Source organism: Patella vulgata, chromosome 1 (assembly GCF_932274485.2).
Source record: "Patella vulgata chromosome 1, xgPatVulg1.2, whole genome shotgun sequence".
Classification (NCBI taxonomy): domain Eukaryota; kingdom Metazoa; phylum Mollusca; class Gastropoda; family Patellidae; genus Patella; species Patella vulgata.
In genome coordinates this window covers 44,687,572-44,748,519 of record NC_065879.2, presented here as the reverse complement: position 1 = coordinate 44,748,519, position 60,948 = coordinate 44,687,572, and the positions used below count along the sequence as shown (strand labels likewise).

General features: G+C 36.2%; 1 protein-coding gene and 1 long non-coding RNA gene across 2 annotated transcripts; both read right to left on the bottom strand.

The window, feature by feature from the left end:
• Positions 1-24,258: 24,258 nt before the first annotated feature.
• Positions 24,259-46,540, bottom strand: LOC126819945 (uncharacterized). The gene is made up of 8 exons (XM_050548051.2): positions 43,134-46,540; positions 41,999-42,064; positions 30,940-30,991; positions 30,139-30,213; positions 29,134-29,246; positions 28,490-28,676; positions 26,652-26,754; positions 24,259-25,190 (listed from the first exon to the last, which is right to left on the bottom strand). Exons 1-8 carry the CDS (start codon positions 43,323-43,325, stop codon positions 24,971-24,973), a joined length of 1,008 nt encoding a protein of 335 aa, XP_050404008.1. The 5' UTR covers positions 43,326-46,540; the 3' UTR covers positions 24,259-24,970.
• A 2,014-nt stretch (positions 46,541-48,554) lies between these two features.
• Positions 48,555-51,859, bottom strand: LOC126820032 (uncharacterized). Its single transcript, XR_007679888.2, has 3 exons — positions 50,635-51,859; positions 50,019-50,076; positions 48,555-49,544 (listed from the first exon to the last, which is right to left on the bottom strand). It is a non-coding gene; the product is annotated as an uncharacterized LOC126820032 (long non-coding RNA).
• Between the last annotated feature and the right edge of the window lie 9,089 nt (positions 51,860-60,948).

Here is a 60,948-nt window from a genome sequence, read left to right as displayed (position 1 = left end):
CACCAACTCTGAAAAACCAGGAAGAAAATCACAAAACCTATTTATCAACAGAATACACCCAAGGGTTTTTATCTGTTTTTTTTTCTTTTAATATCATCCTTCGGCGACAAAATATGTACCATAATATATTATTTGTACTGAGAAACCGGAAACCAGCGTATAAAGGGACATAATGGTGCTACAACCTGGCCTATCTTCAAAATTGACACATCATTACAAGAAAATAAGGCGATAAAAACACACCCATGTTTACGGTTGCCCCACGGACCCTATTGTTTGAGCCAACTCTAAAGTTTTCCACCCAGGTCCTATAAATAAATTTGGACGTGGGTTTCAGTAGAAAATTTTCAAGACTTATATTGAGTTAATTTATAATTTTTGACAGATCCCACGTGGATTCGGATTAGAGTCCTGAAAGGAAGTGGATTCGGAGATTCGCAAGGATTTTAGTCCTGATGATGTCGAAGAAATAAAAAGATTTTATATGTATCAATAAAGGTTATATTTGTATACTTTTAGGTAATATTGGTCTTGGATAAGAATTGCCTTAAATAGACGAACTCCCTTATACCTAATAGTTATAACATAATAGTTTAAATTCATTACATACAATTTAAAGCGATGACTGCAGTGCGAAATTACATTACTAACGTACTACCCATTCTTCCTCTTTATAACGTCTTTCGATTTCTAAAAAAAAAAATAATCATGAATCGATAAATAATTTAAGAATTTCATTTTCAAATCTTCAGAAAAAAAGTTTCAACTGCAGGGTCCAAGAATTCTAAAACTCTTTTACCGCCATTAGCAACCAAATCTAAACCACATAGAAACACTAAAGATTGCGATTGTGACGAATGTGGGAAGAAAATAGTTAAAAAAGGAAAAAAGTCGCCCAGAATCAAAGGTTTACCCAAAATAGACGGCGCATCACCAAGACCAAGAAAAGTTCACTCAACTTCAGGTAATGTTTCATTATTATTTCAAATATTCGTTTTAGTTCACCCACCAGGGAAATAATTCTGTTCAGAGATGACAAAAACACAATAAAAATTTGTAACGCATGCCATGGACATTGATCAAATTAAATTTCAGTTTGTGTCCACTTGGATGTTTTGTTAGTCCATATAAGATCTTGATCTTTGAGTGGCATTTTTGCGATCGGGAAACACATTAATAGAACACAGTTTTTATGGGGATGTGGCTGTTAAGTGTGTTCGACAGGTTAGTAAACTTGAAGACAAATATATAAGAGTATGCAATAATTTAACCTTTCTCATGAGATGCAGAGACAGTGACATTGTGCCATACGGATTAAAACTTAAGGGGCCAGTTAAATCCGTTACCCCTTTGATTCTTATTTTTACTGTTAATTAATCTATGTAAATGGTTTCACTATGAAATTCATATATATTGACCTCAAGTTTACTATGTCATTGTGCTTGATAACGATAAGTGATAATTGTACCCCATAAAAACTGTGTTCTATTAACATATTATATTATAAGATCTAAATCTGATTTGGTTACGACTTGGATGTATTGTTAGTCTATATAAGATCAAAATCTGATTTGATTACGACATGGGTGTACTGTTAGTATATATAAGATCTAAGTCTGATTTGATTACGACTTGGATGTACTGTTACTATATATAAGATCTAAATCTGATTTGGTTACGACTTGCATGTATTGTTAGTCTATATAAGATCAAAATCTGATTTGATTACGACATGGGTGTACTGTTAGTATATATAAGATCTAAGTCTGATTTGATTACGACTTGGATGTACTGTTACTATATATAAGATCTAAGTCTGATTTGTTTACGACTTGGATGTATTGTTAGTCTAAGATCTAATTTTGATTTACGCCATTATTGCACGCCAAAGTATATTTTCATTGATCACATAAGGAATAAAGTTCGGTCAGTTGAACAGAGTTATTAGACCTTATTATAGTATAAATATAAATAGTGGTATATATAGCCTATCGTCCATTTACAGGATATGCATTCTTTCTAGAACATACGATAAAACTTCTCGTTCGAGGAGGTCAGATAGATTGTACCTTTTTATAATATTACTTTATTCTGAGAGAGCATTACGCCAATTAATATCCAATGTTAAGGCCGTGTCATTTCGGGACCAACACATTGTATAACTGTATTTCAATAATTCGCATGCGCTTAGCATGATCCTTAATTCATAATCGTTAATTGCAAAATTTATATTTATAGCATGTTTTATAATATCGGATTTTAATAATTATTGTCTTGAATATTGTAATAATAATATATTAGTGCATTACAAATATCTTTTATAGATATAATTATTCGAGTAATACAGTTTCGTTTGTCAGCGGTAGCCCCCCCCCCCCCCCTTTACCCTTTTTATATCATTTCCCGTTCGCTGGACATCAAAGATATTGTTTTGATATACCTACGCTTTCTTAATTTGCTTTACATTACATCCACGTTCTGTACTTAGTGACAGTGGTAAATTCTACCTGCATGTTATATACGGGGACAGAAAGGGGGGTGCGTGTTATATGTGGGTGTTTACGATATTTACTGTAATAGAATAGAGGTATAAAAAGAATAAATCTCCAAACAATCCGGCTATTTACTAGCCACGGTGGCTAAGTGGGTAAGGCGCTGGCTCGCTAGCCTGGAGGTCGGTTGTTCGATCCCTGCATTCAGTTGGAATTCGATATAAGAGTAGGTCATAGTGCCACTGCCCTGGCAAAATTTCCCTCATAGCACACTGTATGGCGTATGCCCGTCGTCATTATCCCAGTCAGAGCAGAACATTAGGAGGTAAACACGAATATTTTTTGTGATTTGTGATTCAGAATTCTTGAACGGAATAGAGTTTTTAAGATTGTTAAAAATAATGGTATAGGCGGAACCCTACTGAAGAGTCTTGCCTTTGTCACAAAAACCTTGTATCCTAAACACTTTTGAGATTTCACTCCAAACTTGTTTACATCGTCTTTTCAAGTGTCTATGGAGTCATTGCTCTCCAGTCACCCACACGTTTTAAACGCTTGTATAGAATTAGACCAGGAGCCCAGGGGGTCAACCTAGCTGAAAAGTGTATCAAATTTCTCCTATATGGTATCAATGCATGTATATCTGGTATCATCAGAATGTAAGTCGTCGGGTTTCTGGTGGTGGGTGTGGTATTCCACGCCCAAAATACAATGCACCCCAACTAGGCTAGATTAGCTCAAAAGTACCACATGAAAATCGTACAGCAGTGTATCGTACATATTCAGATATAACAAAAAAACTCTGACAGACATTTCTAGTGGTGGGTTACCCCTGACAGAGCTATGTAATTGCAAGACATTTGTAGTGGTGGAGTATCCCTGACAAGAGTTATCTAATTTCAAGACACGCCCAGGTATTAGTATTAGTATTCTATTCTAGGTATTAGTATTCTATGCATCCTGGCACAATTTTTAATTGTTTGGACCTCGGGAACAGTGCCGGCTAATCTAACCTAGATGGGGGCGTGGCATTTTTGATCTTGTCTGTTAGGGGTTACCCACCGCACAAATTGTCTGGCAGTGGTCATTTATGATTCCCGTCGTGGTACTGAACAACTCCAAAGCTGTTTTAGGTGGTACAGATTTCAGCTAATCTAGCCTAGCTGTGGTCTGGAAAATAGATAACTCTTGTCAGGCATACTCCACCACTACAAATGTCTGGCAATTACATAGCTCTGTCGGGGGTACCCCACCACTAGAAATGTCTGTCAGAGTGTTTTTGTAATACCTGAAGATGTACGGTACATTGCTGTACGATTTTCATGTGGTACACTTTTGAGCTAATCTAGCTTAGTTTGGGGGCATTGCATTTTGGGCGTGGAATACCACACCCACCACCAGAAACCTGACAGACTTACATTCTGATGATACCAGATATACATACATTGATATGATATAGGAGAAAATTGGTATACTTTTCAGCTAGGTTAACCCCCTGGGCTCCCGCTCTAAATACCTTACAATGTACACTAGCATTTCCACTTCACTCCAAACACCTGCCGGGATGTGCGTATAATCATTGCATGGCAATCCTGTGTTTATTTGTTTTCAGAAAATAATGTCTCCCTTATTCTGAGAATTCATTAATTCCTTATGGTATTCCAGATAAGTCTTTCCTTTTGTGTGAGGAAATATTGAAACTATTTTTTTATTTTTTAACATTTACTTTTGTTTAGAAAAAAATCTACTGAAAATACTTTTTTTTATATATTATAGGATATATTCCTGGAAACGGGTTCGCTTTAATTAACCGTTCTGTAATTACAGCTTGCGGCTTCTATTTTAAAAAACAACGCTTACAATTAAGTATACTTCTAATAGCTAGGCCTCCCTTATTCTTGAATGACATTTGTAAATTGGTTTTCGGTTAAGTGCTACTATTAATCGAATTTCTGACGGAAAATTGGAATTACATGCACGGTTCCTTAAAACACATTAACCTTTCCATCGACAATAAAATTGTCAATTAGAAAATATATTTCTTTTTGGCATAAATATATTTAATTTAATTAACCATTTTGTAGATATTAGAGATTGCGGCGTGTCTTTCTAATTTTAGATTTCTTAAGAAGAAAATATGACATAAGATGCCGTGGGCACTGTGCCGAGAAACCTGCTATTAGTATTTAGAATTTGGAAAGACTTCATTTGCGCTGTAAGACTATTGTTTTGACAATGATGGTGGATTATATTTTTGAATCATGTTATTGTGGGGCTGCATGGTGTTTAGCTTTATTAAATTTATATAATATTCCTGATGAACAACGAGGAAAACGCTGTAGGAGTAAATGCTATGAATTTGAAATAAGTTAGTTTCGTGCAGTTTTCTGTTAAACTCAGTGGCGTTCGGTGTTTCCTTGTTGAATAATTAATTTGTTTGTTAGTTGGTTAGTTAATTTTTTAAGTAAAGGTTGAAACCCAATTTAAAACTTTCAGAAAAAAACCCACTAAACATTGACTAGATCATAGTGAACAATAGTGACAGTGACCATACTGAATATCGATGAGGTTCGTCCCGTCATGAACTCAATTCTGCACACCAAATTTGAACAAACCCGATAAAATGCAGCCTCTATGACGATGACATGGTTTTCGAAAAGGGGGCGGTGGTAACTTTGTAACGCAAGGTCGCGCAATGCTGAATAACGATAGAGTAGTTGGACCTCTCCTGACCCCAATGCTTCATGCCAAATTTGAAAAACAAATAAGTTAAAAACTGTAGCCTCTATCGCGTTCACAAGGTTTCTAGAATGGAGGAGGGGGGGGGGGGCAGCGCAATGCTGAATGTCAGCAGGGTTCGGCCTCTTATAGATCCCAATGCCAAATTTGCCAAAACTCTGTTAAAAATTAGCCTCTATCGCATTCAGAAGATTTTGGGAAAACGGGGTGTAACTACAGAACGGAAGGTCACAAAACGCTGAAAATCGATAGGTTTCCTCCTTGTGATCCCAGTGCTTCACACCAAATTTGAATAAGCCCATTTAAAGCTGTATCCTCGGTGGCGTTCACAATGTTTTAGGAAAAGGCGGGCGTAAATGGTGTCCGTATTGAAAATATAATACTATATTCATGTGTACACATACATTTAATAACAACAATATTTCGATACAGTGTAGAAATTTTACTACACTACAGTCTATAACAAAAGTTTAGGGACACCCTGTGGAATTACCTCAATTTTGACAATTTTGATTCAATCGAAGAATTCGAAGAGCTCGTTTGTCCTAGTGGAATAAAACTTCGACGTCGTCGTATGAAACGTCGACGTTAGTTGGCGGCGCATATCCTAGATTGCAGATATGAAGTTTCATTCCACTAGGACAAACGAGCTCTTAGAATTCTTCGATTGAATCAAAATTGTCAAAATTTCAGGCAATTTCACAAGGTGTCCCTAAACTTTTGTAATAGACTGTATAGTAGAAGTTGTTACTTATCACATGTAAAATGTATCAATGTTTGAAGAATTATTATTTAAAGCCATATCTTTGTCGGTTTCTTGTAAAATTAGCTTTGAAAATCGACTCACACAGGAAAATAGCTAAAATCTCTTTTCAAACATTAACCACAGGAACCTTCCACGGAAAAATATGAAACTTTGGGAAAATGTTGCATGTACACGTGTCTATACATGCATCAATTTTTGGCACTTAAGGCACCCCATGCAAAGTTAACGGTACTTGTTCTGAAAATATTGATGGTAAATTCTTTAACATTCATTATGTAAGAACTAAATCTGCCTATTGCAGGTCTTTCTTTAGGCCTGAAATGTTATATAAACTATTAATTAGACATTTATTAACAAAACAATACCATAATCGACCCTCGATGGCATCGACAAGATTTTAACTAGATTAAAACGGTTTGCCATTTGAAAATTTAATTTAAAAATGGGAAAGCGAAGCTGAGTTCCGATTATACCAGTGCCCTGGTTACCACTGTGCACTTGTCAAAACTACAAACAATGATAACTTGGCTGAGTATGAAGTAATTTGAATGAAACTTTCAATATTTTCTTTTTTTATCATCTATTTTTGAATTATTATAGCAAGAATGACCAACTCATTATTAAACTCTTAACTAATGTACCTTTAATCTTTATAACATTATCTTACAAACCTCACAATTTCAAGAATATAAACTGGCTAGAAGGAATAAAATCAGTTCACAAAAATCGAGTCATATAATAGTAGTTTCAAAACTTGGGAAAGGATACCCCTATAAAAAAAGCCCTATCTCAATCAATATTAATGCCAGAGTCATATATAACTCCGCAGTTTTACATAAATTTGCATGTATTATAACATATATTATTTTCATAATTTTCTGAGGAGGTCACTTTACAACTTTCTGAGAATTTGGTCCACTTGACATGGAATGACCCACAATCAAAATATATTTGATTAATATTTTAGATGAAGAAGATAAGAAGCATGATATATTAGAAAGTTTTTCTAATGAAGCTGATAGATTAATGTGGGTATCGGAACAACAGTCAGAGAAACTCTATGTTTATCCTGGATATATACCACCTCGAATAGTTGTAAGTACACCATTTTATTTATTCCAAATATATACTGAGCGCCATGGAAAACGCATCACTTTTTTTCCCCAAATATTTTATTACTAGGTGGTTTTGTATGTATAATATTATGCAATACTGTGAACTATTGTTTCACACAATGCTCCCAAACGCAAAAAATATCGGCCCGTGTGCACAAAAAAAAAAAAAAATTCACGAGATGCACATGAAAAACCCAATATTCACGTGCAGCATTGTGTGTGAGCCCTTTAAAAGGATGTTTTTAACTTAATGTGCAGTACATGAACTGTGAAACGTCAATCTGTCGGAATTTGTTGTTGGACGTGTGATGCCGAGACTTACTGAAAATCAACGGAATGAAGCCATGGGAATGTCCAGGGCTGGCATGTCTACACGTGCTATTGCCAGACACTTCAATTGTCATCAATCCACTATTGTAAGGTTGGTGGAACGTGTTCGAGTTACTGGATCAACACGTGACCGTCAACGTCCTGGTCCACAACGCGTTACACCCCAGACCCAAGACCGCTACATCCGGGTCACTCATCTGCGTGACAGATTCCGCCCAGCAACTCGAACAGGTGCAGCAGTCGTCGGAAGAAAAGGACCAGTAAGTGCCAACACCGTAAGACGTCGTCTAAGAGAAGTAGGACTCCGTGCACGACGACCTTATGTTGGAGCTATCCTCAGGGATCATCACCGTCAGCGCCGTTTGATATGGGCTCAAGAACACCAGACATGGAGAAGAGTAGACTGACAAAGTGTGCTCTTCTTTATCACGCTGATGGGCGTCAACGTGTGTGGAGACGTCTTGGGGAACGTCTTGCAGACTGCTGCGTCTTCGAAACGAATCGATGGGTTTGGGGAAGTGTAATGGTGTGGGGAGGCTTCACATTTCATCACCGGACCGCCCTACACATTTGCAGGGGTTGCGTTAATGCTGTAGCCTACCGTGATGATGGCCCGTGGAGGACACACGCGCTACTGACATCTGTGTCGTACTTTTGGTTTTGACCCCTCTGACTTTGTACCCTTGATTACAGATTAAACATCCATAAGTGTACAAATGTGTTGTTATTGATGTGTTCCCATTTGAATATTGTTCACAATAAGAAGCAAAATAAATAAGATATGTTTACAGGATCATTTTGTTATACGAAAAACTAAGTGATGCGTTTTCCATGGCGCTCAGTATATATAGGTGGTAAAATGCTAGTTGAAACTGTAGTGAACGCAGGACATTTGGTTAGGGGTGGATCCTCCTTCCTGTTAGCAAATGTTGATTTCTGGTTTTAGTGACGGATTATATCTTTATTTACTGTACACATCACCCCAAGCAACAAATACCTAAAACAATAATTAGTAATTTTTTTTTATACTTGTCTGTTTAATTTTAATTCGGTTTAACAAATGTATTTGTAAAGGCAAAACTACTTTGGGTGGATCCCTTCGTTTACCATTAACGATATCCTAAGAAGTTTCAAGATTGTTGAACATGTCACAAATGTGTATTCTGTAAAAATAGAACAAAATTTTGATAAATGTGGTATATCATATATTTAATTCTAGAACAATTGGGTATTCTTACAATAACGCTAACAGACACGACATTTGGTAATACTTGATTGACTCGCATGTCAAGAACCATAGAAAGGCATATCATCGTAGTTGACAAGACGCCATTCATTTGTTTACTGTTGTCTGTATAATTAGTCCCTGGATTAAATCTGTGACAGATGGACATTTGGAATTTTTCCAACATAATTCCCCCCTCTTTGTTTCGATCAGATCGGGGTCGGTGTGATCCACGACCATTAATTGATTGTTTGTTGGTTTTGTGTTCCATATTCTCAAAGCACAATCTGGGACTTGATCTATTTGTTAAGGCCAGCTCAATTTTTGTCAAGGTCGCTGAGATGTAAATAAGGGTAGGGCACGTGATTGTTGGCGAGATTGTAGGTTTAAGAATTTGGAGAGAGGTTGAGTCTCCACGTAAGCACTGGCCAAGGGTTAGGGTTGGGATTAGCACTAGCCCTGTTTACATCTCTTGACCTATGGCGAAAAATTCAGCTGACCTTATCATTTAGCACCAACCCTGGTTTGGCCAAATTAACCCTACTTACACTGCTTCCTATGACAAAGTGGTCTATAAACTTTCATCGAATTGAACGATCATTTAAGTGCATAGAACTTATTGACCCCAGCTGTTTTTTGATAATATATGATATTGACTTTTTAACTCTGTATATACTTCTGTTAGGCACGAATTGGCTATGTTATAATTAAACATGTAATAATCCCATCCGCCATTAACAAGCTACATTAATCTGTGAACAAGCTCCGCATGACGTGGTAAATAGACAATTCCATATATGATCATGACTCTTATCCATTTTCCCTAATTATTGGGCTATATAACCAAGAGTTTACTTACAATTTGGCAGAGAAGAGACGTAGATGAGAGACAGGCGGGGAGGAGAAGAGAGGAACGGTGACCGGCGAATGGGCCCACCCGAGTTCAGCCGCTGCCGAGGCAGAAGGGCGGAATGGTTGAAATATTGTATGTTCCTGATGTAGTTTAGTTTCTGTTTAATATTATGTTCCTGTTGTATTTATGTGGCTGTTTTATATACCTGATGTAATTTAAAGATATATAAACTGATATCTGTTATCACTAAGATAGTGTTACATCCCATAATCACATCAATAATAGGAAATAAAAATGACCTTAATAAAATCGCGTTTATTCATTTTTTTCAGTTATTGTCTTCCAAGTTAGGGAAATTACACGCTGTGCAGGAAATGATAAGAAAAGATACACGAGGAATTATACTTATACCCTATGTAAGCCACAGTTACTTATAGCTTATATACCTTGTATGTCACTTATGTAAGTTCCAGTTAGAGATTCTTATATCCATATATAAAATAGACTTAGAGATACGCATACTTTATGCAACATATCGTTAGATCTACATATACCTTATAAAAGTTACAATTAGAGATATGTATATCGTATAATGTTACCGTTAGAGATACCTTATGTAAGCTATAGTTACAGATACGTATCGTATAACTATAATGTAAGTTACCGTTAGAGATGCATTATGTAAGTTATAGTTATAGATACTTATTCATACTTTCCTTGCACCGTAGGTCTGTTACGTGCTGAACTGGCGGTACTTTTTTCTCTGTGTATGAGCGATAACTTCTCTTCTGAACCCCAAACCTGATCTAGATCTATATTTCGTTTCGTTTTTTTTATATACTTTCGATGGCCTCCACTACACGAAGTAAAGACAGGTAAAACGAAATTGTCAACTATAAAACACGAAACGAAATAGAATCGGTGTTTTAACCAGATTGTTGAAACCCGTGAGTAAGACAATTTAACTTCATGCTGATATTTATTCATAAAATTATTTACAAATTTCAGGATTTTGACACGTGCAGCTTTACCGACTTATTAGGTAAGAATTGAATCTGTTACCAACATAAAAAAATAACCACGTTTCCCTTTATGGTACATCATTGCTGGGATGTTTCGCCCACAGTGTCTCAATTAAATTAAACGATTTCACCCACGGGCTTCTTCAAGGTCGCAATCCTAATACATTATATTTTTTTTTATTTCAGAAACTATAGCTATTAGATTAAAAGAATATCATTTTGGAAGTCGAGCGAAGTCTCTGGTATTTCTCTGTCAGGTTCGTATCTGATTGTTTGAAAGTCCCTATATAAATCATTAAAAAATAACATACAATAAAACAAAAAAATAAAAGAAATGTAATTTTAAGAGTCTTCCTCTGGCTCTGGCAGTCGCTCAGTCATTTACATTTTATTTCAATACACCGGTCATAGACACATACTATTAGCCGTGGATCTAGAATTTGTGAATGGGGGTGGGGACGGTTCCAAATTTAGGGCGCCACCCACACAACCACAATGAATCTCAACAAAATACGTTATAAAATGCATATATCGTATTGTCAGGCACGGAATTAAGTCTTGTTTAAAATATTAGAATATTTCGATAACAATAAGACGTAGCAGAGTTTTAAACTCCTGAGTAAAGGGGTATTTATATGTCATATTTTCTGAACATATTGAACCTTTAATATTTTAGCAAAATGGATTTAACTGCCTTCAAATTTATGCCATAGGAAATAAATCTAACGCAATGCAAATAGTTAAACTAAAATTTAATATCTCGTATTACATCCTGATTGAAATTAAATGCAATTGTCATTTTTACGTTTCATGGCTAGACAAATTTAATATCTCACTCGCGGATTTTTACAACTATCAGTTTTCTGACTATGATGAATATTTTTAATATCCTGCTAGAGCTTTCAAAGATTATACCAGAAATGTTCTAGCAAAGTAGGCTAACAATACCATCATCTTTATCTGTCCATTATGTAATTCCAGTTTTAAAGCGATAATTTCATATTTTCTAAGAAAGTCAAAACATAATTATTTCTATGTCTTTTGCTCAATAGGTTGTCAACTCACTATTATTCTCCCACTTAAAAATCCTTTGACCCCGGAAATAATAACACAATTACCCCCCTTGTATTTCTATTCCCCCCCCCCCCCATGGAATAGCTATCTTCAAACGTTTGAATTTGAAGTTGAAAATGATATTTTTGCCAATTTCTCAACTGACAATAGTGAATTATAGGATTAATAGGATTATTCTTTAACAAGGTAGGACTGTTTATAGATACCATCTATTTTAAGGCTTTATTTTAATAAATTTGAAAAATATAACTTAAAAATATGAAATTAAACTTTAAATTTGGTAATTCCGACATTGATTCGTGCACTTATTTGATCGATCTAACGGTTATAAGGGTCACCGGTTCAGACACGTGTGCGACCAAGATTTTGTGTGAATTTAGACCCCGCCTACTGTTATAACAATATAACTTGGATTATTGATATAAAGGTCAGTATCACAAAGATCAGCTGTCAATATTCGCTAGGCCGCGACAATCACTAATAAGCATGACATCTATACGACTAATATTAACTTTTTTCCTCCGACAAATTAAATTCTAAAAAAAAAAAAAAAATTATTATTAGAAAAATGAATAAAGACGTTTGACGTATTTGTAGGTAAAAATTATTTCCTATTTAGTGTAAATGGGTATTAAAATGAGTAAAAGACTCCATTCCGCCCGAACTATATAATAACGTCTTATGCAAACAATGCACGCGCTATTGAGCCAATGATTGACGCCGCGTGATGAGACGTCACGTGTTAAAGGTCATCTTTTACAGAGATATAAGAAAACTTCCCGTAATCCTCTGTGAAACAGATTGGGTCTGTATGTGGTATGTTATATATTACCCAAAATACTTATAATGTTTGTTGAAATCAGTTCTATTTGAGACTAAAGCTAGAGTCTAAATTCGTTAAAATTTGAATCTAACCTATACTTGTAGTCGAAAAGGTGGTAATGGAATAGTCAGGACACAAAATCAGGAAGCCAGAGGTTTTTTTTATGGATGCCTTTATTATGTAATATTTGGATAAAGAACTGGTCGTGTTTGCTATAATAGTTCAAAAATAGATACTGAAAATTAAATATATTGAAAATTGTGTTCAAATTCCTTTTTTCGGAGCGAAGTTATCAGTGTTTGCAGATGAAGCGTAGATTGTTTATTCTCGTATCAACGATACTTAATCTAGATTATCCATTTTTGAATTAAATTATTAAATAGCGATTATTTTTCAACCCATTTAAATCTCGGCCATCCGACAGTCTAGAGAGTTGATTCTAGATTTGTCTAATACATGTAATAGTCAGATTTAGCTCTTACATAATGCGTCTTTAAGGGTTTTGAATATATAAACATAGTGCTGTAACAATCAATAGTTTTCGAGAAGTTGTTGAGAGTTGGCGCCCTTTGTGTTTGGGGAAACATTTGTCGATCCATGTATCGGTACCGATGTTTAGAAACAAAGTATGTGGGAACTGTAGTCTTTTTTGGCCTTTCAATTCGCTTTTCGTTTTCCTTCATTTCCTATTCCGCATTTTATATTTTACTTAACATATGACATTATTTATCACTGTGTCGTGCTTTTAGTTTTGTATCGTAAGCATCCAATGAAAACGCAACTCTGTTAATCACGCCAAGGAGCGTCCACTTATCTATCTATGAACTCTCTGAAGTCTCGCACATAACACAGCCTTTTGTGTGCTCCGCATAGAAATGTGTTTCTATGGTGCCTCGGACTTTAAATGTTTAGCCTACTAATACTTGACACAGCGGACTGGGGCTAAATATTCCAAATATTTGTCCGTATTCCTTTAATTACTATTTGTGTTTCAGGGAGGTCCAGGATATGCCTATATTTTAAGGAATTTTGCTGTAACACCTCAAAAATTAAAACGTAAAGACTATAAACCGTTAGTACAGTAAGTCATTCTAGTAGTTGCCATAGTTACACGACTGATGACGTATGATCACATTTGATTGATTGCTGGCTGAGTATGGTTTGTATATATATATGCATGCTAACTCAACATTTAATACAACGAAACGTCAAAATAAAGGCGGGAAAGCAATAGACAACAAATAAAACAATTTTACCAAACACGAAATAAAATATCATACCAAAGAGTTCATCTCTCCCGGAATGGAAGTTGAACATTCTAAAAATGCCATACTTTTGTGGCATTTATTTTGGCGTTTAATCTACTTGATTTGTATAGATATATTTACAACACATATGGTATACATTGGCTTATATATATATATATATATATATATATATATATATATATATATATATATATATATATATATATATATATATATATAATAGATTTGAGTGATGTTTAGATGCATTTATATGCATATGGAGAATGGCCAACATTGAGGTATCCTATTGGATAATTGTGTGCATATGCAATTTAGTGTAGAGTGTTAGAATCGAAATAAATAAATAAATTATTTTTGTATTAAGTATGGAAGCAATAAAGAAACATCACCACTCTCACCAAGAGAATAAACATTATGCATTTTATATAATATTTAATCTAAATAACACCATAGTCACCTAATTGGAACTCCCAGAAACTAACCTGCTTAGAGTAAAGTATTTCAACAAGCATTCGTTGAATTCGTTGGAAACTACTGAAACATGTGTATTACTCGTAAATCGCAGTTACAACGTCTATATCTTGTCAAATCTGTCTCAAAGTGTGCATTAAATCTAATTTGAACATCTCAGTAGTCATCACATAAAATCGAAAGTCTTTTCACATCTGGTGTAAACCTCAAAAGTGATCATGCCATATTGATAACTGGCATACAGTAATGTGTTTCCGTATGTTATTAGCTCTTCAAAAAAAAAGTAGGGGATATTGAAATACAAATACCTATGCAGTTTGTGGTAAATAGTCATGGACAGTTGACATGCTTTGAGAGTATGTTCACAGATGAAGAACTTATCGCCCCAACAGAACAACTGAGTTGCATGTGCGACAAGCAATAGCGCCATACACGTGGGAGGGGTTCATAGTCAAATTTGACACTTCAAGGAAGGGTTGATGAAAACTGCCGCTTGCTGGTTTATCCTATCCATGTTTGCTTTCCTATCGGTTCTTGCATAAGATTTGCGGGTTAGCGTATCTTTGCTTTAGTGTGTTACGTTTAAGTTGATCAGGAAACGTGTTCGTCGACGTCAACGTTAACCGACAACACTGCAAGAATTGGCCGTGGCACTGCAGGACGAGTGGGTCAGATTGCCCCAAATCGTGATTGGACGGTTGATTAATTAGAAGCATGCCACGACGAATTGCTGAATGTCTGAGGATTGGTGAAGCAATTACTCATTATTAAGATAAAAATCAAAAACGTCCATTTTCAATTTTGACAGTGTATCTCTTTGCGAGTGAAATGGCCTATTATTAACATACACTGGTTACCTCTAATAAAAACAGCAGTGCATTTCCGCAGTTTTGTATTGTTTCTGAATATCCCCTACTTTTTTGGAAGAGTATATATAGAAAAAAAACCTGAATTCACCTAAGACTGCCCATTAGCGCCGATTGAATAATTATATTAAGAATTTGTTGTCTTTATTTCAAAGGTTCCTCAAACTACTAGGTGGTTTAATGAGTAAAATTGATCCACATGCAACTGCCGTCCATTTTCTAGGATTCAATATGACGTTTAATAAACAAGGGCGAGAGGTAAGTATCGGTATACAGAATAATATTGGTATTTAAAGTCGGTGATCAATATCTAATTTTTCACAGGTTTATCCACTCCCAAATGTAATATGTAATTACTGTCTGTTCCAAGTGACACTACGACAAGAAAATTGCTTGCCATTTCTTCAATTTTTAATTGAAACGGCTAAAACTTAGTGACATATCTGGAATTGCTATATGACCTCTCTCTCTCTGGAAAAATCGTGGTTTGTTTACATCGCGCTGCTGTATATTAGCCATGTTTAACCTAGTTATCTGTAATAGTCGAAGATGGCTGGGGGCGTTGGTTTGGCTTTGAGTCGTTTCGGCCTTCTTGGATGTTAAGGAAGTCGTTTCGGCCCAGTAGAATTTAACTTTTATTTTTACTGGATCCAAGACTACAGTTGTTTGTCCAACTGACTTGAATAGTTAATTGGTCCCGAGGGCTGTAGCTTTTTAATAGTGATATAAATTACATACAATTTTTATCCTGAACTGACACGTGATGAAAATTTGCAAGGAGGCTATAGGCGTACAGAATAATAACTAGGTCCATAATATGCAAATGTCATCTCGCGTTGAATAGTTACTCCTTTGCTTAAGACTTTGTCTTGAGAACTCTCGAAAATTTTAAAGTTGAAATTATCGACCAGTTGATGCTGGCGTGCCATTAAACATCAATTACATCATTTCATTTCATTTCTTCATTCAAGGTTATGTAATGCAGAACACGGCATCGGTGTCTGTAGATGGTCTCTCTGATTATATAATTTTGTCATATTCCGGTTTTGTAGATGGACCTTCCTTTAAAGCGGATTTTATGGATGCAATTAATGCGTTGGCAATCTCCTTTTTTTGAACTTGTATCGTAAATAATTCTGTTTCTCGAAATAAGTACATAATAGTTTGGTACATTCCTTGAAATCTCGCGTAATTTTCATCTTGAAATAATAAATTGTAGATAACAATAATCAATTATACAAGGGGGTATTTTCTATGATTTGCTTTTTTGTCTTTTCTAACACAAATTGTGTGTGCCTAAATCACAAAAATGAAATATTTATTACCGCGTTACGCGAAATTGTTGTCCAATAAATGTTATGTGGGGAACAATTGGGTAGCAGTGCAATACTATGATCCAATGAACTGTGTGGAATTTTAAAATACCGACATTTATTTTGCAAAATAATAAAAAAAGAGGGTTTAGAAACAGCTTAGAAATTTGTAGAAAACTATAAATGCGGTGCAGCCATGACGGGTTTCACCGGTGCCCGTTATCCTTTAACTGACGTCACTTAACATATTCCCATATGAGCATGATACACCTGTTAAAAATATACGCGAAATGGCCATTTATGAAAGCATCATGACGTGTGGAACCCTTACAAAGTGACCAATGCGAAATCGGCAATTTCTTGTCAATGGTTAAAGTAAGAAATTATTTTGTGATATGTAATTGATCGTAGTATATCTATACAATATTACTTAAAGAAAATTAGTAAACAGTATTATTAAAGGGTATCAAATTACACAAGCTCTTTTTCAAAATCACTATATATGTGTTGGGTAAAACAACGTAAAAAGGTACTTTCGGACAATAGCATCAAGTTATAAACTATCTTTTAATATAAACATGTCCGCATTGATCTGTGCTTTTCGGTTAGTGGAATTAAAGATTTAAAATTTAAATATAAAGAAACAGGTACATTTGAAATAAAAGCTTGTTTAATAAAGGTTAAAAGTACAAATTTGCCAAATTGACGTCATTACTAATGACAGTCGTAGTAAGCATCAAATGGTGCAAATGTCATAAAAATAGAACAATATTTTATTCTTTTGAAAAGTGACTCTCGGAAATGGCAAAAATTCAAAACGATTCATGGATTTTCGTTTGATTATATATATATCACCCCTACGTGTATATATAATAAATGTTTCGAATACAAATATTAAATAATAATAATAATAAATCACATTTACAGGAAAACAGAGTACGGAAATCGGTTAGCGCCTTGGTCTGCTTATTTACGAGGGCTCTCCAGATATATCAACTAAATTGAGATAGAATAATATTTTGTATCAATAATTATTATAGCTAGTGCCATTGTGTAACTACGCTGTTGATTCTGTGTCAATCGGATAAGTATTATCATGGACCGTATATAGATGGACAGGCAACGAGTCCGGTTGGTTGCTTTCTCTGCCGCTCGCGCGAGAAACGACGAGATCTCAATGTCAACGACAAATCAAGCGATGTGATTTTTGACATTGTGGGATTTTATACAGATTAATTTCTCGAATTCCTCCTTAGAATTTACGGTATTCTTATAGTTACATGGTAATTTTTCAACCCGATAAGTATTCCTATCCGGTAGTGACGAATTTCTCCAGTTTAGAACTTTGAAATTTCCAAATGCAGCCGTTGAAAATTGTGAAATGATCGATTTCAATATTTTCGTAGTTTTTGTAAGCATTTTGGTTTTGCTTAATACTCCAAATTCGCGCATGTATGAAGGATTTTAAAATTATGAAAATAAAGTTCCGGTATAATACTGTCCGGAATGATGATTAATTGTGCAGGAGTAAAAATTAAAAGAGTGTTTTAGTAGGTTTGTTTTTAACGAAAACTCGACATGTTTTTTTCGGATTCATATGGGCGTGTCCGAAGTAAACAAAGACAATGTGTTGATACATTTACACCCCAATCATCACACATAGTAGTCTATCTATGTATGGGTTGCAAAAAAAAAGAGTAGCAAGATTAATAAAAATATTATGAATTGATTTCTGTTTCTTTGCTTTTAAACTAAATATTGGTAATTGCGCGAGAGGAGGTCTATTTTTTGCCGCGGCACAGAATTCTTAAGGCTTCGTGGACGTTGCCTGTTCATCTATGCACGGTCCATGGTATTTAGTTTATACGCTACAAACTATATCGGTTCCTTTCGATATTGGCATGTATCGGACCTTAACTTCATGGAATATGGCCTCTCATTGTACGAAAGATCACGTTTTTAGCTTGTGGCCACTCTAGAGGTCACAATTTTCATCTGATTTTGATGAAACTTGAAATACATGTTATAACCCAAATATCTTGGTTCCTGTCGGTATTCGTGCAAATCGGATCGTAACTTCCTGAATTGTATGAAAATCGCGTTTTGGCTTGTGGTCCCTCAAGGGGTCACAATTATTATCCGATTTAAAACAGTTCAATTACACCATAATGTTGGTTGAGTTCTAATTTCTTCGAAATCGGGCCAAAACTGCCGGACAAAATTGCTGCCTCTCGTACGCAAATAGTGTAAATGTATATCAAGGTTGTGGACCCCTAGAAGTCACAATTATTATCCGATTTTTATGAAACTCGAAATACATGTTTATAACCCAAAAATCTTGGTTCGTTGCGATATTTGTGTATATCGGATCATCACTTCCTGAATTATGGCCCCTGATTGTATGAAAAATCGCGTTTTTTGCTTGTGGTCCCTCTAGAGGTCACTATTATTATCCGATTAAAAAAACCGCTTGAATGTGTCATCGTTAGATCGTAATGTTGGCCGAGTTCGAATTTCGTGAAAATCGGACAAAGACTGCCGGACAAAATGGCCGCCCCTCGTACGCAATGGATCCTCTAGATGTCACAATTATGATCCGATTTTGATGAAACCTGAAATTATGTATTATGGCTCTTGATTGTACGAAAGATCGCGTTTTTAGCTTGTGGTACCTCTAGAGGTCACAATATTTATCCGTTGGAATATATCACCATTATACCCTAATGATGGTTGAGTTCGAAATTCGTGAAAATCAGACCAAAACTTCAAGACAAAATGGCCGCCCCTCGTACGAAAATACAGTGTAGTATTAAAATATGGTATATCAAGGTTGTGGACCCTCTAGAGAGCACAATTTTGATCCGACCAAGTTTTGGCCGTTTAAATTATAAACTGAAGACATGGAGATGAATTTTAGAGTCGGAGTATCTCCTGGAACAAACAGTAAATTGATTATTGAACATGCGATTCAGAAAAAAAATCAAAATGTCAAGGGCAGATAATCTCTCGGCTTGGATTGACTTGGATTCAATCGGATTAAAAAGACTTCAAGCGCAGATATTTAGGTGGCGCTGGTTTGGTTTGGGCATTCCCCGTTTATATCTGCAGATAGTTCATCACAACCTTGTAAGCAATGAAAAGAATTGAAATGAAATAAAATGGGGTTTAACGTCCTACTGTTCTGACTAGGCTAATGAGGACGGGAAAGGAATTGAACTACTTTTGGATTTAAATTCCTTTTAGGGAATCAACTTTGACAATATTGTAGTTTGCAAGGGTTTCATATGATCAACAGAGACTTCTATTCAGACTTCAATTCACGCCTTCCCGGTATTTGATCCTGGTGGCGCTACGGTCAGCAAACTGGGGCCAACCGTGGGAATCGGTGGCGAGGCCATAGTAAACCGTGGCAAACTATAATGTCACCGTAGTCAAACCGTGTGAAACTGATTTTCTGCCAAAATGGCCATAGTTCGCCCCGGGAAATACTTACGAATTCTGTCCCAGCAAGATTCAGCAAAAAACTACGATAAGCAATATTACACTGGTAAGGCCTAAAAATCTTGACAGTGCCGTTCGGTATCCATGAAACCTATTGATTCCGTGTTCTAGAATGAAATACATGGATTGAATTCCGGCATTTCCAAATGAATCATCCAAATGTTCTATTATTATATAACAGTTGGTGAAGGCGGTCAGAAAGAGTATATTACCAAATATAGTCAAAGTTGAAGCTCCATTAGAAAACTCTATAGAAGGTAAGTAAAACAATAAGGATGAGCCATGTATCGCACGGCGACGCATTTATCACAGTCTGACCCATTTATCACAGTCTGACCCATTTATGGTGTGATAATAATTATGGGATGTTTGGTTATCTGTAGTGATGGTTTGATTTTCCGTAAGTATTACATAAGGGAAACTCGATGTATTTTCCGGAATGGAATTCTTTCGATCTCACCAGCAGTGACAATTCAGTAAAAGAGACGTCCTGGCTATATCGCATGCGCCAACTAAATAAATAAATAAAAAACAACCGGTTTCCGCCAATCATCACGGCTGAAACATCTTGATGGCGTGACGTTTCTACTTGCACCGCATCAGCTATCATGACCCAGAACTATATAGGAATCAATTTCGTGTCACTCGATTGCAGTTTCGTCAATTCGGAACTATTCGAACAGAAAAACGAGCAACCACCCAGCCCATATATCCCAGTCTGATTAAATTGTTGAAAGCTATTCGCTTCTGGACTGTCTCCATGCTTCTCTTGGGAAGCCCCACTGCGCAATCATTATTACTTAATCTAATAATGTCCAAGTAAAAGTTACTTTAACCCTTGAAGATAAATATAGCCGGGGGTTTAGATTCAATTTAGTTGCCGAGTCAATGCTGTGTGGAATATATAAAATGTAAACGACTAATGCTGTCTATCTTCGGGCATCACAGTCAATATGTAAGCTTTCACATAATGGAGACTGAAGGCGTTCGTTAATCAATTAGATTGGTGCCTGCACCTTGCTTCCAGAATATATGTAAAAGAGACTGCACTATACCTCAGTAGCCTAGGATATAGTACTTACACGATAAAACCATCATATTAATCAGTAGTAGGCGGGGTATTATACATTCTGACAGATTGCTCTCGTCCTTTGATCGGTTATATGGCAGACACTCCAACAAGGTTGATAGAAAGCTATTTTATTATGGAGCCACTATGGTATAGCTGAATGAAATATTATGAAGGCGATGGGAAATTCTCGTGCCCGGCCATTAAAATTAGTTGTATCAATCGGAAATTCATGCTTGTTTACCGCCTTAGACTAAAGAAATCCAGGTAATTGGCAGTCAAAATAGGACAAATGGGAGAAAGAATTAATATGTAATGTTGCGTGTAGTATGCAGTTGAAAACATCCCTTTTATCTTGTAAATTATATGCACTTAACAAAAACGCATAGTGAAATTTTGTCGTCGGTATACCCTCGCTCCCATCGCCTCGTTGCAACAGGAACCGCGACTCATCGCTGTGTGAATCCATTGACGGGACGCCTGGCTCGTAATCCGATTTCACGTAGGCGTTTACAGAATCTGGTCTGAGATCCTACACCGTCCAAGAATTGCTGTAGTAGAGGTCACTGTTGTGAACCGTTTCCACATGTAACGTAACCTGATGTGACGATCCAGGGCAGGTGGGGTCACTTTTGTTTGGCCTGAGCTTGGGCGGTCATGTGTCGAACTTCGCTGTTGTTACCTATCCAAAAGTCGAGAAATGGTACTCTGGAAAACATTCAGCAGTCTGGCTACATCTGTCTGGCATTCACCTGCTGGTAACCGACCGATAGCGTTGTTGCGTTGGTCTTCGTTTAGATTTGGCACCACTTGGCACGTTGAGTGTTTACATGTGCAACTGATTTTGAAACCGAGAACCCTGGGATTTTAAAGGCCTTAGATTTGGGTTTCATATGCAATCAAGTGAAAACAACTTCCGGCAAAAAGTATGACCAGGCATAATTAGTGATCCTACATTTAAAACAAATAATGAATTTCTTTTATCCTTACATAATGACATTAAAAACATATAAGATTTATGGAAACAACGATCCCGTTCAAATAAAAAAAAATATGAAAAATGGGCTATGCGTTTCTTTTTTTTGAAGAGTATATTTATATTTCAATTAGATAATTATAATATTATGATGGACTACAAATAAAACATTCTTCCTCTTAAAGACAATATTTTAAGCATACTCTTTCGCGGAGAATTTGAATGTAAGCATGGACAAATAGACAAGACACAGTAGTCGCATCCGGTTCATAGTTTGATATCACCTTAGGTGAAAACGGACGCCATAACCATCTCATCAATCAAACTTGCAGAGTAAAATAGTAGAAGTAGATTTTCCACACTGATCCTGGGGACATTATACTAATACATATTCATGTTATTACTTTTCAGAACGTCTTGTGGCTATGTTATATTTTGACTACAAACTTTATTTAAATTGGAAAATGAGTGACAAAGATGCAATGGAAGCGGAAGAAGAAAAGCCAAGGTCATGGTCATCACTAGCCCATGACACTAGATGACCCAAACTCAAATAAGGACAACCAAAAGTACCATGTGGAAAATCTAAATCGGTCAAGTGTACTTTTGAATTCTCTGGAAATGAAATCGTGTGATTGATAAATGAAATATTTCTTACGTTCAAACGTATATCTGTTAAAATATAGACCTAGCATTAAGAAGGGTGTCGTTTAAGAAAAAAGGAATAAAAGTTAGGAATTTCTAACATCAAAGAACAGATTCCAATTTCCCAAACGATAGAAAGTTTTATTAAGGAGTGCGCAATCAGTGCACGGATATCGTTTTATTTGTTTAGAAGTTAAAAGAGGAAAACGTGTATAGCCCACTGTTTAATCCATTTTAGTTTATTTTCATCAAGTAATGTTTAAAATTAAAGTCAAAGTATTTGACCCGAAAAAAAACCGTAAACGTTTACTGTCTGAAATGAATTCGAATCTAGCATTAACCTTGTTCGAGATAAACAATGAAAACTGACTGTTGCTCTTTTAATAAAGAATTTGTCAGAACCGATAAAACACACGTCTTCAAGGTTATCAGATTCTGATAAGGAAGTGTAGTGTACTTGTACTAAAATTACTTCTGGATATATATGGAATTAATAATTTCGATCAGGATTCCATAACTGAAGCTCAGTAGACACCGGTTTCAATCTAGCGAAATGTCAGTCAATTCAATTTACCAAAGCTAATTCCTTTGTGTTCAATCGACCGATAAATATAAAGTTAATTTCGCCTAAATTTTCGAACTTATTTTAAATTGGTTTGTGTATTAATTTTTTTAAATTTGCAAATAACATTTATAATGAAAATACGCAAAATATTGTGTAAGTGTGTGTGTTATATCGACGAGTTTAATTATTTAATCTCCCAAAATACATTAATCTCCCCCGCCCACCTTTTTAAATTGGCAAATAAATGCTGTGGTGAAACTGGGTAGAATACATTGTATTATGTTTTTTAAAAAAATACAATATGGGAGATTAGATAAAGTGTTGGCAGTTCTCACTATAATAGTTCAAAACTAGATAATGCAAAGGGGATTTGCTGAACATTTCAGCTTTTGAATTTGGCAGTTCTCACTATAATAGTTCATAGCTAGATAACGTAAAGGGAATTTATTGAAAATTTCAGTCAAATTGGTCCACTCTGAAACCGAGATTTTAGCGATTTAATTTTCGGCCTAGCCTCGATCGTCATTACTAAAGTCGGTACAATAAAAAAAACATACTCTCGGTTATCCATTTTTGGATTTAATCATCAGTGAGCGCCGAGCAGCAGATCGGATTCAAATGCGATGACATCGAGAGTTGATTATGGTCTAGTTAAGTTAATTAATGTCTAATTAATAATTCAGATAACATTTCAGGCCTAAAGAGAGACCTGCAATAAGAAGATTTAGCTCTTACATAATGCATGTTTAAATCGAAGGGAACAGTAAACAGTTTTATATCCATTAATATTACCTGATGCAAGGGGTAGAAAAATTGAAGATGTATAAATTGTATTTTTTAAATAAAGAAATTAAGGAAACAATGACCACATTAATAAATATAGATCACTTGATGCTATTGAAAGGAAATAATATGCAATGGGGTTTAACGTACTACTTTTCTACACGAACTAATAGCACACTGTATGGGACGGTGGGCGCAATACACCCCCCCCCCCCCCCCCACGACAGGACTCTTAGCCAAACAGTACAAGCTAGTTTTAGCGTTTAGTATAACTGTTGACAGACCAGACATTCTTGACTGACAAAATACGTCACTTGAAATGTATGCGCATAACAACAAAAATATTGTTTTACATTTTTTAAATAATATGTAAAGAAAAAAGGACGATGAGTACATATTTATATAGATAAGTGACAATAACACTAGCGATAAAAATAATGATATGGTGACAAAGTTGTACTCAAACTTTAAACAAACATCATTATCACTACATTCTTGAGAGAAGACAGCATACTACAAACTAATTGGCTTATTTTGAATATCACATTTTGTGTAAATTAGTTTGAAGAGTAATAACAGAGGACTTGACAGAACCCGGAAAAAATGTTTTACTTTTTCCATTAAGCAGGTATGAATTAAAGCTAGAATTTATTTGACAACCATTGAATTTTCAAGTGATTTTCGCCTTGACGTAAATACCAAAGACGGCTACGTCTCTCCCATTACGAACAATTAATGAAATCTAGAGGTCTCCTTGTCATTGGAAAAATGTAGCGTAACAAAAATTCTGTGTAATAAAGGTCATAGTATTAGAGATGATTTGGAATGCAATTTATGCGCTCAGAGGTTATCAGCAGTTTTAGCATTTATAAAATTCAATATTTACTGTTGTACTGAATGCATAATCATAAGATATAGTCTACAAGATCACGGTCCAATAATTTTAATATCTGTGCATCACGAAAACATAATACCATCCAGTGTCGCCTCAAATAGTGTAGGTGTGCGGCCTGGTTGGACAGGACTATAAGGAAAGCTGGCATTTCTTTAGATATTTCTTTTGTTCTTTATATTTTATCCCCAGTCCGGATGAATGACGAAATCGTGTGGAATTGGTTGATGCGATTTGGTATAATGGGAACTTATATTTGCGACGGGATCTATATCTCTATATGGCGGCAAGTGATGCCAAGTTGTGTGCATCCATCTTTTGGCGCGAGTTTCGGGTTCCTGCAGACGTAGATATTTCAACCTGGTATTGAGTTCCGGTGTACTTTTGCCAATTTCTTGTTTACTAAATACCAGAAGAAAACAAAATAGAAATGACATTAAGTAGAGCTTTGAAAACAAAAAAGTACAACGCATAAGAATTGTCTGTGCACCAGATTTACAATTGAAAAGGGAAAGTCGTCCTAACCCCTCTCTATATCGTCTAAATATCAAAGTTATTCACAAGACGTTAGAGATATCATTTAAAAGAAGCCATACTCACAAACAATACAAGGATATATTCCTCGACAGGACGGATCGTATATTTTACATATGGCCGAGGATAGACAAATGAGGGTAGGCCCATTTAGATATTTCTAACGATTCTGGTTATTTGCATGACTCAGGAATTAATGTATACTCTTCAAAAAAGGTAGGGGATATTGAAATGCAAATACCTATGCAGGTTGTGATATGATAAATAGTCATGGACACTTGACATGCTTTGAGAGTATGTTCACAGATGGAGAACTTATCGCCCCAACAGAACCACTGAGCTGTATGTGCGACACGCAATAGCGCCATACACGTGGGAGGGGTTCATTGTCAAAGTTGACACTTCAAGGAAGGGTTGATGAAAACTACCGCTTGCTGGTTTATCCTATCCATGTTTGCTTTCCTATCGGTTCTTGCATAAGATTTACTGTTTAGTGTATCTTTGATTTAGTGTGTTACGTTTAATTTGATCGGGAGACGTGTTTGTCGACACCAACGTCCACCGACAACACTGCAAGAATTGGCCGTGGTACTACAAGAGGAGTGGGTCAGACTGCCCCAAATCGTGATTGAACGGTTGATTAGGAGCATGCCACGACGAATTGCTGAATGTCTGATGATTGGTGGAGCAATTACTCATTATTAAGACCAAAATCAAAAACGTCCATTTTCACTTTTGACGGCGTATCTCTTTGCGAGTGAAATGGGGCCGTCAGATAAGCCGCCCATATGCACTGTTTATGTTCATATGTAGGCAATTGGTCTGTTATTAACATACACTGGTTACCTCAAATAAAAACAGCAGTGCATTTCCGCAGTTTTGTATTGTTTCTGAATATCCCCTACTTTTTTTAAAGAGTATATTAACCGGGATTTAAAATACCCTGTTTGGACCGGCTCTTATAAAGGTATTAACAGCGGTTACACCGGGGTGCAATACAATCGGATTGTTTGCAAAATTTAAAACTAATTATCCAGACATTCGCGAGCGACAGACGTTTTAAGTTTGATTTATTATCAATAAAAACAGTTGGTCAGTACTATGCGTTTTCGATATTTCGGTTGGTTACTGTTCTGCACTGAATGGGCTATTGAAGACGGGTATGCCTCATACACTGTGCATGAGAGAAATTGTGCTCGGACAGCGGCGCTACAGCCTACTCTTATTTCGAATTCACGGGGCTTCGATTTTTTTGTGCCATCCGAAGGACTAGACACTCGTAATTACATATTTCATTGGTAAGTGCGATAATGTCTCTTGCTAATTTACCTCTTCAATATTTTTATAATGCCATCAATTCTAACTTGTTTTTCTGTTTCCGGCAAATTATTATTATCTAACGTCGCGAAAAATTTTAATGCCATTCTTCTGTCTACAAAAAAAAAAAAAAAAAAAAAAAATTATATATACCATAAAAATAACTAGATGCTAAGACAAAATTTACATGGAAACTAAGATCTTTATCAATTTTAAATATTATTGGCTTAGGATAGGGTGCCCCACCATAAATAAATATCTCCAAATATCTCGACAATTACACCACAATATTTATATATATATATATACCAAGCCTTAAATAAGTTTCGCACATTTATAGCCACTAAATAAACGATCGTGTTGTACTTAATTTAACCATCGATAAATAATAGACTGAAAAATGGATACGAGTGACGGCCATAACATATGTTACTGCCCTTGTTTTGAGATTAGTCTCGCTTATCCAGTCTACCTACCATTCTCCGTCTGATTGACAGACCGGGATAATCAAGACTATTTTTTTTACGAAACATAACAGAAAGCTGGAACAAGAAATTGAATTTAGAAACAGGCAACTCAACAATTGTTTTAAGAACCTTGTAAAAGTAAAATGAAACCACTGCTAGTATCATGTTCTTGCCTAACCCGAGTGTTTCAGAGGTATTATTTGCACTAAATCAAAAGATGCCGCTCCTAACGGTATAGTTAATGATAAAGCAATTTAAAAAATAAAACGAACGTAATTTCTAATGGTGCTGTAAGAGAGAGAGAGGGAGAGAGAGAGGGGGGTTTAACGTCCACTCGACACAAAATAGTTAATTTCGGGACTAACACATGGTTCAATTATAATTCAATAATTCGCTTGCGCGTAGGGGTCTTTAGCAGTGGGAGGAAACCGGAGGACCCAGAGAAAACCCACGGGGTTGGACAGGCGACCCTACTCCTTGTCACGTACAACCGTGGAATCGAAACCCCGCCAGTTGACTCAATGACAGACCGTATGATACAGCGCCCATAATATGCTAACCATTCGGTCATCCCCCCCAAGCTACTGTAATAACCAAAAGGCTAAATATTAGTGCTATTCAGAATTGTCAACAATAGATTTTTTACGGCTGTAATAGTTGAAAGATGTGTAGAGAATTTCACGTGCGATGGCTATTTATAGACTCTTGTGCACATTCGCCGTGTCGAGTTCAACTTTCAATAGGGAAAATTGTCGCTGTATGGGGCATCCTACTTACATTGAGGACTATTGAAATGAAATACATAGAAATGATATGGAATGGAGTTTATTGCCCTATTTTTTTGTTCCACGCGGGCTGCTGAAGACGGGCATACATTGGTATCAGTGATTATCTAGGCATTGTGCACGATGCAGAGTTTACTTAATCTTTCCAGAACATGTGATGCAACTTCTCGTGTAATTGGACGAACTGGTTTAATGCGTTCGTTTTATATCATAAGGTCTGTGAATGAGTCAGATGGCGTGGTTTCGAGCCCACACTTATATGTGACAAGGAGTAGAGTCGCATGTTCAATATCATGAGTTTTCCTCAGGTACTCCAGTTTTCTCCCACAGCTAAACTCCCCTAGGCGTAAATAAATTATTGATATAAAATTGATCATGTTAGTCCCAAAATGACCTACTTTATGTAGAGTGGACGTTAAACCCCATTTCATCCCCGCGGATCAGTTTATTTATATATTCATTCAGATTTCCTAAAAAAAATTCGTTGGTTGTCCCTGGGGTTTACTCTTGGGACTACAATGTGGATGTTTTCTATAATTTAAAGCCAATCTCTCTTGTCATTTAGTTAAATGCCAATTCTAAAAATAGGCTACCATACCGTCGTCTGAAGCATTATTTAACCAGGTATCGACTAATGTTCTAGCTTCCGGTTCCAGGGTCTTCCGTAATTTACTTGTGATCTGATTTTCATAACCATTGGTTCGTAACACTTTCTCTATCGTCTTTTTAGTTGAATCTGTAGCCTTAACCTGAGTATTCCAAATATCGGCGGCTCCTGCTGGTGTCTGAAATAAAATTTAATTTCCGGTGTGTTAATCGGAGACGAATACCCCCGAAGGAATAGAACTGTCAAATGGCATTACCTAGTAACCCACATTTTGAAAACGATGAAATTTCTTCTGACATTTTGTTTAGTTAATGGAAGAAAATTTAAGTCTTAAATAAAGATAGTAAAATCTTTTCATTTTCTACATGAAAGAATTTTATACCCGTTTCAAAAAATCTATGAAGAACTTGACCTATTAGGTGTTGAAAAGATTTCTATTTACATAATGGACAGTCCTCGGTCATTATCCATCACATAAACAATCACTGCAAATTTAAAAACAATAACAAGTGCAAGTTTGCAAAAAGTTTACAAAATAAAACTAGACGGGCCGACAGAAGATAAACGCAGGTGAAGATAATATTAGTCCACATTATAATATTAACGGCGTATAAAAATATGAGTAATAGGCCTACCTGTTTGAACCCTCTAGCACTGTTTGCTGGCGTTCCTAAAGCCCGTGATGACGTTCTCCTAGCCTGCGATACTGGTCTCATGGTATTACGATTACTTAATGATATCTCGGGTACTATAAACAAAAGACAAAGATCATACACAATTTGTTTATCCATTAAGTCGATTTCCAGCTATTATTCATAAAACTACAACCCCCGAACCTTAAACATACATTATGCAAGAGCTAAATCTGCCTATCGCAGGTCATTCTTTAGGCCTGAAATGTTATCTTAATTATTACTTAGACATTAATTAACTTATCCAGACCATAATCACCTCTCGATGTCAACCCTAGCCTGCGATATTTACTGGATTAGGATCCCATTTGCTGCTCAACTTTCATTCATGATTTAATCATGAAATGGATAATCGAGACTATGTTTTTTATCGTACCGACTTTAGTAATATTGATCGAGGCAAGGCCGAAAATCTCAATCGCTAAAGTCTCGTTTCAGAGTGGATCAATTTAACTGAAATTTTCAGCAAATTCCATTTAAATTATCTAGTTTTTAACTATTATAGTGAGAACTCTTTATCTAATCTCCCATAATGTATCTTTAACACTCATCCCTACTTTTAACTTAAGTGTATTGACATATCAAAACCCACTTGCTACTCTACGGAAGCACTCGTGGTGCCTTGGTAGGTTCCGTGAACTCCGTCGTGCCTTAGGCTTAATAGATGATAGACCAGAGGCTCAGTGCGGGAGGGGGGGGGGGTTCCATCAAATGGGCACAAAACCAGACCCAACTTTTCAAGAGTAACATTTTGAGCGATCACATGATCGTAATATGTCGAGCGTGTGTCTGCAGTGATCATAGTATTGCTGTAGACACTTTGTGGTGGAAGCTAACTTCGTGTCAATGACCAACAGCAAAATTACCAACCATGTGATCTAAATACAAAGGTGCAACAGAATTTATTAGCTAGGTGAAAATGTCAAATAGATATATTTTGAAACTTACATGTGGATTGGCGAATCAAACGATCTGGTTCTTGTTGTGGTTTAGCTAATCTCGGCACTGCAGAAACAGACCTACCTTTAAAGAAATATACAATAATACAATTAGCTTACATTTTAAAATTCGCTTTAAATATCGATGTTTGGAGAACAGTGACAACAAACGGTCTGATTTGCTCTGTCTAATATAAGTATGCTAAGAGATGTATATAGAGGATAAACCGGGTTAAAGCAGTGTGATATGAGAGACATTCTTCCCTTACAGTGAGGCTACGGCCTACTCTTATTTCATTTTCCAATTGACAGGATCACATTAGCGGCTTGCCAATGCTTTATATGAAATGAAATGAAATGGGTTACCGTTGTGAGTAATGAGCAAAGTCGAGTGGTGGAAATGAATGAAATGAAATGGGGTTTAACGTCCTACTGTTCTGCTCCGACTGGGCTAATGAAAATGGACATATGCCATACAGTGTGTCATGGCATGGGGGGGGGGGGATTCCAACTGCCAACGGATATTTTACGTGCACAACAATGTGTACACGGGACCTCGGTTTTTCGTCCTTGTCAGTCCCTCCGTTCTGCACCACTGACAAAGGGAAACCACGCTGGAAAATCCCGATGAACTTTTTCGGCCAACATCGGGATCGAACCCGCGATCTCCATCCTAGCAAGCCAGCGTCTTACTCACTTAGCCACCGTGGATTATGCCAATGGTTTATACGTGACCACCGAAGAACTTGACATTGTCAAATCATTGGTGACATAATGTGTCAACTTTCTGTACCAATAAACAAAGAGCTACCTGGAGATGGAGTTTCTAAAATCCTAGCTGGTATCTTCCAATTCATAAACATCTATAAATACAATAATAATCATATTAGGGCACAAGGAAATCATCCTCGGTTACCCAGTGTACTCATTCCGTTCTACTCCACTATACCCTGGGTTAATCTATGGGGGGGGGGGGACACGTTATCCGCCCTTGATGATTGTGCTATTTTTATCGACCAATCCAATAAATTGTTATTTGAAAAAGGAAGTTGGCAAAGGTAAGTAACTCTCATCGGACAATGTTAGGAGTTGGCCTATTCTAAATGCGTAATTATTAACAACCAATTATATATTATGTTAATGAAGACCAGACGTTCAGAGAATAATGTAGGGTCATTGGTTTTATTTAGAATCGTTCGTTCGTTCCCGGAATTTTATGTCCAAGTGATAACGTTGACAAGTTATTGAGAATCAAATTGCCATGCATAAGTTCAATAATAATAAACATAACAGAATGACATATTTCAGACAAAGAACGAATAGTAATAATAATAACAAAAGTCAAACATATATATATATATATATTTGAAATCAAAAACACATACTACAGATTTTGATAATAAAATTAATTATAAATAAATTATAAATATATACATTATTTACATAAATCATTCAGTAAATGGACATGAATATGGTTATCTACCCTTATAAAAACGAAGGCGAAACGATTGGTTTGTAAACTGTTTTCCGATTGGTTCGTAGACTGTAGCTACATTCTAGGCCAGGGCAGATAATTTGAAATCGTGGAAACCCTATAGATTAACCCAGGGTATAGGGGAGTAGAACGGAATGAGTACACTGGGTAACCCAGGATGCAAGGAAATGTACATGTCTACAAATTAAAGTTCGTTATAGCCTAGTCACGATTTTATAGTTCTTAGTTTTCTTTTAGTGGCATGATTGGGACATAATCAAATAACACATTAATTCATCTATTTGTGTATATGATTGAGACCTAACAATGAAATATTTAAATGTAGTTTACAATATAGAGGCACAGTGCTTTGGAATTCTCTCCCATATTCACTTAAAAATATTAAAAATCTTCATTTATTTAAGAAAAATATCATCCTGTAGCCTATATTTAATATATCAACTACGTACATTATCTATCATATAACTTTTAGTTTTGAAGTTAAACTATTTAGCTTATCAATATATATTTGAATGTTTTGTGTGTGAGTATTTGTTAAGTGTCTTGTTCTGTTACTGTCTTTTTCATTTCTTTGTTATAAAGGGCAAAATTGTAAACAGGCTCTAAGGCTAATTTTTCACCTTTGAAAATAAAGATATTATTATTATTATTATTATAACGACTTGTGAAATCTTGCTCAAACGTCGCAATACCATAGTAATTGTTATCCATAAAAAGTGTGTTCATTGATTGATTAGTTCTTAGTTTATTGCGGTAAAAATGTACAACCAAAGTCTGTTTGTCATGTGGGCTTCTCAAATGAGAAGTAGTATCAGCTGTTTCAGAGGAATGTGTTAGCATGCCCTGCCTCGTGCAAGACATATGTCACTTATTATGGCTCAATAGCTTGACCCTGTCTTAGGTCGCAGTGGCGCGTGGTGTAAATTTTCAAAATTATAGTCTAGTTCGAATATTCTTAGAGAAAAAAAAAATAAATAAAAAAAAGTAAAATCGTCTAGTTCACATATTCTTAGAAAAAAAAAACAACAACATCATCAACAACAACACCCCCCCCCCCCCCAACAAAAAACAAAAACAAACAACAACAAAAAAACAAAACAAAACAACCCCCCCCCCCAAAAAAAAAAATAAGAGACCCCCGCAAAAAAAAAAAAAAAAAAAAAAAAAAAAAAAAAAAAAAAATAATAATAAAATAAAAAAAAAAATAAAAAAAATAAATAAAATCGTTTCTGATCAATTGCCGGATTGGGATAGAATCCATCTAGCGTAACAAACATAATAAAAAGTTAAAAGATATTTGCATAGATGATTTATTAAAAATTTTATATTTCTTTTAGATTTAGTTTTTATTTCTGTTCTTTATTTCAACTGAAAATAGAAGACCGTCAAATTTGGAATTCTTATTGATTGAAATGCAAGCTTGCAGTGTGAAAAGGTTTGATATTATGAGTATTTCACATAGAATTTAGATGAAATTAATCTTAAAATCTTTCTGGGATTTTGAACAAATTTCATTAGCGATTGGGATCTCTGATGGATATAAACAACCGTTGTAAATGACCAGCTATAAGTGAGGCCGATATATTTGGCGAAAAGTTTATATTAAACAATGTTATGTTACAATGTCCGTCTACTACGACTGTACGGACAGCTGTAAATCTAATTATATTTATTTAGAATTGTCTTATTGCTATAAATTATTAATTGCCATCGTCTGGTTATAATACTGTCTGATTTACAGTAGGAAATTACTTCTTGTTTGTTTGGTTTTTAATGTTCGATCCACAAATTTGATACAACAGTAGGGTGCCCCACCATAAATAAATATCTCCAAAGGCTCAATACCACTCTTGTTGTAACTGAATAATATATCCCAATCTTTATTCTGGTCAACAAATTGTACTATTTTACATTATTCCAATTAATTGATGATACAAATTTCGTCTTAACACACCTAATTTAAAAAATTTGAAAAATTAAACTAAATTATTTCAAATGTGACTTGGATTTAAAAATATTTTTGAACCCTCTGGACAAGTAAAATAGGATTTAATGGATAATTTACACAACAGGTAGGACATTAACACATCTAGTACTTAGAATAAGGCTATTATTTTATTTTCTGGAGCTGTCAAGCCAACAAGAGTGTTATTGTCCCTTTAAAAGGGCTAAACAAGCCAGGGCCCTTATTCCTGAATAAGGGCCCAGGTCCATCACATGGATATTAAACGTTAAACATGATATGTAATATTTTAATGAAAAAGTGTTATGTTATTAAAGCACATCTGATTATGACAATAATATTGCTTGTGCAGTAAAAAAACATAATTATTATTACTTTAATATGCATAACGATGGCGACGTGAAAGGAATAGAAGCAATGACCACAGCGTAAATTAAGATTGGTCAATTTGAATAATGTTTTGGACCAAAACTGGTTTAATAAAAGCATTTTTAATTGGGTATGGTCAAAAATACTTTATTGGACTTATATTTTGGCACATTGCGGCTTTGGTAATTTTAAGCCCCTGTGTTGATATGTTTAATGGAAAGCGGTTTACCTGAAAGAGAACTTTTTAAAAACAAGAAAAAAAAGTAATTACAGCATGCAAAGAAACTTCCTTTTGGTCAATCTATTATTTATGCTTTGTAATTGGCTTCATGGTTGTTTTAGCTTTTTAGGCAGATGTAGAAATAATGAAAAACAAAATCTCTCCTGGTACGTTTTTCTAAATTTAATTTTGATATATAATTGAATTACAGTATTTTAGTATTCTTTTTATCTCCTGTCACTCACGCAAACCCATTTTTCTATCTACAAATAATTTGAAGCTAATCATTACGCTGTGTTTGTTTTATCTATCTCCCTTTGAAAATAAACCCACATGGCTCGACTTTTTCTAGGGTTTAAATACATGGCTTGGATTACTCCACTTTATCTTAGCCTTAAATTATTTCTTTATAGGGCGCGATCATTACAATAATGGCGGCAAACCAATCTACCAATCAAAAACTTGCGATACAGAAAATTCCGCGAATTCATTTTAAAGTTTTGATTTTCGATATACCTGAATGACTTTCTAATCGGGGTTAAAGGTAAATATGCTGTCATTACTGCCGGAAAATGCGCTCTTCTTTAACTTATCTGCAGATGTTAATGGATTTCTCAACAGAATACCCACAACGGATGAAATACATAAATGGCAACAATGCTTTTGCGTAACTTAAAGGAGGCAAGTCTTTAAATCAATATCATCTAGTCTTCAATTTAAATCAACATTGATGGCGTTATCTTACCGTGAAAAGATGGGTTTCTGATATTCAAAACAAGATGACAATTTTAAAATTGGCACGCGAATCGCGTTCCAGAATGCTTTCAAGCGCCATTTGTAATGAAGCCACTCGGCGTACAAGGCTAACTATACCCCACTGGAGAATACTACCGATGTAGACTGGAGTAACCTGTCGACAAAGCTTGTCATTCAGATTGGACTCTTCGCGTATTTCGCCGAACATAGCTGATTAGAAATTACAGTAACGATTGAATGTTAAATCAGTTTGTATACATTTATATTACATTATTATATGCGTTGTGCCAAAATTAAGAATCATTGTACTTTTTTATGTATATTCATAAGACGTTGACTCGCTAACCTGGAGGGCCCGTGTTCAATCCCGGCTTGGTTCTCTTTTGTCAGTGGTGCAGGACGGAGTGCCTGGCGAGAAACAACGTATAGTCGTTCGGATGATACGAAACAGAACCCTTGACAGTTGGACTTCGATATCTCTCACAGGGGCGCACAACTGACGGGGTAAGGGGGGATGGGAGCATCCCCCAAAGCTTAGTCCAGGCGAGTGGGCCTTTTTTATTCGGGAAAATGGGCCTATTTGCCGGAGTCTCTTACACATTCAATAAAACCAAAATAAGGCCTACACAAGCAATATTATTGTCATAATCAGATGTGCTTTGATAACATAACACTTTTTCATTAAAATATTACATATCATGTTTAACGTTTAATATCCATGTGATGGACCTGGGCCCTTATTCAGGAAAACTTAAACTAAGAAAAAATCGAAATTTTAAGAAATACTGCAATTTGATTGGCTGACCAGTAAAATCAATTTGCATATATCCAATGAAGTTGCAGTATTTCTTAAAATTTCGGTTGTAACTTAGTTTAAGTTTTCGTGAATAAGGGCCCTGGCTTGTTTAGCCCTTTTAAAGGGACAATAACACTCTTGTTGGCTTGACAGCTCCAGAAAATAAAATAATAGCCTTATTCTAAGTACTAGATGTGTTAATGTCCTACCTGTTGTGTAAATTATCCATTAAATCCTATTTTACTTGTCCAGAGGGTTCAAAAATATTTTTAAATCCAAGTCACATTTGAAATAATTTAGTTTAATTTTTCAAATTTTTTAAATTAGGTGTGTTAAGACGAAATTTGTATCATCAATTAATTGGAATAATGTAAAATAGTACAATTTGTTGACCAGAATAAAGATTGGGATATATTATTCAGTTACAACAAGAGTGGTATTGAGCCTTTAAGGGCAAAAGCAAAAGGGCAAAACAAGCCAGGTCCCTCACATGGATTAGCTTTAGACAAGTTCGTTCGTGGGGCCTAACGTCCGCTTCAACCGAGGGTGATATCACCGTGAGACAAGCTGCGATTTGGTTTTAATTATATTGGATTGCACAGAAAGTCTGACACGCATCCTTTGGTGAACTATTACAATTGGTTTAACCGGAGTTCAGGGTAAATGTGGTGTAATGTTTAACTCGGGTTAACATGGTGTAGCATGGTCTAACTCCATGCTAACCCAACTTCACACCCCACACCCCGTGTTTGAAATATATCCGAGTTAAGGTATGTAGTGTTGAGATTGTGTTAAATATCAGTCTATTTACACAGCACATCTGTGTTACCCAGACACTAACTAATTTTATCACGGTTAAGCTACCCCCTGCAGACTGAATTAGGGGTGTAATTGGAAATAACATGGGCCTGGTGGTGTTCAACGTAGGATAAACTGCTAGTTTCTAATATTCCTTTCTAGATTTATGTCAATAGTTCTGTTTGAATAAATTGTTACAAATTGGGCTCGATAAAATATATAAAATTTGTGTTTAAAATTTTAAAATAAAAAAGTATCTAACAAGTTATCGACCTTATAAAGATAACTCTAACTTTTATCCCTAGGGTATCTACAAATATTTATTCCAATCCTTGGGGTAAATACATACAGGATTATTTATTTAATACAAAGCCATGGATAATATTTAACCAAATTGTTTAATATTTTAATCCTCCAATATGCTTCATTAAATTTACAAAATAAAAAACTGTAAAGCAAAGTGAGGTTGACTTTGATGTCAAAACGAAAGTAAATGTAATTAAAGCGGAACTTGATGAATCCATCAATGACATGTATTTGAGTTATTCAAATATTATTATTTGAAACATTGACAAGTAAAATGGAATACATATTTAAAAACGATGGATGTACGTGTGTGTACATAAACGAATTTACACATGTTTGTTCATTTATATTTATTGTGACATTTATATCTATGTAACAAGTCCCTGTGTATCGATCTTACCTTTCTGTACTATTTTTTTTATTTTAAACTGTTCCTTATACAGCGATCTACGACAATACTGGTTTAATGAAGCGATATTATATTTATAATTCTCACAAAAGCAAAATAATGACAGATTTATATACCTAATGAATATTCTACCGCGACGATGTGCTACGATTTCTGACACACGCTTACTTAAGGCGTAGAAAGAAACTTTTAAACTGATATCGAGGGGAGGGGGGGGGGGCTACAACTCGACGAGAGATTGTAATTATTGTAAATACTCAATCTTTATCCGTTTCGTATGAATTCTTTAATTTGTGTATGTTAAATGGTGACATATAGATTCTGACATCCCACGTTATCAGTCCTAAACAAGATGACAGGAGCAAAAGTACGGTTACTACAGTTTTATATCAAGCTGGATACATAGATTACAAGCATAGATAAAAAATAATGTCATTCTGTCGATCTCTGGATCCCAACAAACTCTCTGGTGATCTAAAGAATTACCCAGCAAGCATTGTATATGCCTTGACTTTTGCTATCTATTATTTAATTGGTCAAATATGACGTAATTAATTATGATGATTGGTTACTAAGCCTAATGAACACATGACTAAGCTAAATATGGAATGTAATATTCCACACAAAAGTGTAATAGACAATAGAATTTATCTTTGTCCTTAGACCCCAATGTCCTGTTATTGTCACAATATTTCATAAACAATTAAATTTGCGTTTTAAAATAAACTCATATCATAACTAATATACTGACAAAGGAGATTAATTAGTAAATGCCATAATATTATTATACATATGTGTTCTTTTGCACAAATCCCGTCATCCATATTACTACACATTACTAAATAGTATACTAATTTTTGAATGTGGCGGTCAAACAGGGCAGAGATCTTTGAATTTACACAAAGGGAAGGGTTAAATCAGAGGGACACAGACCACCATTAATTATCCTCAATCGGTTTCTTTTATCGATAAAGCCCCCCCCCCCCCCACCACCACCACTCAAACTCTACCAATTTGCACGGAGTATCGGATCGAAGAGTAGAGTTTTAATTCACATATTGTGCCAAGTTTTGGCGAAAATTCATGTTTACAGAGTTAAGAGGTTGTTAGTGTGTTACGTTGAAAGGTAGGACTGGTAGTTAGGCCTACATTTTATTGGTAGCCGGTGCATTCGTACTTGAAGATCCCCATGGTGAACCTCATACATTGTTTTAAACTAGACATGACCACATACTGCTACATTTGTCAACCTAACAAAATGTGGGGGCAATTTAGAGCCGGCGAAAGAGATGATAATAAACATTAATGTTAATGCGGAAATATGGTGATCTGTGGCCAGACAGAAGGAAAGACAATTTAGGACTAGATAATCCCCGAGTAATTGGGCTTACGCTCGGTCAACTCAATAAACCGTCTAGTGTGGATAAGTTCCATGCAATGTCAGTTATTTTCTTTACTAATTATTGATCTGTTCAAGTTAGCTAATAAATTTTATAGTCCGTCCAACATAGGTGTAATGTCAGGCCATGACCAAACGAGGTATTGCGATTGCTTAACTCCGTTAGGGTTCAACGTCAGACTTTCCTGCACCGACTGGGCTAATGAAGATGGATGTACTTCACGTGTGATTGAAGTTTTTGCCCAAACAGTTTCACTACGGCCTACTATTATTTCGAATTCCAACAGCCAATGGTCATTTACCTGCACGGGACATCGATTTCTCGTCCCATCCGAACTACTAGAATCTGTCCTTGTCGGGTCGATGGTCCTGAACCCACTGACAATGGAAAACCACGCTAGAAAAGTCCATGGAGGAACTTTGCCGAAGAACACTCGGGTATCCCTGGGGTATAACCCTGTACAAGTGTAACGAAGTATGTAACTCCGTTTACTCGAAAATGTGGTCGTAATTTGCTTTAACTCATCAAGCAAGAACCACACCCCGTGTTCTCCCATTTTAGAATATAGAGGTATAAGCAAAGACGTTTCTCTTAATATTATAGTGCTTTTCTATATGACGGCACTAAATGAGAAGTGGTATCGAATGTTCTAGAATAAGCAAGGTTGTACTGGCAACCATGTCAAAACAATACAATACAGTCGATAACTACTTTTCGACCCTCGAACTAATTAGCCCCGTAGGAACCAAAAATATGGTTTGGGATGTTCTAGAAAGATCTGTGCTGGGGTTACCTCTTAGGCCTCTAGATCCACGGGGCCGATCACTAAGGTGTATAATATTTTGTCATACACCGAACTGTATAGTCTTAACGAAACATTATTTAAGATTTAAATAAAGAGCTGAACGTTCTTGCTATAGTAATTCACAAATAGATAATGCAAAATTAATATATTGAAAATTGTATTCAAATTACTTTATTCTGAGCGAAGTTATCAATGTTTGTAGTTTTGACAAGGTGTGTGCATTGGTTATTTATTATCGTTACCACGATGCTGGTTATTCGAGACTTTGCACGCATCTCCATTTTCAAAATTAAGTCATCAAATGGCGAACCGATCCAATCTACTTACAATCGGAGTCATCCGATGACATCGAGAGTTAATTATGGTCTTGTCATATTAATACATGTCTAATTCTAAGCCTAAAGAAATACATATAATAGACAGATTAAGCTCTTGAATGATATCCCCATAAACACAACCATCATCAGCGGCTTTGATCAATTGCGCACTTTCATCTTCCTCTAGTCGTGAGAGTGGGGGATTGGGAGGGGCCTCATAAGTGGAATAGCCAAGGACCACTCTTCATCTAAATCCGTCACTGACCCTGACAACAACACCTCGAACGCTTGACCGTTGATCCCCGGCAGATATTCGGAAAGATTATCCGCTTGTTTCGTGTCTGAGAATCGAGATGGATTAAGTGGATTATCCCTATGTAACATTATTTGTTAGCAAACAAGCATAACACTTTCTTACCTTGTCTTGTCTTATTCATAACCTCCTACAGACTCATAAACATTTCCTATGGTGTAATCAATAAACTATAAACTACACAAACATTTTAAAGTCTAAATCTAGACAGCTATCTTTACCGTAGCTATGGAGAAAACACTTGAGTATGATAATATTCAATTTCCTGTGTTATCCGTCTTGATAATCCTGTCAAGATTCGCGAACATAATGAGCATTTTATTTTGATTTGATTTGATTTTTTTTTATCTATGAAGAAAATTGAATGATTAAATTAATATTTATGGACACATATGTTGTTGGTTAAGTATTTAATAATTATATTATTTTTACTTGACACTCATAGTCTCGAATATTGTGTTTTAAATCTATATTTAGACATAGGTTTATTTTGGCAGATTAACAGGCAAGTCGTGTAATATACATGTGCAAGATTCATATTACACAGGTATGGATTAGTGATATAAGTATATACAATAGATATACTATACCGTTAATTCATTGTTAATCAAACATTCAATTGAAAGAGATTTTCCTTATTTATATGGGTTGAGAAGGCTTGTTTAGATAATAATTTAAACAATCAAATAAAACAGTTTAGGTTAGGTACCATCTTGACTTCGATGTTCTGAGTCAGAAACTAGTTATACTTTAGTTGCCTGTTAAGTCCTAAGACAGAAAAAGAAAGTAATATGAACTTTAGATGACAATATCTTATGTTAAGATTGATGGATTTTAGTGTGTTTAAACCAATATGGTTTTTAATAAGATTTCTTTTTAATGTGTATTGACTGAAAGTCTATATGTGGTATTTAATCTGGAATAAAGACCAGCAAACATTGTGAGGCGTACTGTCTACTGTCTGTAGGTGCCGATTTCTTTGTTTATCGTACAGTCAATTTTAATCAGTTTTAGAATTTATTTGCGTTGACCAAGTAAAATACTAAAGCCCACTATTATAATATGATGTCGTTATTCTATTGTTTATAGGGTTTATACCCAACCATATTCCTAATCCAACATAATGCCCCCCCCCCCCAATTCCCATACCCCCTTTAAGTTAAATAGTTTTCTAACGTAGCTTCCTTGAAATTTTTAGCATATTCCCTTTACATTATCTAGTTTTTAACTATTATAGTGATAACTGCCAGCTCTTTCACTAATCTTCCATAATGTATCTTTAACTTTAACGTAGTTGTACCTGCCCATTTTCTAATAACCAATATTCATTTCTAAAGTGCAGTGTCCTACATCAGTAGAGGAACGGGCATCAACTTTTCGTCAACACAGTCTGAGACTTACATGTGGTTATTTTTTTTAAGATCACGCAAGGAATGGTAGTAAGAACCTCGCTTTTTTCGTTACATCCAAAGACTAGACAACATTTGTCAGCCCACGAGCACTACCTCGGACAAGTAGGAACCGGTCTTGAACAATCTCCGGATACCCCTCGCGTCGGCCCACGTCGGGCCTCGAAATGAAATGAAGTGAGTTTTAACGCCCTATTGTTCTACATCGACTGGGATAATGAATACGGGCATATGTCATACAGTGTGCTATGAGTGAAATTTTGCACGGATAGCGGTGCTAATGCCTACTTTTATTTCAAATTCCAATTGTCAAGGGTTCTTTTACGTGCACACCAATGTGTACACGGGACCTAGGTTTGTCGTCCTATCCGAGTGGTGATACGTTGTCCATCATCAGCCCCTCCCCCTTTCCTACACCACTGACAAGGTGGCACCACGACGGAAAATCCAAATGGACTTCACCCCCACCCGCTTTCCCCTGTCCCTATAAGTTATAACTATTATATGAACTCACCTGTGCTGTATCTAGACCACCCGAAAACATGATATCTTGTACCGTTTCTCTCTTTGGTTCAAAATGCTGCAAAAAATGGAACACAATTATCATAAAGTGTTACTTGCATTATGTTTTAAAAAAAGTTTTGAATTCTTGGATAATGCCTGTTACGAAAGTCTGTTACATGAATCGCAATCTTAAGAAAATCTAAAGATCAGAAAAAGCGTCGAAAACAGCCAGTGCATTATGTTACAGGTCAGTGATCAGACAGAATAACATGTAAATAGGAGAATATTTAATGTAGTTGAATTTATTGTTCTTGTGAAACGTAAAGGCTGTGAGGTATTAACAAAAATGGCGCTATCATGGAGCTTTTAGCTAAATTTTGGGTGTCTTATAAATGAATAAATGATTAAAAATTATTAAAGTGACATTACGATAGAGTTAAGTTTGCTTATTGGCGGGTGTTTTTTTCTGGCTTATAAATTATTATCTAGACATTTATCCACATGGTAAGCCCATAATCAACTCTCTAGATCATCATCGTATGGCTCAGATATTTACTGGATTGGACAATGTCCTCCGTGACTGCGTTAAACCCTAATATAGCCGACCAAGTCGACATTTTCACTGACGTGAAAAGATAGATAATCGACCGAGACTTCGTTTATTATCGTGACAATGGTACTTGACAATCCAGAATATACACTTTGGGCAAAGTTCCCGCCTACCAACGTTCGGTAAGTCCAATTGTCGGAGCTTTAAATGTGTTCGACCCGAACGACTAGATGCTATCCCTTGCAAGTCCCCCCCACCCGCCTCCCACCTGCCCTTAAAGCGCAAAAGTCTAGGTTATGTACACTTACAGCCTTAACAGTTCAATAGCAAATAATTTTTAGATGATTGTGTTGTACTTTAAGTTAGATGTTTGTGTTGTACTTTAAGTTAGATGTTTGTGTAGTTAGATGTTTGTGTTGTACTTTAAGTTAGATGTTTGTTTCGTACTTTAAGTTAAATGCTTGTGTTGCACTTTAAATTATATGCTTTTGTTGTAATTTAAGTTAAATGCCTGTAAAACATCTGAAATATCGCCCCTTTAAGCCTGTTGTTACCAAAGTATATGGTTATATTGTTTTATAAGAACACCACTCACCTTTTGATACTCATGTTTTTTATCTTCGTCTTTAAACTCAATTTTATAAATGGTGTCGTATTTCTTGTACGATCGTCTGGAGCAAGCTGTTTTAGGCGGGAAAAGTTCTGCACTGTTGCCGTTGATCAAGCGAAGTTTACGAGCCATCCAGTTTCCTGACGGAATTTTATATTCTTCGTCCATATCCGCCATTTGAAATGTTTATCAGTTGAAAATTAATTTAAATTATTAAACAATGCTCATGTTTCACTGCATCAGCTAAACACTACTGATTCTTAGGGTGTCAGCTACTTGTTTCAAATGTAACTGTTTGGTTTAACGTCCGCTTTACAAATAAGTGATATCGAACATAAGCTAAAACAATACACTGGTATCCAAGTACCAGGGGGATTAGACATGCGTATTCAACAGCAACGCGGTTGTAAAGCGCCACGCTTCTAAGCGCCTATTGTTATTTTGTTATAGTTATGCTAGCTTTACGGCTGAACACCCCCAGCCTTAATTCAGATCAAATGATTAAATGTGTCTATAACGTGTAATTGAATATAAAAACGTGTATACTTGTCGAGGGATTATCGTGTTATTAGTGGATTACTCGGATTACATTCCTTTTATTCTTATAAACCAGACATGTTTAGATTTTGTGTAATTAATTACAATGTTCTCATAAATATAATTAATATAAAGGCCTTTAATTATAGTTAATAGAACCAACGGTTGCCATGCAAGATAGGCCCACATTTTGCAAGAGATGGACAGAGGAAAAACTAAAAAAAAAGAAAGAGATTTTGTGTACAATCAGGAGCCATAATCCAGGAAGTTACTGTCCGATATGTACGAATATAGAAAGGCGCAAAAATCTTTTGGATATAAACATATATTTTAAGTTTCATCAAGATCGGATAAAAACTGTGACTTCTAGAGGGTCCACAACCTTGATATTACATACTTTTTGCGTACAAGTAGCAGCCATTTTGTCATTAGTGTGTAAGGGTGATATATCTAAACAGTTTTTTAAATCAGATAAAAATTGTGACCTCTAGAGGTTCCACAAGCTAAAAAACGCGATTTTTCGTACAGTCAGGGGTCATAATCCAGGAAGTTACGGTCTGATATGCGCGAATTTCGAGAGGAACCTAGATCTTTGGGTTATAAACATACATTTCAAGTTTCATCAAATCGAATTAAAATTTGTCACTACTAGAGGGTCCACCACCTTGGTATTACATACTTTTGGACTACATGTATTTGCGTATAAGGAGCGGCCATTTCGGTCAGATTTATACCAAATTCAAACTCAGCCTTCACCGAATTGTAACGGTCATACATTGAAATTGTTTTTAAAAATGAATACAAACTGTAACTTCTAGAGGGTCCATAATCTAAAAATGTGATTTTTCAAACAATGAGGGGCCATAATCCAAGAAGTTACATTTCGATATGCGCGATTATCGAAAGGAACCGAGATCTTTGTGATATTAACATACATTTAAAGTTTAAGTTTCATCGAAATCGAATAAAAAATGTGACTTCTAGAGGGTCCACAACATTGGTATTACATACTTTTAGACTATTTGCATACAAGGAGGAACCATTTTATCCCACAGTTTGATAGTGATATGTTTAAACGTGTTTTAAAATCGGATAAAAATTGTGAACTCTAGAGGGTCCACAAGCTAAAATTGGATTTTTTGTACAATCGGGGGCCATAATCCAGGAAGTTACGATCCGATATGCGTGAATATCGAAAGGAACAGAGATCTTGGGGATATAAACATATATTTCAAGTTTTATCAAAATCGGACAAAAATTGTGACCTGTAGCAGGTTCACGAACTTGCTATTACATAGTTGTACACTATTTGGGTTCAAGAAGCGGCCATTTTAACGGACAGTTTCGGATCGATTTTTACGAAATTCGAACTCAGTCATCACCAGGGTAAAACGGCGATATGTTTAAACGACTTTCAAAATCGGATAAAAATTGTGAACTATAGAGGGTCCACAAGCTAAAATCGCGATTTTTTCGTACAATCCAGTTTCAATATGCGCGAATATCGAAAGGAACAGAGATCTTTGGGACATAAACACATGTTTTAAGTTTCTTCAAAATCAGATCCAAACTGTGACCTCTAGAGGGTCAACAACTTTGATATTACGCATACTTTAACACTATTTGCATACCTAGAGCGGTCATCTTATCCGAGAGGTTCGGTCCGACTTTCGCGAAATTCGAACCAAATCATCATTATGGTGTAACAGTAATATATTTGAACGTTGTTTTTTTTTAAATCGTATAAAAATTGTGACCTTTAGGTCGGCCCCAAGCTTAAACGCGATTTTTCGTACAATCAGGGGCCATAATCCAGGAACCGAGATCTTTGGGTTATAAACATACATTTCAAGTCTCATCTAAATCGGATAAAAGTTGTGATCTCTAGAGTGTCCACAAGCTAAAAATGTGATTTTTCGTGCAAACATGGGCCAGTAATCCATGAAGTTTTGACCCAATACATGCCAGTATCGAAAGGAACCGAAATCTTTGGGAGGTAAACCGATATTTTAAGTTTCGTCAAAATCGGATAAGAATTGTGACCTGTAGAGTGTCCACAAACAGATTGTGTACGGGCGTCCAGACGGACAGGAGCGACGACCATATACGTCTACATGAAAATGTGGGCGTATAAAACTTAGCCTTAAGACGGTGGTCTCTCCAATCATAAAATGAACCCCAGGAAAGAGTGAGAGAGAGTTTTATGTCCACTCGCCACGCACTGGGTTATGTCGGGACTAACCTGGTTCAATTATATTTAAATAATTCGCGTGCGCGTAGGGGTCTTTAGATATGAGAGGTAACCGGAAGACCTGGAAAAAACCCTCGGGGTTGGATAGGCGACCCTACTCCTTGTCAAGTACAAGAGGAGAATCGATTCGATTCGAAACCACTCCACTTGACTCAATGACAGACCTTATGATGTTACGCGAGCAAGGACCAAAATATATCTAAATGTGCTGTATAACCATTAATCTCTATTAACCGACTTGTGTTCTAAAAGGTTCGTTTATTTCGTTTCACACATACCGTTTCCGCGTATCTATAATTGTTCGTAAGTTTGTTAAAAAAAAACCTTCTAGATGTTGGTAATTGTGAAAGATGAAATGGAAAGAGGTTTACGTCCCACTTTTCTGAACCTAAAGAGAGAGAGAGAGCGTTCAATCAACAGAAATTAGATCATATTCTTTGGGGCTAAATATGGGATATTTCAATTCAATAGCAGACTGGGTGTTAAGTCCTGCAACTACAAATTGTTTTTGGCAGTATTTACAGCACAGGTTAGACAGGCCCAGATGAAGTTACACTCATGGGTCTAGCGCCGCAATGGGCGGAGTCTGTGATCCCCACATGTGACGTAGGCGATCGCGATCGCTCGTGTGCTATTATGAGCAGCTTCGAAAGGATATAAAATATTCTTTCCGTAGCCCCGTTTTAGCAGCGCTTTGGCAGTATTTGTATCCAGTTCAATGGCCCTTGTTACTTTTACTTGACGAGAACTGATTACCGGACTAGTCCACCAATGCAATAACACAAGATCGAAGTAGTTGTTTCAAAGGGATTTAGTAATTGAATTGGAATACACAGGTCACCATTCTATGGAATAAACAATTACTGGTTGGTCAGCATTATTGTTTTTATACATGTATATAATAGTATTATCTCGTTACATTTTATATTTTATGAAAACGCCGCTCAGTAATAAACAGTAAAACAGTAATTATTTATTGTCCATAGAATATTGTGACCTGTGGTGTCGAAGTAGTTGTCTTTCATTTCTTGGAAGATGCATCCAGTTTGTAATCATTATTGATATTCTAATAAAATAAAACCTCTGAATTGCGTGTCTAATATTACTATTTCTGCACAATTCATCAGCGAAAATTGATTTACTTTCAACACCTTGTTCACAAATCAAAATTCGCTGTCTTAAGTTTCCCATTATGAATTTTACAACAAAAATAAATGTCACTATTATCACATTATTTACAATCTAAGTTATGACTTAACCAGGGTATATAATTTTGTGTACAGGCATTCCATGCGCTCCATGAATTCTACTAACTAAATCGAAATACGCTCATTGATCCAACGTTTTATCTCTGTGTTGTTTGAATAGTACCCTTGTATTAAAACTACCTGCATTTGAAATCTATGCCCAACCTACCACCCAAGTTAGATACAAGTAGTGACGTATGCCGTACACGTGACAGGGTATGTTTACCATTTATAAAACATTTAATACCACTTCTTTTATATGTAAAATTTACTGTCCTGTACACTTTAAAATGTTCGGTGAGTATGGCGATGTCTCAATAATCAGGGGGTACCGGGTTCGATCCCGGTGTTCAGATTGTTTTCCCCTTGTCGGTTGGACGTAAAACCGAGACCCACCTCTGCATGAGAGAGATCTCGAGAGAAGGGGGGGGGGGGGCGTCCACTCACACAAACTAGGTCATTTCGGGACTTACATATGCGCGTAGGAGTTTTTAGCAGTGGGAGGAAACCCGAGGACCCGGAGAAAACCCACGAGATTGGACATGCGATCCTACTCTTGATTCAATGACAGATCTTATGATGCAACGCGCACGCGTTAACCATTCGTCCACCCACCCTCTGCATGGTGTAAGCCAAGTTGGTACAGAACAGTATAGGCCTTTAATATTTTTCTATGCTTAAATTTTTGGACATTTGTTATCTCGATAACTTTCACCTTATAGCCACAAGATAGAGTGTGCTTCTAAAATTTCGCCTATTTAGTCTTTGAACTAGGTAGGTTTTGTTCAAATGGGAAATGAAGAACGATTGGGCTGCTAGTGGTGTATGGCCCGGGTAGGGGAGCCCAGAAACCCAATTCTTAAGTAGCGCCAGTGGTGGGTGTGGTAAGGGCGCCACCCATAGTACCCCAAAAATTTGTATATTCAAGATGGAAGGTGCAAGTTCCTCTTCAGTATTGTTGCAAGGGCATCAAAAATAATCGAAGATACGTAGATATCACCACCATCAGTCGTGCCATTGGACCACCAATCTATGATGCTTTGCCAGGGTTCCACGCCCTCACCGGGACAGATTTTACCTCAACTTTTCACAGAAAAGGATAGCTTCGGTCATATGGACATCCCCTAAAAGACACTGCGACCCAGGTGGCATTTTCGGCGATGCCTAGGAAAGCTAGCAGTTGGGGATCAAGAAGCTCTGATACCATGTATGGGTTTAGGGGACAAGCAATCTCCTCGCTACACCGTGTTTGAGAAGACTATTGACCAAAGGCAAGATGTAAAAAAAATCTTCAGGAGAAACTGAACGGCACCCATGCTAGATTATCCATCACCCATTGCCAGAAGATAGTTGGAGTTGAGATCACAGTATGATATCACATGGTTTAATGATCCTGAACTGAATGGTTTGAAGAGGATATTTAGGAATCTGATCAGGATACCTCTGATCATAACGTCGACATTGCTTTCTCTGATGAAGACAGTTGTCTCTTCTCAGATGAAGAGGAAAGTTAGGTTTCAGTTGATTGATGTCGACGATAACATTACATATATCTCTGTTTTAAATGACTATTAGTATGATGGCAGTGGGCGGTTATCAATGTATCACTGCTAATGATCAAGAGGACACGTAGCATTCCGGCCATTTGTTACTGCATGCCACAGATTTTTAATGGGTATTGGCCACACCGGCTGCTGTTGATCTACCACCAAACTACACGTTCGTGACTCAGTGGTTTGTGGATCCTATGATCATTCCCTTCATTTTATACTTCGTTCCAATGTCGCACCTTTCATGTTAATTATATTTCAAAGTACGGGCCATTCTCTCTTTAGTACACCGACTACTATAAAGTTTATTCTGAAGTTGGTGATAATGATTTCTGGTGTCATCAGGCTGGTTTCTCACTCGCACCTTTCATGTTGATTAAAATTTTAATTACCTGTGGCCTTCAAGCGGTGCAATATTTTCGATGTTTTTGAAATTGTGTCATACTTATATCTCAAACTTGCGCCTAGCAGTATACTGCATGTTCATGTAGTTTTGTGTAACATACCTGGGTTAAAAAAAGTAAAGTCGCTAATTGGTGTCTCCACCACAAATTTTGTTTTTAAGTTAGTGATTCTGACTTGTGTTATCTATGAATCCATTGCAATGTTAGTTTCACGGATGCACCTTTCATGTTGAACGAATCATCAATTAGCATTTATCTGAGATATGTACATTTCTTGCAAAAGGTTCCTGTATTCACTTTTAAGTTTGGGTTTGAAACTTTATGCAATGCTTAATAAACAGCTAATTTTGACCGATATTTCGGTCATCTTTAGAAGCTAAAAATACCAGTGCCATGATATTGAATTTCTGTAAAAAAAAAAAATGCTATTAGAAGTTTAAATCAGTGGACTAAAGGATATTAACACCGAGCTAAAACTATTAGTAGATATTAAAGCTGGGTTATTTGATTAATGATTGATCGCGTAACGCCAGAAGAATTGGTCTGTCACAGTTAGACCGATTAGAACTTATCTAAATCAATCCAAATATCTTAAATAGCCCAATACAAATAGAGTTATTGCATGGTTAGGGGTTTAAATTGATATAAAAAGGCAATTGCAAACAAATGAATTGAAATTTTTTGATTATTCCTAACGTTTGTGTAATTGCGGAAAGCCAGTTTCTTTTCCTATAATGATTTTTGGGGGATAGCCATATTTGTCCGAGTTTTCATGAATTAACCAAGAGTGAAAAAATTGCGAATTCAGTCAAACTAGGTTATTAGCTTAACAGCCCCATTTCCAGATGAGTGTTACGTTCACCTAGCACGTACTATCTTACCTGAAAAGAGTTGGTCCTCACGAACTATTCCAGTTTGTTCCCTTGAATGGTCCAATGTCTGTGCTTATTAAATGTGTAATAAATAATTTATTGTTAAGTTTGTCAAAAAATAACGACACAAACGACTAAAATAGACCATTAATTATTAAAGCTTATTGATAGTTCTTATTTGATATTTTCAAATCTTGAAAAATCATCAGTTTAGTTACGATATCATCTACTAAATCAGGGGTGGGCTGGGTAGCTATGGCCCTCGAACCAACTGGGACTGGATGGAGTGGGGATGTGGGTGTGGGTTTGCTTAACAACTATATTAGCATCAAAGGGGGCGAAAGCTTAAAGAAGTTTGAGAACCTCAACAATACCCCATTGTTATACGACGAAATTTCCGAGAATACATGACGTCAATCACGGATGGTGTCGATAAATGAATAGACAATACACAGCTTTCTGTTCTTATCTATTTAAATACTATTTTGGATTAAAAGTAATGCAAATTTATTTCCATCCGCTGTCTAAAACCCTAGCCGAACGCAGACTATGTAACATTTCATCCGAACATTCATGAAACCATTGTTCCGACCAAATTGCTCGTGAAATCAAATGTGTTACATACTTGGACTCTGTTCGTCGTCTGTATTGAAGCCGAACATCCACAGAACATTTTAACATTTTTGCCACGCATCACCAATCAGCGATCACATACATTCGTCTGCGGGTCTGCTGTGTATTGTTCGACCTAAAACATTCATCATCTGCGGGACCATCTTCGACGTGTGTGGGGAGCAAAAAGAAAAATATTTGTTCGGCTTCTTTATTCGTCGACATAAACATTCCTTTGTCGGCGCTGGACTAAAGTAGCCATTCATAACGTGACTTACTGTCTGAACCGTCGTAAATTATAAACGGATTTCTTCGATTATGAGAACCAACTACTTAAATTTGGTTATTATAAACTTACCTGTGTGTTTGAAATTACCCCCGGTTAAATAAAATCAACTGTACAACTAAATATCCCAGCGAATAAAAAAGATATCTCTTGTAAAATTGAACTCATCACGAACTTGGACATCGAGAAATACAACCAGCGGCTGCCAGGCAGGATACGCCCACATTTTGCAAGAGATGGATAGAGAACAAGCTAAAAACAAAAGGGATTTTTTGTACAATCAGGGGCAGTAATCCAGAAAGTTATGGCCTGAAATGTGCAAATATCCAAAGGGACAGAGATCTTTGGGATATAAAGATATGTTTTAAGTTTCATCAAAATCGGATAAAAATTGTGACCTCTAGACGGTCCACAACCTTCGTATAACACACTTCTACACAATTTGCGTACAGAGAGGGGCCATTTTGTCGGGCAGTTTCATTTCGATTTTCCCGAAATACAAATTCATTATGGCAGAACGGTTTTTAAAATTGGAAAAAATTGTGACCTCTAGACAATCTGCAAGCTAAAAATGCGATTTTTCGAACAATCAAGGGCCATAATCCAGAAAGTTAAGTTCGGGTATCCAAGATTATCAAAAGGAACCAAGATCTTAGTGTGTAATGGTGATATATTCAAACGATTTTTTAAATCGGATAAAAATTGTGACCTCTATCTGGTCCACAAGCTAAAAACGCGATTTTCAGTACAATCAGGGGTGATAATTCAGGAAGTTATGGTCCGATATGCGCGAATAACGAAAGTAGCCGAGATCTGTGGGTTATAAACATACAATTCAAGTTTCATCAAAATCAGATGAGAATGTTTGACTCTTTTACAACAATTCGAATTTTGTGTATGAATAAGCTAAGCTATTATTTGTTAGAGAGTTGGGTGGGATTATTTCTTTTGAACACAGGTGCAGAACAAAAAGAACGACATTCGTTTTACGGGCCTTGAATCTCACCCTTGAATATCTTTAATATTTCCTGATGGACTTAAGCAGTCCTGTCAATTAACCTCGGCAATCTGCTGTAGCCGAGGTAAATCTTTAAATGCTGATGTATTTTACATTTTCCTCGGCAAAATTAATAGTCCGAGGCCATTGAATCATTGAATAGGTAGGCTATATAACGTTATGTGTTTTTATAAATACCAAAAATTATTATCAACAAATCATACCGCACATCGGTTTAATTATCGGCAGATAGTTCCATGTCTTTCCATTTCTCTTTGAATATAATTTCCGGTGTGCAAAAACTGTTCAGAATTTTATAATCGTGATTCTCGGTGTCGGTAACACAATTAATTTCCGAAATTCACAGGGCAATGTATCCATACGATTGTACTCTCAGTTATTACCTCAGTTATGACCTCCAGAGGGTCCACAATCCTGATACACAATATTTTGACACTATTTGCGAACGAGGGGCGGCCATTTTGTCCGTCAGTTTTTGTCCGATTTTTACGAAATTCGAACTCAACCATCCTTAGGGTGTAACGGTGATATATTGTAACGTTTTTTTTTTAAATCGGATAAAAATTGTGACCTCTACGGGGTCCACAAGCTAAAAAACATGATTTTTCGTACAATAAGGGGCCATAATTCAGGAAGTTATGGCCCGATAACGCGAATATCGAAAGGAACCGAGATCTGTGGGTTATAAACATACATGTCAAGTTTAAACCAAATCGGATAAAAATTGTAACCTCTACAGTGTTCACAAGCTAAAGACGTGATTTTTCGTACAATCAGGGGCCATAATCCATGAAGTTACAGTCCGTTTTACATGTATCCATACGATTGTACTCTCAGTTATTACCTATATAAATATTTTGAAATCCACGGAGAATGGAATTTTCTGATGGCAATTTGTAGATCGCGATCATGCCTCAGCCAATCAACGCTTTGAATTCTATTACCGTAATAGGTACCATGTCATATGAGTTATTGTATGCTACACAGATGCAGTGAAAATGGTTAAATTTAGCGCGAAACTTGCACGAGTTTTCCCCACTGTCTGCATAATTAACACACAAGACCCAATAATACACGCAATCTGCGATGCCTCTTTTGACGAATGATTTTTTTTTTAAATACATTTTTATAAAGACGATAAACGATGTTTAGACATCCCAACTATTCTTATCAAGAATGTTTCGATTTCAGTATCTGTCGAATAAACAAAAAGAAACTAATTTAATGATGAATATTATTGACATGAACAGTCTGAACGTGAATAAAATATGGAATTTATTGAGAAGCGGTGGCCTTTCTTCATAGTTTAAGGGATTAGACCCCGCGTTATGAAATATGATCAATTAAAATTCTGAAATAAAGTGTGTTTATTTATAAATGTTAGCCACAAAGTTGCCTATAATTGACCGGGATGTAATATGTTTTATAAAAATATATATAATATACAGGGTATATGTGAAAAGCAATATTATCTTTACAAATGAATAAAATTTAGTAGACTGACAATCAATTGTTTCCAAATTAATGTTATTTTGTTGAAAAAAATTGACTTTTCAAGAGAAAACTTTTTCGTTGGGATATTTAATTGTGCAATGGATTTTATTCAACCGGGGGTGATTTCAAACACATAGGCAAGTTTTTAATAACAATTATTCCGCAGTTTGTTCACAATCGAAGAAATCCGTTTAAAATTTATCACGGTTCAGACAGTAGAATAAAGTTATTTGGTTGAAATTTTCAATATATTCTTTATTCGTGACCTATTTGTAAACTATTGTAGCAAGAATGACAGCCCCTAAATTTTACATAATGCTATTTTTATTCATGAAAAATTGGATATTGTCCGAAAAATCAGCAGTTTTAATACTAGTGCGTACTTTTGTTACTTTATTCGAACCATTCTGAACATCAGAGACACACTATCCTGCGGAGAAAAAATGCTGGCTACCATTTACTTTTCGAACGTTAGCTGCGTAGGTATTTGAGCATGTACTTTATTTTGTTTATGTTGATCCCCCATTACAGTTGACTTTTAGAGGTCTGCTGACCAATGAACGTTGTCTGGGGTAAGAATGATTTTAATCAATCACAGTGACATGATCTAACCAGAATTGAAACAGGACATACAAACTATAAGGAAGTAATTAGATCCTCGTGTGGTGAAGACGAAAACAAAATTTAAAAACCGGAACAATATAAAGATTCAATTACATCTAGAATGTTCCATCCTATTTCGTATTTCCAAATATATATACTGTCCGTAATACGTCGCACGGGGTAATCAAAGAGTACAGATAACGTTAGGCTGATCTTCATAGTATTATATTCTGAAAAATTGGAGCACTTATTCTTTTCTATTTGCAATTTTGTTTTGTCTTCACTTCTTGGGGTGCACAGGGCGTTGGTGGGGGATGGGAGTGGGTTGGGTTGGAGCACTTATCCTTTTCTATTTGCAATTTTCTTTTGTCTTCACTTTTTTTTGCGTTAAGAGATTTCAAATAGACCTAAACAACCGATTCTACGACGTTTATTAAAAAATAGACCTAAACAACCGATTCTACGACGTTTATTTTACCCAAATGAACAAATGGTCATGTCTTTGCACTAAAATTTGTATGAGGTTGACCACCAAAATTTTGAGCTACACAAACTTGAAGAAGCATACTAAAAACATGTAACTAGTTGCCGTACATATCACCGTAGCCAAACGGATAAACCCGTTATCCTTCCGCCTCAAAATCATGAATATTTACCAAAACCTATCAGAAAATTTTAATTCAAACCCTCTTCGTGCATTCTAGACCAAACAATCAACAAAAATGGGAATGCAAAAGGGGAGAAAAGCGACACAGAGAGAATTGCTATAAATAGGCAAACTACAATTTGTGGGTACTAAGATGGTGAAATTTAATGGTGGTCTGCCTCCAGAAACAGAATCGGTTTCAGGCGAGTTGTTTGCACCTAAACTTGACAATCTCGCTTACGACCATTGACTTTGGATATATTACTTTCCCCTGTTTCATAATATTTTTAAGTGGAAAATACGTCCCAATGAAAAGACGGCCGACTGCAGCTTTGTCTCAGCGATATCTCTAGCTTATTGGCCAGGGCCCTCGACAGGGCCCTCCGGGGGGGAGGGCGTCTTCAGGGCTCGAAAATTTTTGAAAGATACATTTTCTCTAGTGTCATTTTTGCGTATATCTGCGGCAACTGGATCACATAAACTGAGATTTAACACATGATGTGACATACGAAATAAATGTACTATGTTTGAGTTATACTGACGTAATAATAATCAGATGTACATGATTTTGACAGGAAATATTAAGCAAGCAAACGAATGGAAAAACAAAAACCGTGACCATCAGACAAATATCAAAACGAAAATATTTCCATCACATAAGCTATTCGCTTTTTTTATTCAATACTCAAAATCATGTTAACTTGAATTCAAACTGAACTATGCCTGCACACTTGGAAGCGAACTCATCAATAGCCTTGTCAAAATTAACAGTACGTGTCAAACAAATCATCTAGGTACCCACATTCAGAAATGTCACGGAGTTTATTCTACTTTACTAGCAAGTAACAGTATATTTTTGTTATTAATTTATACCAACACTTTTTTTGATACATTACTCTGCATACCCCCGGGCGCCTCTAGAGTCCCGGCCCGTCTAGGCTCCGGGCCCCTGGACAGGACGTCTTTCCTACCCCTCCTCTAACGGGGCCCTGTTATTGTCCATAGACCACTTGCCAATATCGCACATAATAATCTCTGATGTGAACAGGTCGTGGGGTTAATATTGCCGAGCCTCAAACCGGTGGGCAGTGTATGTTTTAAAACTTATTAAACCGGTTCGCTCGGTTCACTATACATGGAATTCGAGTGAAGAAAGCACCAACTGTTTATCAAGCTGGTTCCCTCGTTCATATGGAATCTATTTTATAGCAGCCGAGAATTAATTTATTGCACCCCCTTTCATTGTCTTTATGGAACATCTTATTTGAGAACTTAGCAACAACCAAATGAGTGTCATAACTATGTATCTTTTGATTTGGTGTTGTACTGATTATTTATACGTTTTGATGCTTTACTGTGTATTATTGTCTTTTTAGTAATGCATTTGTATGGCCATGGTGGAACGGCGAGTAAGACGTTGGCTAGCTAACCCGTAGATCTCGTGTTCAATCCCGGTTTTGTCCGGGAAAGTTCATAGGGATTTTCCGACTTGGTTCCCCCTTGTCAAAGGTGCAAGATAGAAGGCCTTCAAAGGCACAACGTACAGTGGTTCGGAAAGTACGAATATCCGAGGTCCCGTGTACACATTACTGTGCACGAAAAATAACCCTTGGCAGTTGTAATTCGAGTAGACCTTACACACGTCTTTATTAGCCCAGTTGGAGCAGAACAGTCGAACGTTAACCCTATTTCATTTCATTTCATTTTTGTATTGTATAGCAGGTATGTGCGATTTTATTTGTAAAAATAACAAGGCTAAAGTCGCTTCTTTTGTAACTGAATATATTTTAATTTCCCAGCCAGACTAGATATGGATTAAAACCACAACACCTGCCTTTATTTAGATCTTTTACATAATCTGAAGAGGAACCAAAAATAAAAGGAATATTTCACCACATAGATAGCCTCATTAATTAGCGACGTATACGTATCTAGCGGGGATTTGACATCAGTAATACTAGTCTGACATTACGCTACATTGGAAGCATAGTATATAACCGTGATATCAGTCACGCCACTGTAAGCTTTGAATTCCCGAGTTGCCACTAGCAGGGTAACAGACCGTTCAAATAATATATGTGACAGACATTTACGTCAGCCTTTAGATGAAATAGTAAGAATTCGGTGTTAGTAATTTCATATAGAGAGAAAAGTGGTGGAATTCATGAGAGAAGGTAAATTCCATTTTATTAAACACTTTATATTATTTTGTCATTGATTAGAAATTCGAAGGTTTAGGCAGATTAAAGGACAATTAAGCCTCCGTCAGCGGCCCACCCCGAGGACTTCTCCCAGAAGATCTCAGATGAGATTCGGAGCCCCTTCCTGTAGGTTTAGATATTAACTGGGGCCGATGATATCGTTGACCGAATCTGATAATAAAGCAAACAAACCCCAACACGTTTGACATTTTCGGGGTGGAAAAGTGTACTGTGAAATTCGCCTGATAGAGGCGGGGACGCGTGGCTCATGTGTCGGACACAGGCGTTCTTACATCGATGTCAGTGACCCCTTTTCGCGGTCTCTTCGGTCATTTTTACGAGGACTCGGGTCCTTTCCGCTGCACTCGCCCCCCCCCCCCCTGTCCCAGGAGGATCCAGTTTATGGTTTTCCTCTCGATTTAATGTTTTCTTACAGTTATTTGAATATTTTCAACAGGGCGGGCCCTCCGTTGTAAACCGCTATTCATACGTATTTTGAAGCAAATTTTGCTATTAATAAACATAATCATACGTTTGATAAAATGAACACAAATTAAATGACTATTTTGCTATTATTATTTGTCAGGTTGTCCTTGCTAGTTTTTAAGGAACCGATTCAATCGCAGTACCCCCCAATATTAGTCAAAAGCCGGCGACTTGGATTGGTTCCTTAGTTACATTTATCTATTGGATTGGTTCCTTAGTCACATTTATCTATAATGGGTTCCATATTGTCATATGAAACCCATGCTGTAACAGCCTAAAATTGATTTATCATGTTGCGTGACCATTTCTTTTCTTCAATTGTTTATTATTGACATCATTCTATGATTCTGTGTTGTGTTTCTTTATGTTTTCTTTTTTACTAACTATATTCTTTCTTTTTTACGTATTAGTATTATTGGCTTCTGTTGGGTCTTTTGGGTATCGGATTGTGCATTATGTACGCCTACCTTTTGACTTGATATTCTTTCGTTTTTCACTAATTGTTATTATTAGCTTTTCTTTGGTCTACGCTTACCTTTTTAATTTCAAACATGTAAAGGCTAAGTCTACTTGTCTGAATTGTAAGATGTATGTAAACAATCGGGTTTGTCGTGTTGTTAGTTGAATGGATCTGGCCTCTTTATCTTTAAATCAATGGCTGCTTTGATTAGAGTTCCAATTAATGTGTGTTTTGCACGCATGAAGAGAGCTAGATTTTTAACAGGTAAATAGATATGTGCTTGTCGGTGATTAAAGATACATTATGGGAGATAAGATAACGAGATGACAGTTCTCGCTATAATAGTTAAAAACTAGATAGTGTATTGGTAATTTGCTGAAAATTTCAGTCAAACTGATCCACTATGAGCCGAGAAAATAGCGGGTGAAATTTTTGCATTGTCTCGGTCATCATTACTAAAATCATTAATATAAACAGCATAGTCTCGATTATCCACTTTTATTGATTTAATTATCAATAGCCGTTAGCGGCATATAGGAATCTAATCCAGCCAACATCGAAGGCTAGCCTTGACATCGAGAGTTTATTATGGTCTGGATAAGTTAATTAATGTCTAATTGATAATTTAGATAACATTTCAGGCCTAAAGAAAGACTTGTAATAAGCAGATTTTGCTCTTGCATAATGCATGTTTAAGCGACTGTATACTAATATGTTAAAGGTATAACTTGTTGTCGGTTGCCCTTTTGGACACCTTGACTTGGACAGAGTATACCTCTTTCACAAAGGGAAGACGATGTGGCTCAGTGGGTTAGGCGAAATCTCAATAACAAGGTCTCGTGTTCCCTTCCGGTGCTGATCGAGAAAGTCCCTTGCAGTTTTCTGGTGGGGTTTCATCTTATCTGTGGTGTAGGATCAGCGGCTTGGCAAGGAACAGCGTCTAGTAGTTCGGGATGTACGGGTATATGTTGTCGTGCACGTAAATAAAAACCCTGACAATTTTGACAAAATTTCCCCTATAACACACTACATGGCTTCTACTGTATGGTGCATACCCATCTTCATAAGCCCTATTAGTGCAGAAAAGTAGGAAGTTAAACCCTATTTCATTTCATCACACGTGCATTATACCCGTTCAAAAACACACAATAGCACTTCTTATTTCTTCTTCTTCTTGCCCTTCTTCTTCAATACAAAGGGTAGGGTTCCTCCAGAAAGTTACAACGCTTGCGCATAGCAGAAAACTGCTGATTAAAACCCACAGGTGTGAATGAATGTACAGTTAAAAATGGAGTTTAATACATGCTTATTGGTAAGTACGGTGGTCCGCTGGAAGTCTATCCAGTCTGGCCCTAAACCCGTCTGGTGTGTCCACGGATGTAGCGACTGCTATAGTCCACTGTCGGACACAGCGAGGGACGAATTTGGGAAAAATCAAAGTTAGCAGTGTGCCCTGTATCTAATCAATAATATTCTTCATCTCACCATCCTCGGTGATGCCCCCCCCCCCCCTGCACTTACTATTAGCCTAGGCCCGAAAGAGAACAATACTCTCAGAAGGTAGTAATCAAGTTCACGCAACTGGAACGAAATTAGAAAAAAAAATCTTATTTTAATGAGACTGGTATAAAAGATACTAATAGACATTGCCATTTGTTAATGGAACGGATCAGATTTGACCTTAAAAATGCACTCGACTTATATATAAAAAATAGTTTTTAAAACCTCACACCAAATAGCATGCGTTTTCAATTAGCTGCTATTTTCTATAACTTATGTTACAAAAAATAATAACACGCTCTTTAACAATCGAAGTTTTTTTTTAAACATCGATTTTTAACGTAGACTCAACATGTTTTTGTAGATCGTTATATTTTATTCTTTATATTTTTTTTATCATTAACATACATCCTTCTTTTACCCGTATGTTTCATAATATTACTTTGTCATTAACAAACATTTTTTTTACCATTTTGTCTCAAAATATTATTTTATCATACCAATCAATAATATTTAAAAGCCACCAATTATCTCGTTTTATTTTGCTTGAATGTGATGTATAAGAGCGGGTAGATATACATACACTATACATACACCATTCACATAACGTGGACAAAGGATTCAAATGACGCCTAGCGGCATTAAAGTAGCTAAGTCCGTAACTCAATATCATCCAAAATCTTCGACATTGAAAACACGAATTTTTTTGCAATTTAAATCAGCATTGGTGTTGTGATCTTACCTGGAAAAAATGGTCTTCTGATATCCAATATTTAAGACAAAATAAACATTTTACCATTGGTACACGAATCGTGTACCATAATGCGTTTTAGCTCCATTTGTAACAAGGTGCTCAAAGAATGAGGTTAGACATATGCCACAAGTCATGTCAAACGGTGATATCATGTTCTTATTTGGAGAGCATGCGCAATAAATAATATCGGTGTTGACTGGAATAACCCGACGCTAGAAACTGACTTGCGGTTGAGACTTCTGACGTATTTCGCCGAACATAACTGATGACAATTCACAGTAAAACAAACACGATTGAATGTAAAACAGTTTATATAAATTCATATTACATTATTACATGTGTTGCGACCCATTTGTGCCAATTTCTAGGTTCAAAATATTAAAGGAGCTAAATCTTTGGCTCCTAGAAATGGACACAAATAGACGGCAAACCGAGGTCCACTTCTGCATGGTGTAGAGAGAGAGAGAGAGAGAGAGAGAGAGAGAGGGAGTTTAACGTCCACTCGACACACACTGGGTTATTCGGGACTAACATATGGTTTAATTTTATTTCAATAATTCGCTTGCGCGTAGGGGTAACGTCAACTCGACACAAACTAGGTCATTTCAGGACTAACATATGGTTCAATTTTATTTTAATCAAACGCTTGCGCGTAGGGGACTTTAGCAGTGGGAGGAAACCAGAGGGCTAGGAGAAACCCCACGAGGTTGGACTGGCGACCCTACTCCTTATGTTCAGCGAAGAGTCCAAATTGAATCGCAGTCATTGGCGTCTGGTTCTTCCAGTCTACGCCGGTAGTGTTCTCCTGTGGTATAAGTTAAGCCTCGTTCATCGAGTCGTGTCATTACAAATGACGCTCGAAAGCATTCTGCCAGTTTT

Coding starts and splice junctions, on each gene's coding strand:
- LOC126819945 (XM_050548051.2), bottom strand. CDS start 43,325: ATGGCGGATATGGACGAAGAATATAAAATTCCGTCAGGAAACTGGATG. Junction 42,065..43,133: donor AAAAACATGAGTATCAAAAG/GTGAGTGGTGTT, acceptor CATTTTTTGCAG/CATTTTGAACCAAAGAGAGA. Junction 29,247..30,138: donor TTTGATTCGCCAATCCACAT/GTAAGTTTCAAA, acceptor TTTTGTTTATAG/TACCCGAGATATCATTAAGT.